The sequence below is a fragment of the Nicotiana tomentosiformis genome, chromosome 5 (genome assembly GCF_000390325.3).
Source record: "Nicotiana tomentosiformis chromosome 5, ASM39032v3, whole genome shotgun sequence".
NCBI lineage: Eukaryota > Viridiplantae > Streptophyta > Magnoliopsida > Solanales > Solanaceae > Nicotiana > Nicotiana tomentosiformis.
The window spans coordinates 18769646-18841734 of record NC_090816.1 but is presented as its reverse complement, the minus strand read 5'-3'; the positions used below and the strand labels follow the sequence as shown (position 1 = coordinate 18841734).

The 72089-nt window shown below is 35.5% G+C and overlaps 5 protein-coding genes across 30 annotated transcripts; 1 reads left to right on the top strand and 4 right to left on the bottom strand.

The window, feature by feature from the left end:
• Window positions 1-14176: 14176 nt before the first annotated feature.
• LOC104114275 (putative MO25-like protein At5g47540) lies at window positions 14177-21288 on the bottom strand. The gene is made up of 11 exons (XM_009624679.4): window positions 20951-21288; window positions 20226-20387; window positions 19927-20045; window positions 18477-18551; window positions 18176-18269; window positions 17673-17732; window positions 16821-16889; window positions 15933-16031; window positions 14673-14717; window positions 14483-14585; window positions 14177-14395 (listed from the first exon to the last, which is right to left on the bottom strand). Exons 1-11 carry the CDS (start codon window positions 21068-21070, stop codon window positions 14319-14321), a joined length of 1023 nt encoding a protein of 340 aa, XP_009622974.1. The 5' UTR covers window positions 21071-21288; the 3' UTR covers window positions 14177-14318.
• A 7497-nt stretch (window positions 21289-28785) lies between these two features.
• LOC104114276 (cysteine proteinase inhibitor 5-like) lies at window positions 28786-29331 on the bottom strand. The gene has a single exon (XM_009624680.4). The coding sequence runs from the start codon at window positions 29329-29331 to the stop codon at window positions 28960-28962; it is 372 nt and encodes a 123-aa protein (XP_009622975.1). The 3' UTR covers window positions 28786-28959.
• LOC104114277 (uncharacterized) lies at window positions 28786-37486 on the bottom strand. The gene is made up of 10 exons (XM_009624681.4): window positions 37297-37486; window positions 35464-35666; window positions 34623-34867; window positions 33651-33735; window positions 33346-33531; window positions 33100-33267; window positions 32798-33016; window positions 32364-32535; window positions 30446-30617; window positions 28786-30363 (listed from the first exon to the last, which is right to left on the bottom strand). Exons 2-10 carry the CDS (start codon window positions 35641-35643, stop codon window positions 30270-30272), a joined length of 1521 nt encoding a protein of 506 aa, XP_009622976.1. The 5' UTR covers window positions 35644-35666; window positions 37297-37486; the 3' UTR covers window positions 28786-30269.
• A 4512-nt stretch (window positions 37487-41998) lies between these two features.
• Window positions 41999-42778, bottom strand: LOC138891985 (uncharacterized). The gene has a single exon (XM_070175676.1). It carries the CDS (start codon window positions 42776-42778, stop codon window positions 41999-42001), a length of 780 nt encoding a protein of 259 aa, XP_070031777.1.
• A 1115-nt stretch (window positions 42779-43893) lies between these two features.
• Window positions 43894-50534, top strand: LOC104114278 (putative late blight resistance protein homolog R1A-3). Of its 26 annotated transcripts, none has more exons than XR_690363.4 (6): window positions 43894-44140; window positions 44798-44921; window positions 45526-49196; window positions 49378-49418; window positions 50013-50088; window positions 50172-50534. XR_690363.4 is itself a non-coding variant. In XM_009624683.4 (4 exons), exons 2-3 carry the CDS (start codon window positions 44862-44864, stop codon window positions 49171-49173), a joined length of 3708 nt encoding a protein of 1235 aa, XP_009622978.1. In that variant the 5' UTR covers window positions 43894-44140; window positions 44798-44861; the 3' UTR covers window positions 49174-49196; window positions 50172-50534. The 26 variants fall into 26 exon arrangements, 1 of the variants encoding a protein (XP_009622978.1); XR_004511614.2 differs by having other exon boundaries at window positions 49796-50088; XR_011415952.1 differs by having other exon boundaries at window positions 45526-49226; window positions 50175-50534.
• Window positions 50535-72089: the final 21555 nt, after the last annotated feature.

Here is a 72089-nt window from a genome sequence, read left to right as displayed (position 1 = left end):
CCGCGGTGATTTCTTCGTACATGCGGTCTCGCACCCATGGTAAAACTCTCGCGTCCGCGATGTTCGCGCATGCGATGATTTCTTCGCGCTTGCGGTATTCTCACCCGCGGCAAAACTCTCGCGCCTGCGGTGTCCGCACCTGCGATGATTTCTTCGCGCCTGCGGTCTTCGCACTCGCGACAAAATTCTTTGCACCCGTAGTGCCTGGTCATCCCATACATTTCCGCTTCTGCGACTAATGCCTCACATCCGCGAGCTCACACCTGTGGCCCTTTTTCGCGCAAGTGCGATCATACCAAATACCCAGCTGCTTCAGCTCCTCCTCTAAATCCAAATTCGATTCGTTAAGCATCCGAACTCACCTGAGGCCCCCCGAGACCTCAACCAAATATACCAACAAGTTCTAAAATATTATATGAACTTAGTCGAGCCTTCAAATCACATCCAACAATACTAAAATACGAATCACACATAGATTCAAGCCTAATAAACTTTGAAACTTCTAATTTCTACAAACGACGCCGGAACCTATCAAATCACGTCCGATTGACCTCAAATTTTGCACACAAGTCACAATTGACATAACAGAGGTATTCCAATTTTCAGAATCGGATTTTGACCCTGATATCAAAAAGTCAACCCCCGGTCAAACTTCCTAAAATTCAACTTTCTGCATTTCAAGCCTAATTCCACTACGGACCTCCAAATAATTTTCCAGACACGCTCCTAAGTCCAAAATCACCATACAAAGCTATTGGAATTATCAGAATTTAAATCCGAGGTCGTTTACATATAAGTCAGCATCCGGTCAACTATTTCAACTTAAGCTTCCAACATGAAATTCATTCTTCCAAGCTAACTCCGAAATACCTTAAAACCAAAATCGAAAATTCACACAAGTGATAATACCTCGTAGGAAGTTATTCAAGACTTCAAATAGTTGAAAGGAGCGTAAATGCTCAAAACAACCGGTCGGGTCGTTACAGATATGTTTCGGCACAAGATATAGAATTTGAAAGTTCAAAGTTCATAGATTTTGATTTGAGGTGTGATTCATCATTTTGATGTTATTTGATGTGATTTGAGGTCTCGAGTAAGTCCGTAATATATTTTGAGACTTGTTGGTATACTCGTACGGGGTTCCGAGTGGCTCGGGTGAGTTTTGAGGTGGTTTCGGACCATTTCTAGGCCATTTTTAGTTGCTGCTTTTGGCCACAGAGGTATGCATCGCGAACGCGGACAAACGGTCGCGATCGCGAAGAGAAATTTTGTTGTTTGGACATTGTGAATCGCGATCGCGAAAGTCTTTTTGCGATCGCATAAAGGAAATCTCTGTTGGAGATATCGGACTCGGACAAAGTTAGAGTGTGATCGCAAGGATTAAAGGTAGAGTTGCTTGGTCGTCACAGTCCCTTGGAGTCTTTTTATTTTACGGTAATGTTAATTATTAATCAAAAAGTATTAAGTATTCGATCCTTGAGATCATTTCATGTATTCAGTTAGATTTCGTGACTCAGTATTACCAGTCTTGGGAGGTTGTATTAAATTATATGTTTTACAAAAAAAATAATTGGCTTGAATTGTAATTATAATCGGCTTACTTAGTCTTAAAAACTAAGTGCAATCACGACGCATGTGATGGGATTTTGTGTCATGACATCATCGAGTCTAGTTTCTAACGCTTCAAACCGTTTGTCATTTGGACATTCCTAGAAGAAGTTATGACCAAATTACCAAGGCTGGCAGAGGAGCTTGCGGATGCGAAGCATCCGAAGTCGCGTCCGAAAGAGAGGCTGGCAGTGAAGTGCTGCCATATCGTCCAGGTCCGCATCCGAGCTTCAAAGAGGAGTGAAGTGTGGATGCGAAGCATCCAGGTCCGCATCTGAAAACCAGAAATCTGGGCCAATAAATACAATGACGGGGGAGGGGAGTATTTTGAGTATTTGGGGGTTAGGGTTCTTGAAGTGAAGGGGCGATTTTGAGCTCAAATCAAGTCCAATCAACCAAGGTAAGTTATTAATGATGTTTTGGGTTGATTCTTACTCAATATAAATGAGTTCTAACATCATTCTTACATCCAAATACTAGATTTCTTCATCAAATCCTCAAGAACACAAAAATCACCAAAGTTGTGATTTTTCAAGATTGATCTACTAGAGGTAATTTCAATGCTTCAAACTCGGTTTTTATGAGTAGTTAGAAGTATTTGAAGCATTTGTTACAAGTTTTAATGGTTGAAAGATTGGATTATAAAATTCTAGTTCATGGCATGAATAGTACTTTTGAGAAAATAAGGGAGAAGATGAATGGTAATCTTGACGATGAAATTTACGAATACAATGAACCTATGGAATTATTTGTTAGCAAAATATGGAAGTGATCAACTAAGCAATCACCCGAATTATATATTATGGATGTAGTATCATTAATGACTCTGAATGGGTATTAAAACATAAGAATGAAGTTGAATGAACTAGCATGTAAAACTATTTGGCGATTTGAGTTATTGGAGGCTTGTAGCCAACTTGTGAACCATATATGGATGTTGATCAATATCTTAGGTCATATTCTGATGTAATTAGGATATCTAATTGTAGATATCGACTTGTTGGTGATGTTGAGCATTTTAATCAACATTGGAATGATGGAGGAGGATTGAAAGTTTGTGAATGTTAATAAAGCGAAAGCGAGGTAAGTTGATTAAAACTTACTCTTCTTGAGGAATTTTCTTTAAAAGCATATTTTGAGTTAATACTTAAGTTGTTTGCAAATGTGCTTTCGTACTTGTGGGGACAAACAAGTACGGATGTCTCCATGTACTAGAATATTATGTCGCATATGTAGTATCATGCCGTTTTATAAAATTTTATTTTAAATCTTGTTGGTAAAGTGACACTCAAGGTAAATGCTATAAGTTTTTATCAAAACTTACGTATTGACAAGAGTATACATAGTTGAGTGCTAAAGATAAGTTTTCATGGAAAGTATTTCTTTTGAAAATTAACAAACAGAATAGCACGTGTGGTATCTTTTAAAGATTGAAGTTAAATTGCTAAAGGCTTTAACATATAAAAGGTTATTTATTTAAATTTTGTTCAAAGGATTTAGATTTTCTATAAATGCTATGATTTTATAAAAATAGATCATTTGAGGCTACTATGCTATGAATCTATTTTGAAGTATCAAATGTTTTGGGAGTTACTTGTGTTCACCCAGATTGACTTCGGATATATCGTGTTCGTTGTCATGAAACTACACGTGCCGGTGTAGGCATAGATGGCCACTTTGTGGTATAGACTACGATAGAGTGCTCTCCCTCAAGAGAGTACTATTTTGTGCTATTATTAGCATGGCTGAGTCGATTCGTACGGCACTACAAATGAGACGACCTGAGCAAGTAGGGTATATGATACTTGCCGCTTGGTACATAACCTAGTTGACCTTCTTGTGTCGGTGATGGTATATTACTCCCAGTGAAAGATAAGGATGATTTTCTATACGATTTTATCCAAAATCTTGGATTTATGTAAATGTTTTAAAAGTTTATATCGTGGGTTATATTTCATTTAGTTGTTATTTAAAATAATAAGGGTCATGAATTGATAGAATTTCTTATCATTTTATATCAAATATTGGTGCATTATTTTTATAAAGTTTATCCCAAGAACTTGAGTTAGAGAGAGTCTATGACACTTATTGAGTACCGTTGTGGTGTACTCAGCCCTTAGGGGACCCCCTCCAGGGGCCCTGCTTACTTTATATGTTTCAGGATGATATATGATACGTGGCATGTGGTCAGGCCAGGATGACTCTCTTTCCGAGGTATTATGAAGCACCACTTTTATTTCGTGGTCGCTATCATGTTCTTCCTTATTTTATTTTGTTGGAATTACTCCAACCGTTAGTTCTATTCTTTGGTATAGAAGCTCCATAGATAGTTGTGAAAGGTTGAAATAACGGGGTTGTACACGACATACATGAAAATATATTTATTTTACTTAGTCTCATTGTTATTATCATGAAAGACATCATGTGTGATTTTGAATTGGAAAATATTTTATCATTTAACTTGAAAATGTATATGATTTTCAAGGAGCTTTCACAGTTAAATTGGTTTTCATGCATATGATTTGGGTGAATCACATGGTTTGGTTCGCTCGGGTCGGGTAGTGTGTCGGGTGCCGGTCACGTGAATTTTGGGTCGTGACAAAATTTGAATACAGATTTTATTTATCAGTGAGGTATTTTGTAATAAAATGCATATTTACCATTATTATTCGTGGTTTTCGTTGCAAATGACATATTTATAATCATATCGTTTTCCTCATCAGTAAGTCAAAGATAAAAACAATTTTTGAAATTGAGGAAAAAATAAAGAAGAAATATACGGTTAAGGCCTTTGAAAATGCTCGCTTCTAGAGTAAAAAAAAAAAGGCAATATTGCGATTAATGTGTATATGTTTTCCTGTTAGGAGGAAAATCTATCTCCTTTCTCATTCTCAATAAGAATGCATCAACAGAATTATAATTCTATATAGATCGTTGTGTCATAAACTTAGCAGAAATTAAGTGCTGTTAATTTGAGATTACTCCAATAGTTGACTGCCAGATAGAAGGGGGTGGGGGAAAGAAAGAAAGAAAAGATCATTTTATATATATGACTATGAGTCATTCATTACTCAAAAAATAGAAACTAGTGACGGCCAAAATCTATAGCTAAACAGCAAAATTCATCTGTAATTCTACTTAGCGACATATTATAAAAAAAAGATATTAGTTATAAATGATTAGCTACATACTAGCAACGAAGTTCGTAGCTAAATTTCAATTATTTCTTTTTAGTAGCGAGCGATTGTTTATCATATGTTAATGTATTTCAATTAGAGAATGACAAGGTGAAGTTAAGTAGGGATTTCAGAGTGAAATTATATGTGTATCATTCGAAAGGTGACAAAGACATGGAGTTAGTTTGGCAAATGGCAGTACTGTAAAAGCCTGCTATTGCCTTGAATAACGTTGACAGAAGATGCAGCACCTCATTAACGTTGGCAAAAAATGTGAATAATACTCAAGTTAAAAATATTATGCTGTAAACTATAATATAATTAGTACATTTGAACTTATAACTTTTAAAGTATAATGGATTCAACACTAAAAACTTTAAAAGTTGAACTCATAAAGTATAAATTTTGAATTCGCCTTTGTCAAACAAAAAAGAATTAAATCTAAAATAGGTCTAGCACATGCCATGTTCATTTAACTTTTCGATTTGATTCATATCCACTATTTGGAAAGATTTTCTTGAAAAGACTCTTGGAGATAATTATATGTGTTTCAATTCTTGTGAAAATATTTTTGAGGTTGGTATTTGAACTGAACTTAAAGGGAACAATTCTTTTTAGAATTGTAGGAGAGAAATGTTTTCTAGAACTTGGGTTTGGCCATATTTTGAAGTCTAAAATGTTTTCCTAAAGGTGACCTCAAGTACCGGAGTCCTAAAGGGTTGAGTAAGATAGGAAGCTTGGTAGGGAGACCTCTAATGGTTGATCAAAATACGGAAAAAGGTAGGATTACAGTTTGCAAGACTGCTAGTGGAAGTGGAGTTGAATGCTAAACTACTAGACACAGTGTTATTCAAAAATGAGAAAGGCCAGCTTATAGAACAAAGAGTGAGCTACGATTGGAAACCAACATTGTGTAACTATTGTCATGCTTATGGGCATGATGAGGCGGTATGTCGAAAGAAGAAAAAACAAGAGGTGCCATAGGAGAAAATAACACCCACAGTAGAAATGGTGCAAAAGAAGCAACACGAGGATGAAGCAGGGAAGATAAAAAAGGATAAGGAGCAAGTGGAAATGACTCAGCAGCAAGCGTCAACCAGTTCTGAATGGGTCACACCTGCAAGAACTGGAAGAAATTTACCCAAACAGAATTTACAAATAAAAAAGTCCAATTCCTATCAAATATTAGACAAACATGTAGTTGTCACTACATCAGAATCTGTTAGCAAACTGGCCACTGGTGGCCACTGGAGAGAAAGGGGGAGGTGGAACCATGTCCCAGATAGGAAATGATTAATTTACTTTGTTGGAATGTTAGGGACTTGAATGCCCCAAATAAGCAGAAGGAAGTTAAAATCATCTGCAATGAAGTTAAAGCTGGTATAGTAGGTCTGTTGGAAACAAAAATAAAGAAGGAAAAAATAGAACAAATTGTTGGTAGTTTGTTTGGAGGTTGGCAGTACATTACCAACCTTGAAGCACACTAATGATAAATATAATGAGCAGAGGATCTTTTCCAAGATAGATTGGGATTTCATAAATGATATATGGCTACACAAAATGCCAGCATTTAAAGTAAAGTTTCTACCTGAAGGAATAAGTGATTACTGTCCATTGCAGCAGACTTTAGAAGGAATCAGGGAAAAAGTGGAAGAAGTCTTTTCAGTACTGCAATGTATGGGATAAACATCCTTTGTTTGAGGCTACTATCAAAACAGGATGGGCAATGCAGATTGAAGGGTGCAAAATGTTGAGAGTAGTAAAGAGGTTGAAGCTACTAAAGAAGGGTCCGAAGCAATTAAATATTAGGTGCTTCAAGAACCTAGTTAATGAAGCAAATGATAGCAGGGAAGAATTAAGAAAAGTGCAGGATATGCTACAAATAAATCCACTAAATAAGGATATGGAGCAGAAGGAAAGAGAACTGTATCAACAGTTTAGGAAGATTTCATACATGGCAACAGAAGAGCAAAGCAAATTGGATAAGGCTAGGAGATGATAATATAAGGTACTTTCATGCAGTGATCAAGCATAGGAGAATGAAATTAGCTACAACACAAATAAGGAATGGACAAGGAGTTTGGCAGAGTGATCCAGATGATATAGCTCAGGTGTTTGTGGAATACTATGAGAAATTACTAGGATAATCTATGAACACAAGAGTTAAAGCTTTCAATAGTTTTCTGAAGAAGGGGCCAGTATTATCAGTGGCACAACAGGTTAACCTGATCAGACCTTACACGAGGAAAGAAGTCAAGGAAGCAATGTTCTAAATTGACAAAAATAAGAGCCCTGGACCTGATGGTTATGGGAGTGGCTTCTATAGATCAGCTTGGGGAATTATAGAAGATGAAATCACAGAAACAGTTCTGGAGTTCTTTGAAAATGGGCAGCTCTTGAAACAATTGAACTCAACCAATATTGTACTGATTCCTAAGGTGGATAGGCCTGAAAATGCTAGCCAATACAAGCCTATTTCATGTTGTAATGTATTGTACAAATGCATATCTAAGATGATATGCAACAGATTGAAGCAATTCATATGCTACATTGTAGCTGACAATCAAGTTGTATTTGTTCAAGGAAGATCTATGATGCATAATGTACTTATTTGTCATGATCTTTTGAGACACTATGGTAGAAAGACATCTGCAAGGTGCCTTATGAAAATTGATCTCAGGAAGGCATATGATATGGTCGATTGGGGATTTCTTGAAGAGGTTCTGATTGGTTTTGGGTTCCCAAAGAGATTCATTCACTGGATCATGATATGTATAACAACTATCAAATTTTCCATAAAAGTGAATGGTGAAGGGAATGGATATTTTGAAGGGATACGGGGATTAAGGCAAGGAGATCTTATGTCTCCTCTTCTATTTGTGTTAGTAAGGGAATATCTGTCTAGAGTACTATCAACTATGAGTAACTCCCAGATTTTCAATTCCATATCATGTGCAAGCAACTAAAGTTAACTCACTTGATCTTTGTTGATGATCTTATGATCTTCTGCAAAGGTAATCTGGCTTCAGTTAATAGGGTGGTGGAAGCTTTGAATCACTTTAGTGAGGTATCTGGTTTGGTTACTAATCAAGAGAAATCCAGTATCTTCATAGCTTGGGTGGATGAATTGACAAAGGAACAATTATTAGTAAAAACAGGATTTACTTAAGGTTCGTTCCCAATCAGATATCTTGGACTCCCCCTTTCATCCAAGAAATGGAACAAATTGGATTGATGTCAGCTGGTAGACAGAATAACCAGCAGAATCAAAACTGGATACTCAAAGCAGTTGTCTTATGCAGGCAGACTGCAGGTGGTAAACTCTGTGTTATTCTCCATCTATAACTTCTGGAGCTCTGTATTCATCTTACCTCATACTGTGGTAAAAAAAAGTTTATAGCATATGCAAGGACTATCTGTGGGGAAACACTGAAGACATAAGGAAACTGGCCTTAGTGGCATGGGAAAGAATATGTCTTCCTAGGAAATTTGGCGGGTTGAATGTTAAAGGAAGTAAAATATGGAATGTACCATCGGTGGGGAAATTATTATGGCAGATAATCAATAATAAAGAAGATCTATGGGTGAAGTAGGTGCATGGATTGTATATGAAAACAGATACAAGCATTTGGCATCATAAGGTACCAACTGATTCTAGTTGGTATTGGAAGAAGATTAATTCTCTAAAGGAGGATATGAAAAGATGGTATGAACAAGGAGTGTACAAATTGGGAATGGGTGGTGGATACTCAATAACTAAGAGCTATATTGCACTACTAGGGGAAATGCAAAAGCTGCATACAGCATATTTGATATGGAGCAGTGTAGCATAGCCAAAGCATAGGTTTTTTATGTGGTTGGGAGCTCAAGGGAGACTACTAACAAAGGAAAGGATGATGAAGTTGCTGATTCATGTGGATAATGTGGAATGCTGTTTATGTGATGAGTATAAAACTGAAACAAGTCGGCACTTATTTGTAGAATGCAACTGGATAAGCAAGGTGCGTGCTGAGGTGCTGAGATGGCTTGGTGTACAATTGCAAGAAGGAGACATAGCGAGCACAATGAACAACATCAAAAAGAAGAAGTGGAAATAGCTAAAGAAAAAAGTGGTTGCAGCAACAATGGGAGTTGTCTTCTATCATACATGGAAGGCAAGGAATTGGAATATTTTTAAAGGAGCTAATGTAAATAGTATAGGCACAGTAGAACAGATTAGGAAGGAAATGTTAGTTAGAGTAAGTAGTATCCATAAAGCAAGGAAGGAGAGAATTCTTGAGAAATATCACTGATGTATAACTTAGCTTGAGATGGAGCATTATGTAAAGTGTTCAAGAAGTGTAATCATTTGGTTGATCAATGATAATATTCACAATGTTACCAAAAAAAAAAATATTTTCCGAAACCCAAAATATATTCTTTTGTAAATTAGGTAGCCAAAACCTTCAGTTTTTTATCATACAATTTTCTTTTAGTCACGATACAGTTTTTTCTTCTTCTTAATAAAAGTGTATCTATTAACTGTTACGACACAGTTTTTTTTAAGATAACATGTAACCTTTGACACTAGCAACTTGTGACTCTACTGTACAGTGTCAGTGTCGAGGACATCAATTTGCTGATAAATTTTCATTGTATTACAGTTGTCAAAGCATCTCATAGTCACCACTATGAAACAATTTGGATTTATTTTTATGTGAGTAAAGTTCTGTATTAGTAGTTGAAAAAAATAAAATTATTTATAAAGTGTAAGAATACTCTTAAATGAAGATTGATCCAATCATCCAACACAAACAATATCATATTATAGTATTGGATTTGGGATATTAAGTTAGTTGGTTCTAAATTCATAATCGTTTTTGCTTTTACAAGGTCAGGACAAATTTTGCTTTTCAAGGTCAAGGCAGAAATTAGCTTTAGGTTAAGCCGAACTCATAACATGTACGTAGATCCATCTAACTATGTTAAGACTATCTTTGAATTAGACTTAGTACAACAAATTTTTATACACTAACAAATGAAATTAATAAGCTAAAAATAAGACAGATACTTTAGCTACAACAACTAATTAAATTATACGGATAGCATAAAATTCATTCACTATATATATATATATATATATATATATATATATATATATATATATATATATGGCTGCCAACTAGTTAAGTCAGATACTCGTACGTATGCATGTTAGTTTGACGTTGTTTGTTCATTCATTCACATGTTAGAAAGCAATAAAGCTAAGGGAACCCAAATAGTCCTCTATCCGACTATTTAAATTAAAAATAGACGATAAAAGTATAATATATATATAATATTTATGTATATGATTAGAAAAAATAAAGAATAAATATGACCGGCTATTTGTGAAAGATCTGTTCTTCTTTTTTTGGCTGATAATTACAGTACTATTCTTGCAGTTAGGAAAACAATGGAAGGCTACAACTTTATTCTTTTGTCTATTATTTTAACTTTTGAAACTATGAGAATTTTTCTGACTATTCACATGCCAGAATTAGGCCATAGCCAAGGGAGCTCGCAAAATATTTGTTTTATTTCTTGTTGACTAATATTCCATTCGTTTCAATTTACGTAGCGAAGTTTGAACAGATTTGGAGTTTATAAAGAATGAAGATTTTTGAAATTTGGAGTCATAAACATGTCATAACATTTGTGTTGTTAGAAAACTTTTGAAACTTATGGTATTAAACATTCAATAACTTTTATGTGATTTTAAAAGTTTTCCATTCAAGGTAAAATAAAAAATTGAAGTTAAATTATTTTTAAATTTTAAAAGTTGTCATTTTTTTTGAATGGACAAAAAGAAATATCTCCACATAAATTAAAAAGGACGGAGTAATTTTTTGTAAAATCATCTAGTGTCTGAAAATTATTGTCCTGAATAATTCATAGCACGCCACGTGAGGCCTATTAAAAAAGTGCTCCTTACTCTGAGTTTCTCTATTTCCAATGCTCAACATTAGATCTCTGGTTATGGAAGAGAATTTCATACGTCCCACCATAATACTTGATGGTTGTTAATTTCTATACTTATTGCTCCTTAGGAAAACAATGGAAGATCATCTTTTCTTTTTGTATATATCACTATTATTTGAATTTTTAAAATTTGAAGTATTTATGACCATTTTGATATAAAGATTCCACTAATTTGTGTAATTTCGAAAAATGCTGCAGATTATTTTTACAAAGCTTCAATGATCTCTGAAAAGCAACCACCCCACCTTTGAAAAAAGAAAAGGAGACAGTAATGCTTGGTTCTTTTTACAATTTAATAAGAAATTTTAAGAGTACTATTTTTAGATAACTTTTCTTTAACCGAGATTTTTTCAAATAGTATCTAAATATGTTTATTATAGATTTTTATGTAATTTCTGAATGAAGAGCAAGAAATTAAAGCATCAACGTCTGAATTTTATTTATTACCTCGTCAAGATGGCCGAGTTGGTCTAAGGCGCCAGTACTTGACATATCCTATTTTTTACGCATTTTGAGCTGTAATCTTATGAACATCTGAGGGGGGGGAAATCTTTTGAATTTATGAGAAAATTCAGCCATTTCTCTTAAATTAATGTTGCACTTTAGAAACTAAAATTATTTGTACTTAATAATACACAATCCTTAAAAAAAATGCATGTATTTCTCGTAAATGACATTTTTTTAATAATAATTAATGGTGGTGTTTGGACAAACTTGCGCTTCGACTATTCTATCAGGTACCTGCTACCAGAGGCGACTGCAGAATCCTGGGTCCGCCTCTGCCTGCTACCTCCTATTTGCATAGGTACTAGGTAACTCTGTCCATTTGCCTCCATCGTAAGTATTGGATAACTCTGTCCACCAATACTTAGGTTAGATTAAAAAAAATCACCTCATATTTTTTGGAATTTTTTACCTACCTATACTATAATAGAAACCTATTTACCACCTTTATTTAGGTTCCTTATTAATTATTTTGTATATTTATATTTACTAGTTATATACAAAATCATAAAAAGAATAAATTCAAGGTCCCTTAAATCTAACCTATCAGTTACATGATACTCAACCTCCGTTTTCAATAATTTCTCCGACATTTAAGATTCTTTTCTTTTCCAAAGGATTACAAAAATATCTTTTCTCTATCTTAACAATTACCCAAAATTATTCTTACCCATAGTAAAAAATCTCGCTTACCAAAATCCTGCTTACCCAAAGTTATTCCCCCGTCCCCACTCCCAAAAAAAAAAAATGCAGATTCTTTTCCTCTTTCAAAGCTTTTGAAATTCAATTTTTCTCTTTCTTACTAATCACTCAAAATTTCTATTTCTTATTGATACAATACGACAAAATTCGAAATATTTCTCTCGAATCAAGTTGTGGGTAAGTTTTGAATCTTGTTTTCTTTCTTTCAAAAATCTTTATTGTATGTGACTTGTATATGATACATCAATACCCAAAATAATACTCACTAATACAATTATAATACGATTATATTAAATTATAGTGTAGAGTTGTGATTGAAACTTGAAGAAGATGAAGACCATAATTGTGTCACAATTTTTCAGAATGTATCGTGATTGTATTATAATTGTATATATATTAAAATTGTTGTAGGAATTATATTACAAATGTATGATAATTGTATATTTATTGCATATTGTTACAAGCAGTTGTGTGTTCGTGACGAATTTTACAGTTTGTATTACAAGTATGATAATTGTATATTAATTTATTAGTAATGTATCAGATATTATTTTGGGTATTAATATATCGGATATAAGTTTGATATAATTGTGATACAAGTATGATACATTTATGTTTTAGGCATTGATGTATCTGATACAATTATGATACAATTACCATACAATTATCATAAAATTTCAGAATATTTTTTAATAATATAAAGTTGTCGGTAATGGTGAAAAGAGAGAAGATGGAGATTCTGAGCGTAGATTAAGGGATTTTGATGTAAATAAAAAGGAGAGAGAAGAGGAGAGGAAAAAAAAGGAAAGGATATAATTGAAAGCACTAATAATGGAGTGGGAGTCATTTAAGAAGCAATATAATGCAATTGTAAGAAAAACCTAGATACTTATTAAAAACTTCAAAACATAAAGAACATATATAAATAAGTTTCTAATATAGTATAACTAGGTAAAAATCTCTATTTTTTTCTTTGTTGCGATTTTAACCCTCGTCTCCAAACAGTGGTATCATCTTGCTCATGTTTACATGTCGAGGGTTCTCTTCAGTATTGGAATGAGGAATTCAGGGGCAGATTTAGCCCAAAATGAAGGTGAACGTGAACCCATGCTTTCACCGTCAAATTAGGTATTTTATGTACATATTTCCTAAAATTGATCTAAGATTATATATTGGCACTCATGCTCTAAAAATGTTGAATGATGCACTTAGTTGAAGGTTAAGTTATTTACTCATTTTCTGTCCGCATTAAATATGGGTCTGGTCGGATAAATTTATCCGTTTTGCCTTACCCATTTTCGACCCGTCCATATTCGACCCGACATGCCCGTTTATCACCCCTACTCATAGGGCAAACGGGGGTCAAAAAATCAAGATCATCCATTTTCAAGGTTATTGGGTACAATTTCCCGGATTCTAATAGGAAATAGCTCAGTCCAAAATATTATAGTTCCTACCCCTTCAATTACAAACAGGCTTTGTTCCTTATTCCAAAGTTTTCGCGACCTCGCATCTTTATATAATAAAGATCAAGATGAGTAGCACCAGGTCAGATATCTCCCTTTGAGATTGCTTACATCAGTCTAAGTAGATTAAATTTTTGAAGAAAAAGGGAGAAAAGGAAGGGTGGTTGACACCTACCTCATCTCGTTATGCATTCGGAAAAATTACACAAACCAAGTTTCATTACGCAAACTTTGTTGCTTTCGTACTTTTTAACAAAACTATGTGTAATCTGCAAATAGACGTATTTCTCCCTCTATATGTTAAGTTAAATACCTTTTTTGTACAAAAGATAATACTTTACTTTTTACCTTTTTATCATCAAATCTATGCATCATAGATTGTTTGGTTGGTCGCATAAATGAAAATGATCTCACAATAATAATGCATACATAGTACTATAATATTCAGGTGGCTGCTTAAGGAAAAAAATATCAGCATAGCTAACTCAATCAATGTTTGGTTGGCGATATTAAACTCTGTATAACTTGTGCAATATTTGACTGGCGGTATTAAATCTAGAATAGCTAATACGCGCATATGTATAGGGATAGACCAAGAAGATCAGGAACCAGAACAGACTCTTATACTCTCCAAATCCTTCAAAGAGGAGCAGCAGACTCTGATAAGTTCTTGGATAAATCATGGCGATCAGGAACAAGGACAAATGACAAACAACCACGAAAAAGAAGGTGAAGTTTAAATAATAATTTCAAGAATTAAGACTAATAATTCAGTAAAATATCGTTCAGTGAGAAAAACACCATCTTTCATTTACACATACAACAACATCACCTGATAGTTGAGGAACTAACTAGTCTGAGTTCAAGAGAGTTCCTTGGTTTCAAGAGCTGCAATTTCTTTGACAACCTGCGTTTTGTCAGCCTCAAACTGCTCATCCTCTGCAGATAAAGTTAGGAAAATTGTGAGGCATTCTTCATATTTATTGTGCAGTACCTATTCTTAATCGATATTTACTGTGTACGTACCTTTGTCAGTCTTAAAATCAGCAAAGAGGCGCAGGAGCTTGCTTCTGTTAGCGACAAGGATGCTAACAATATCTGGAGGCTTGTTCTGGTTTGCAGCAAATAACTGCAGAACTTGAAAGTAAGAGAAAAAGCCGCTGCTAATGAAACAATCAGCAGACATGGTAAAAAATGTCAAATCAATAGAGAATACCTTGAAAACATGGAATGCTTCTATCTGGATACTCTTGCTTGACTCCTGCAAAAGGAGTAATCAAGCAATCAACAAAACTTGACAGCAATTCAAGAAGATAATTTGATAAGGTCATCAGCTAAAGTGATGGGGAAAGGAGCCGCACAACTTTCTCTATCCTTGTAAAACATACCACTCTGCCCCAGCAAATCTTTATGCATGTTTTAAAAGGTCAACTTTTAATCACTCCAAAACCACACGTTGACTCGAACAATTCATTGTGCCACGCTGGTAGTCGTGGTTCCTGTTTAGGTTGGCAATTTGATACTGTTCACGTGAGTGAGTGATAAAATCAACTTCAAGTCTAGTTGTGCTAAGCAAAGAGTGGTCCATCTAATTTTACTCATTTCACAAGTTAACAATTTGTCCATTGGGTTGAGATGGACTTATCACACACAAAAACATAAACTGGTGCGGTGAAGCAGAATATCAACTGCCAAACTTTAACACAAGATTTACTCGTTCAGACTGTTGCTTTCTTAACTAATTAGTATTTTACAGTTTCCCATATTCTATGATAGGCTTTCTACTTGAGAGGGCAATGAAGCTGGAATACCATGGGAGACCAGGGCTCAAATCCCAGTAACAGCAAAAAACTAGGTGATTCTTCTCATCTGTCTAAATACTGGCGGGCATAGTTATCACGAAACCTCTGTTGGAGGTAACAGGAGACCGGTGGATTAGTCAAGGCGCTCGCAACCGGACATTGACACCGCCATTATCCAAAAATTGATTTTAAGTTATAATGGTGTCTTTTTTATTTAGTTAATTTTTTTTGGTTTTTTATTTTCGAAATATAAGGGGTTCATATAGCCGACCATAACTAGTTAGGAATTGCAGTGCAGTTGTAATTTATTCAAAAAGTACAAAGGCACTTCTAGGCTAGTTATCCATAGTGGACTAACCCAAAGTTGACCCCTAGTATGCGTGGAGTGTCACTGTATACCGTTCTTGTACTGAATTAGCTCAATGCTGACCTGTCCAAGTTACCTGCCCAAATGGCACCCTTAACTCTAGTTTTGTCTAACAATAAACTTGAATTGCAGCAACGGTTTCATGATTAATATTGTAAAGCCCCCACCACCCACAACATTGGAAGAGAATATAATTAACTGCACGAACAGAAACTTCAAGAGAATACAAGATTAAAGAAGAGAGTAGAATGACAGTCAGGAAGATAAGGCTGAAATAAGAATGATACGACCAAATATAGCTTAATACCCTGAGAAGATTCATAAGGATCCTTAAGTTGTCTCTTGAACTAACATAACGCGTCATTACTGCAGAATTTGAGCGGTCAAGCAGGATATCTCCCAACAGCTGCAACAGTAAAACAAACATCTTTAAATATGAAAAGAAAACAACCAAAAGAGATCTCCATCAGGCTACAAGTCACAACTGCCTGAACATAAATTGGAAAGAGTCACTGTCCGAAGGAACTGAAGAAAGACTCCAGAATTATAACGACCTACTGGTGATGTATAACAGTATGAATTTCAGGCAGAAAGAAATGACATGAGCTTGAATAAATGACAAAAAGCTGACTGCTGGAAATTTCTCCTCAAAGTCGTAAGGTTCTGCTTCCCGTCAATCAACAGAATGAATCTCATCCATTCTAGTGAAATAATAAAACTGCTTAATTCTGAATACACGAATTTCATTCAATTTTTTATTATCCAAGCCCCTTAATTTCCCTTCTTTTTTGATGAAATTTTAATTATTTTTTTTTTGTTGATGAAATTCCTCCTCTTCCCTTCTTTCATCATGGAAAGAGGACTCCTGCTAACCCCAGCCCAAAAGGTACATATAAATGTATCTCCTAAAGGAATTATGATGTTAACTGCAAAAACATAGCCCTGAGTAAAGGAAGACGCAAGAACAACTCTTTTAACAAAATGAGGATCAGCATATAAGGGATCGAGTATCTATGTAATATGACGAGGGCTTGAGGTATAAAATGTACATCAAGCATTTATGACCTACCATGTACTCGATTCCACTGAGATACTTTGCAAAAGACGTGAGAAATTTTCCAAGGGAACAGAATTTTTTCCGGAAGTATATTATTCAGCAGAAGTTGTCCATAAGAAGAGGAAAGGCGTCCCTTACCTTGATAGCTTGCCTTCTGGTGATGTAATTACTGGACTCGAGCAGTTTTGAGTTATACTCGGCAAAGAACTGAAAGTGAAACCAGCAGAGAATAAGTTCATCATAATAAATTATTTGAAGCAACAGTAAGTGATGAGAAAATCCAACAAGTATACTGGAAAAAACTATTAGAAGTAAAAAAAATAACTATCATCCAGATATATTTTGACCACATTTATGTATCAATCATTAAAGCCCAAGTAGTGCAAATCAAAACACTGAAAATTGACATAGCTGGCACCAAATCCTCCTTAACCCTATCCAGATAATTACAGTTGATCCATCCATCCCTTCCCTCAACCACATAAACCTGGATGAAAGAAAAAAGGCAGCAACAAGAACGAACTCTGAGGTTCTTAATACTTCTCTTTCCATTAACATGTCACAATTTTCCCTTTGTTGATTATGGAAAGGGGTCTCAAGAGGCACCATCGGGTGAAAGCAAAAGTTTCTAAGATAATAAAGTAAAGCCTGATAGTCATGAAGTCCCAAGAAATAAAGGTAAAAAGTGCATAAACTGAGTGCTCCATCAGTACTATGAGAATCATTTCATTGGCACAAAGAACATAATAGAATCAACAACGGAAGGTGTTGAAGTATCTTGAGAGCATAGTTCCAAAAATCAAATTTGCAAGAAGCAACAAGTTTCCATAGAAAAACTTTTAAATATAGTTCACACAAAAAGCTTGCATGTGTACAACTAACATACAAGCAGCAACAAGTTCAGAGAGAACTCCTGATAACTATGGTTCAAACAATTTACTTCAATGTCTACAATAATAAGTAATTAGGCAAAAATATTAAATATATTACCCAGTCATAATTCTTCGAAAGAAACTCAGCTACTGTTGATTTGTGCCTCGTCAAGAGTTCCTGCAATGAAAATTGCAACTGAATCAGGATAATGCCATAGTAGGCATGATAAGCAACTCTTAGGAAAGAGCAGAAGTTTCTGTTTCAGAGCCATAATAAATGTGCAGGAACCAGAATAAGCTTTGGAGAATGATCATAGCACCACCAATCCGCTGAATTTCACTAGGAATTAATGCAGCAAGTTCTTACTGCAGTTATTATGGAGCCCCAATCATTTGGTTTGATAAGCAAGCTAACCACACCATGGACAGCCAAGGCTGTCATGTGGAGTAGCAAATTAGCTTCTTTTTCCTTCTTTTGTTAAGAGGTTTGCTTGTACAATAGGGAATAACACTGATGGCATATTTGCTTAAGTAGCCATTGAGATGACAATAGAATATTTTCGGGGAACAAAGATTATCTATCAGATATTCATTCCATTAACATAATTAAAAGCACCCAACCTTGAAAGTTGCAGCGGCATCAGCAGCAATGTCAAAATTTGGCAGCTGGATATAATCAAAAAACTTCTTCATGTGCTCCGATTCCAAGACATACCTAACAACAGAAGCATGTATATATGTTCTCAAAAAACAGATCCAGCAGTAGCACCATTACACACTCAGAAATTCAGAATGGCAAAAAGAAAGCTAATTAAGTAGCTCATAGATCAGATAAATGAATTTTCTATTACCAGTCGATTCAAAGGATATACATATTTGACAAGAGTCAAAAGCAAAATCCAGATAAGTTCATGTGCCTCACCTTGCAACACTCTGGTGTCGAATGCATTCCCTCAGCATTGTACCATAATGCAAAGCCATATCTGTGTTTTCATACCTAAATGACATGGAAAAAGAATTATTGGAAATCCATATACCAATAGCCAAGAGATTACAAAATGATCTTCAAAAACATCTTTTTGTTCCCCGGAAAAGGATTTCCTAGAACAAGCTATCCAACCAAGGCTTGTAAAAATGACACAAAAAACTACCTCAGTCCCACTTTTAGGTGAAAAAACTTGACTAGACACGTGAATCAAGAAAGTTACTTTGGTTACAACAACAACGCCTCAAACCCCAAACAGTTGGGTCCCTATATGAATTCTTAATGACCATGTAGCTCCATTAAGCTCATCTCCGGCGATATTATACATTGAATCCTATATAATATTGTTCATCTTATAACTATTCTATATAACATATCTTTCACTTTGGTAAGCCTCCGTCTCTTACATAGCACCCTGGTAGCATGTCTCCATTTCAGCCATCCAGTTTTGATTCTATGTATAACATATACATTTATCGTACCGTTCTCCCAGAATGTCGAGCCTAAATATCTGAATGGTTTGTGTTTACGGACCACAATCCCGTCTGATCTCACTTTAACTTTACTGTTCTTATGCTGACTAAACTTGCAGATACGTTTAGTCTACTTCAGTCCCTTGTTGGTTTGACCAATTAGTAAAAGATCCTCAGCAAATAGCATAAATCATGGACCTCATATTGTATTTTATTAGTTAGAACATCCATAACTAGGGTAAACAAGTATGGGCCCAACGCCTATTCTTAATGTAAATCACGGTTACAGGAAACTCCTTTGTATCTCCTACTAATGTTCTCACACTAGTGACAGCTCTTTCATGCATATCCTTTATGGCATCTATATATTTAGTATGAAATATTTTCTTCTCTGACCAAAGGAACTATTTTGGTACTCTGTCTTATGCTTTCTCAAATGAATTGCTATGATTGACATGTAATAATTGAGAATATAGAATAAACCATTCAAATTAATTGCAATTTGCAAGGGCATATGCGAAGTTGGTTTATATAAAGAAAATGTCAGATTTGTAGTTAAATTGATCAGCTCTTGAAATTAGTCTCTTAGTATCTTGTCAATACTTCGAGATGGCCCAAAGTGTTTCAGGAGAAATGGGGTACACAATTAAACATAACAGTTCACACAAAGTTAAATGACAAAATATATGTCTAATAAGAACATGCAAGAAGAACTCTGAAGATTCTGTCGTTCAGATAATTTGATCTAGCGTGCCCATGGATAGGGATCAGCAATGTGCATTAGAAAAGAAAAGCCCAAAAACAATTTAAACAATTTTAAACCTCATAAACATGAAGCAATTCGATAATGCAATACGACAAATGATAATAACATGTCACCACATTTGTAAACCTCTTTTTTTTCCACTACTTACCCTGATACTAATATATCCATCAGATCAATGTTTGCTTCCAAGTAATCACAAGCAATCAACCGTGATTGAACCTGCTGTCTCTGCAGATTTGCAACTACTTGAGTAGCATCTTTACGAGCCTGAAAAAAAAAAATCTCCTTGTAACAGGAAGACAAGAGGATGGAAGCAAGATCTTACAACGTAATAGGGATAATAAACATCAAAGCCCAACACCAAAATCAAATCACACCCAGTGAAACCGCAGAGAATACACCAGAGAACCACCAGTTGATACAATTCAAAGGAACGGTAAGTATTACCTCTAAATTCAATTTCGGAACACAATTAATCAGCAGCCGTAGTGTGTTTTCTCTAAAGAATTCTTGAGTCAGCTGAGAACAAGCCTCAGAGACAGGTTCTGATTGACCATTCCCATAGAGAATAGACTTTAAGTCCCGAATTGACTTGCCTAACTCCATCATCTGCATATTTGGATAAGGAAAGAAGTAGCCAAGTCAAATTTACAGCCAATTGGTGTATGTATATTCAATCAGAAACCGTATTAAACATGGCCATTCCTTATTCTTCTAATGAAATTCATATTAATGACATTGTTACTGGTGATATGAGTAAAAGATGAGCTCAATGTAGTACTCCAAAAACTAAAGATAGAACCAAGCCAAAGGATGATACAAATTTGAAAACAGTTAAGTTAAGTTGTGTGCACTGACGGTGTGCAATCATGTTATTTAAAAAGGCAATTGCTTAACTCTGTTTAATAGCATGGTTACTAATTTTATATATCAGTTCATATAACTTTAAAATCCCAGTACAACTAGCAAGTAGACTAAGTGACTTTTATCCACCCAGTTTCATTACATTTAACCAACAAGAAAAAATTCGGGATCAAGTCATAGTTACATTGATACATTGAATTTCTAAAACATTAAGTATCCAAGGTAAATTAAAGTAACAACTGAACTTAATTAAAAGGAAAACAATCCAGATCTAAAATTGAGCTAACAAAACGACATTGAATTCTAACCTTTTCCTCTCGCTTGCTCTCGCGAGTATCAGAATTACGTTGTGCGTACATAAGGAGATCACGTGTTTGGCGAACAAGTTCAACAGGAGTTTTAGGCTTTGATTTGAATAAACCTTTCATTTTCGCCGGCGGCTTGTTGTCTCCGGCGCCGATGCTATTCGCCGGTAAATACAAAGGTGGTGTAGCTGCCGGAGACCAGAGCCTGTGGACCACGATTGGTTCCGTGGCTCTGTGCACCGCAGCTCCTGTACCGCGTGTCCAGCAGATTCCTATTTTCAGTTGAATTATTGGGGGGGCCACCACCCTGAAATTATCACGGATCTAACATTTGTTTTAGCAAGTGGAAGTAAAGTGTGAATTTAATATTTAATATTATTACATTAGTTTATCTTTTTTCTTTTGATTTAATCATTGGGCATTCGAGGTGCATCAATTCAATTAGTAATTTATGTTCGCGCCCAATTAAATTATTTTCGACCAATTTTTTTTATTTTCAGAGTTAAACTAAAACCTTCTTTTTCGATTAATTAAGAATAAATCAAGTTCAAAAGTTGATAAATGTATCTCTGTTATAAGAAAAATCAAATTATGGTGGATGTCTACTCTTCCTCCATGATCTTCTCAAATGCTTAATGACATATTCATTGACATATTTCTATGCTTAATGACATATTCAATGACATATTTTTCTTCACTTTTCATGCCTATATAAAGGCCTTGTAATAGATAGGAAAATACACACAATTGAAGAAAAAAATATCTTCCTTCTCTCTATCTCCATTTCTTGTTCATGTTTTACTAAATTATTTTTATTTCATAACAACATGTCTTGTTTATGTTTTACTAAGTTGCTTTTATTTTATAACACGTTATCAGCACGAATTGCTCATTTCATAATCTTCTATGTCAAGACTATGTAAGTTATAAGCAGGCAATGAGATGAAGTACAATGAAAAATGTCTTGGATAATAATACAAAGATAAGTTTTACATCCATCTAAACCCATTCATATTTTCATATCTTTGCATTAACTTTATGTACAGTGTTTAGTAAAAATATTTTTTTCAATTGTATCCAGTGAAATAAAGAACTGGAAAGGTATGTCTTTATTTGCTACATCTCTTATAGGACAAAGATAATATTCTAACGTATATATATGTTCTAACCTTTTACATACTATGATAGATAATTATTAAGGTAATTTAGTAATAATATTTTTACCATCACATGATGTATTTCATTGAAAGCAAAATTATCAAATATGTAGGCGATTTTACAGTACCTTGCAAATTTGGCATTCGAATATACAATTAATATAAACTCATTATAGTTATAATTTATAATAGTCACAGTTATGCATTAAGCCTTAAATATTTTTGCTGGAAACATAAGGCTCATTCCTCCGTATTGGATTTTTTTGGTGAAGTTCTTATAATCTTTGAAATATAAGTGGTTATAGGTTATCTGCACCTTTCCCCTAATTAATTTATTAAAATGTAAAAGTGATTGTATCATTTGAAAACAAAATGGCATATATCCTAACTAGCATTTTTGTTGCAGAGGAACTGTTTCAAGATTAAAATAGTTATATATGTCTTCTTGAAAGTTAATTTACTTATGCCTATAATTATGAACTAATAATATTTTAAAGGCTCGAGTGCGAGTGCTAGTGAATTTTGGCCCATTATGCCAAAGTTTGAGGGTAAGATAATGGGTTCATGTCCCAACGCACTATGTTGATGAAAAGACGTTGGATTCAAGTTCCAACGCATTATGACCTAGCATGCCTTAATATGGGTAAGGCATTGGGTTTGAGTCCTAATGCAACATGTTGATAATAATAATAACTAAAGAAAAATAATGTAATTTTCATGAAAAAGCATGAAGCTTGTCCCACTTGATTTGCTCCATTCTTGAAATGAATGTGATAGCCGTGCATGATAAGTCTAAATAAAGACAAGTGGTTGACCAATGAATGTGGGCGTGCGAAAGGCCAAAATAATAATAGTTATCACTATGGTAATTATAAAAAGGGAGAAATTTTTTGAAGAGAATGTGACTTGTGATAAACATTGAGATTGCATACTCATTCCTGAAAGTGAATGTGAAAATATATATATATATATATGATAAAGATTATGCATAATAATGTACTTGTGCATAATTGGATAAATACTACAACTCACCTCTAAGGGAGGTTTGAGATAAAGAAAGATAATGAATATTATTGTGTAGTTACATAAATATATCATTGGTCGCATGCATATGATACGCCAAAATATATTTTGTCATGCCTTATGAAAGTTATTAAAAGCAAAATTAAAGCAAAAAAATTATTTTGCTTGTAATGATTTTGAACATTACAATTATTATGATATGATTCTCTTTGTGAAGGAGACATTCATTATATGGATGGTGTGACAAAAGATCTTGTAGTACAAAAACAGTTAAGAGATCTGAAAGAACTAATTTGTTATTACCCGGATGAATAAAATTGTTCATAACATTAATATTGTAGTAAGTCTCAAAAGAAATATTTTGATTTACAAATATATTAGCCAAAGTGGTTGGCATATTGAAACTATAAATGAAAAGAAGATTGAATATCTTTATATTACTATAATCATACCGGGTAAATATGAAAGGTTACCTGACTTTTTTTTTATTTGTACTACACAAATATAAGCATGATGATTCAATCACAAGCCACAAGTAAACTAGAGGTTTACTGAAATAAATATTAGTTGGCATGACCGGTTGACCATCTCGGTTCAATTATGATGCGAAAAAATTAATTGAGAATTACATTGGCATATATTGAAGAAATATAAAATTCTTCAAGAATTCTCTTGTACTGCTTATTCTCATGATATATCAGTTAAGGTTAGGGATTGAATCCCTTGATTTCTGGAATGAATAAAAGGTGATATATATATGGGCCCAGTCACCTTCCATGTGGACCGTTTACTATTATATGATTTTCATAGATGCATCTATTTTATGGTCACATGTGCATTTGTTATCAATTTGTAGTTTGGCTTTTGCAAGATTGATTGCTCAAATTATTAGAGCACAGTTCCAGAATATAAATTATGATGATTTATCTTGATAATACTGGTTTAAATCCAAGTGGGTTTAGTAGAAATTGTATGCCTCCAATTATATCTAAACCATTGGTTATGAGAACAAAATTGCCAAAATAAAATTTGGTATTTGATGTATTATTTAATATACAACAGCACTTGTAAGCATCTAGCCAAGTTATGATAAGTTTTCCCTATCACAATCGGTTCAGGGTCAGGAACCAAATAATTTCCATCTAGAAATATGAATGTGCTATATGATTTAATTGTTTCACCACAGTGCACAAAGATGGATCCCCAAATAAGGCTAGGGATATGTGTTGGTGATCCCAACAATAGGGGGAGAAAATGGGCAGCTGAAAAAGTAATGCATGTAATGAATTATTATGAGTACATCGAGATCCTCGTACGAGAAAATATGAACTTGAAGTTCAAGTGATAATTCATTTGCAAAATATTGCCGGGCGTATTTGCTGACCCAAAGCTAAATGTCATATTTAGCTGCTAATATTCCAAATAAAATAAAGTCCATAATGAATAGAGTCCATGGCATGCATAAATCATAATAGACTAATCGGTTTCAAAGATAAAACTCCTTGAAGAAGGAGAGGAGCAAATGTTCAAGATGGTCATAATAAGGAGGCAAGTGCTCTAGAAGAGCACCACGACATAACACTTCATAAGACCTCATGGGAGAGGCTCAGGTACCTGAAAATAATAAGATAAAGAGATCTCAATAAGTTATGTATTTATTGAATAATAGTAGAACCGATATAAAATGATCGTCGACGATATTGTTAATATAATGTAGCGCTCAATATTATTAATATTGACAAGGATCTTGAGCTCAAATCTGTCATGAAATTTGGACAAATAAATAATTGGCCAAATGAAAAATACACAATAAAAATTGATTTCACATGAAAAATATGAAGTTGGACGGATAGTCCCAACACCTGAAAGTATAAAGCCAGTTGAGGTATAAATGTGTTCTTGTGCGAAAAAAAGAAGAAGGTCAAGTCGATAGACATAAAGACGACTTGTGTCACAAGAAGATTTGCAAATATCCTGGCATTGATTATATAGAGACATATTCTCCTGTGGTAGATGCCACCATTTCAGGTTTTAATCTGGCAATACAAGAAAAACGTGATATGCGTATAATGGAAATCATTGAAGGATTTAAATTGTTCTGAAGCATATTAAGGTTTCCAAGTAATTTATTAAATAAAACTTCAAAAATCCTTATACGGATTGAAACAATTAGGGCACATGTGGTATAATCACCTGAGTGAGTACTTGTTGAAAGAAGGGGACACGAATGATTCAATTTGTCCTTGTGTCTTTATAAAAAGATCTGGATCTAAATTTGTTATAATCACCGTGTATGTTGATGATTTAAATATCATTGGAACTCTTAGGGAGCTTCCTAAAGCAGTAGAGCTTCCTAAAGTAGTAGACTATCTAAAGAAAGAATTTGTAATGAAATCTTGGAAAGACAAAATTTTGTCTTGGTCTACAAATTGAGTATATGAAAGATGAAATTTTTGTCCATCAATCAACATACACTAAAATAATTTTAAAGCAATTTTATATGGATAAAGCACATCCATTCCGACCTCATGAAAATAATGAAGAGCTTCTTGGTCCCGACGTACCATATCTTAGTGCAATTGGTGCACTAATGTATCTTTCTAACATTACAAGGTCTGACACAACTTTTTCAGTTAATGTCTTAACAAGATATAGCTCTGCTCCTACAATGAGACATTGGAATGGAATCAAACACATATTGCGATATCTAAAAGGGACTATCGGTATGGGATTATTTTATGAAAATGATTGCAGTCCCGATCTTGTTGGTTATGCCGATGCTGGGTATTTATATGACCCACAAAAGGTTCGATCTCAAACAGGCTATGTGTTTACATATGGAGGCACTGTCATATCTTGGAGATTGACTAAGCAATCAATCGTGACTACTTCATCTAATCATGATGAGATAATTGCTATTCATGAAGCAAGTCGAGAATATGTATGGTTGAGATCTATAATACACCTTATTCAAAACAAATATGGTTTGAAGTGTGACAAACCACCCATAATTTTGTATGAAGATAATGCAACATGCATATTCCAGTTGAAGGGAGGATTCATAAAATGGGATAGAACAAAGCACATTTTACCAAAGTTATTTTTTACACATGATCTTCAAAAGAATGGTGATATCAATGTGCAACAGATCCGTTCAGGTGATAATATAGCTGATTTGTTCACCAAATCTCTACCGACGTCAACCTTCAAGAAACTAGTGTACAAGATTGGGATGCGAAGGCTCAAGGATGTGAATTGATGCTCTCATCAGGGGGAGTTAATACGCGTTGTACTCTTTTTTCCTTACAAGGTTTTGTCCCACTGGGTTTTCCTTGCAAGGTTTTTAACGAGGCAACCAAAAGGCGTATTTCTAAATATGTGTACTCTTTTTCCCTCACTAGGATTTTTTTTCCCATAGGGCTTTTTTTCTAATAAGGTTTAAACGAGGCACATTATCTATGGACATCCAAGGGGAGTGTTATAAGAAAAATCAAATTATGGTGGATGTCTACTCTTCCTCCATGATCTTCTCAAATGCTTAATGACATATTCAATGACATATTTTTCTTCACTTTTCATGCCTATATAAAGGCCTTGTAATAGATAGGAAAATACACACAATTGAAGAAGAAAATCTCTTCCTTCTCTCTATCTCCATTTCTTATTCATGTTTTACTAAATTGCTTTTATTTCATAACAACATGTCTTGTTCATGTTTTACTAAGTTGCTTTTATTTTATAACAATTTCAATATATTTCCTTAATTGTTAGGTCAAGACATTGGACATGAAAAGTTAATCTAATCAACCGGGGATGCAAAAAAGTGTGTGATGCTAAACTGAACTCCGGATTGATAAGAAAAAATCAAAAGTACCCCTTATCTCAAATTAATCTCTCGATACATAATTTAATATTTTGAGAGAAAAAATTATACAAAAAATTCTCATACCGAATTCGAGGTGTCATGCTATTACTCCCTCTGTTTTAATTTATGTTAACTTATTTCTTTTTTAGTCCGTGCCAAAAAGAATGACATCTTTCCTTATTTGGAAATAATTTACCTTTATGCAATGATTTATAGCCACACAAAATATATGTACTTCATTCTACACCACAAGTTCAAAAATCTTTTCTCTTTTCTTAAACTTCGTGCCCAGTCAAATGGGTTCACATAAATTGAAACGGAGGGAATATTACTTAGTATTCATATAGTGAAGTCATAATCTTCTTTTCTCCCTCAAATAAAAACTTTATTGGCGTCTCAACATTTCTAATATAAAGCTTATATAGGTTGCAATTGAACTCAACATTTTAAATATGAAATCCTATGAGTATAAATGGACACTTCTTCACGTGAAGCAACTGTATGTCCTTTTCCTACCAAGCTGACTTTGCGCTTAAAAAGACAAATTTACTTTGTTGTATTGTCTAAACTAGCAATAGATCCATAATTAAAGGGAGTGCGATGAAGGAAAAGAGAAATTAATATTAGGATAAAATGAATATATGAACATACAATCATTTGCTGCAGATAAGTGCCAAGTCGTCGTAGATATTATTCCAATTTTAAGTGATTTTTTATTTTGTTTATGGTCCACAATATTTGATATCCTGAAAGTAATTTGTTATATTTCCAATGAGCATATTAAGGTTAATTTAGTCAATTTTATTGTTAATTAATGTTAAAAGATAAAAAATTTAATGTGTGAAAAGAGTCAAAAAAAATCACTTCATCGGAGGAAGTACTAATTAAAAATAAAGATGCTTGCTTCCTCCATTTAATGAATTTAAAGCAGCTAGCCTATGCCAAAGTACTAAGTATAAATTGTTCAAAAATGTCATATAATAATGGGATCTTTACACTAGTCCTATAATAATTAATATTATTAAAATTAATAATTTAATTACCCCACACACACATACACATTATGTCTTTCTTGTGAGTATTAAAGAAACTAGCAATAAAGACAAATTAGTTTAACTTTTTTCAATAATGAATCTGTCACGAGTTTCTTGTTATTATGAAACTAAAAAGAAAATGTATTTTGTCATCTTGAGAGGAAAAATAAGTAGGAGTACTTTATGTCTCGAATAAGTTTCATTCAAGATACGAAAATTTTGAACTTCTAAACTTTATTTTTCTTCTTTTTTCCAGACTATATATGATTGTTATTTTTTTTTTTTTTTGCATCTATAACCAATTAGTTGACTCCCCAATTGTTTTCTCTCAGCAATACTAACTACTAACCGAGTCTTATTTTTAAATTATCTTTTAATTGATCGATCGAGTCTTCTTGTGATTACTCTTGGCTCAATTGAACCTTCTTTATGTAGCCAACAGTGATCACAAGACAACTGTGGGATTCAAACTGTTTAATTTTTCCATTGTGTGTAAATTATAAATGTCAACTATATCCAATTGGGTGTCTAATAGCACAATTTAATCTCAAAAAGAAAACATTTTGCCATTATTATGTCCTCATCCGGGCAAAAGACAATTCGATGCACAAAACATCTCATACTCACGCAGGATCCGAAGAAGGACAACATTCCAGAATATGTAATGTGAACAGTCTAACCTAATGTAAGCATTAATACTGCTTACCCAACTCGAACACGTGACATATAGGTAACACACTCCCACCAAGAAGCCAAGAATTAAAAACAGCCAGCATTTATTATATTTTTATGAAGAAAACGGTAAACAGAACAGTAAATTTAACTAAATTACACCTTGTACAAAAGACAACAAAGAGAACCACTAATCAACGATAATAGTAACATAACAAATACACAAATAAGGAGCAGCTGGCGCACCGTTTTAAATAAAGCTTATAATTTTTTGAAGGAAGTGAGGTTCCTAAAATTTTCCCATGGCTTTTCCCATACAACAGCCAAGTACCTATTGTTGCTACGACCACCGTCGTTGGCGGAGATGACTAGCCGATAATTTGTGCCGGCGACGACTTGGGTTGCTCCCTTCTTCACTCGTTTGAACACCAAATTAGTTTTAGCCTGTTTGTTGTACTCATTCACTGCAAATTTCCCGATCTCCACCACTTGAGGATCCTTTGTGTCAGTTATAGGGCTCCAACCACCTGGTAAACCACCACCGCCGAGTGCGGCGGAGGCGTGGAAGAAGAGGGAGGCGACCACCACGGCTGAGAGAGTCACGGCGAGGATACAGTTGAATTTGAGGGCCATTTTTTTGTGTGTGTTTGTGAGAATTTACTGCAGGGAAAATACAGGTGTGGGTAGTTATGAATATTAGTGGGGTGTGGTTGGAGTAATTAATGAGATCTCGGCACGCGGAGAACGGACAGTGGTCACGTGACTTGCTTCAGGGCGGCCCGATCAACTAAAACTCCCGCTATGCACTGGGTTCGAAAATATTAAGTTAGCACAGGGTCCAAAAAAGCGTCGAACCCCAAGGATTGCAGCCGAAATACATAGACTGTTTTCACAGCTCGAATCAGTATTATCTTTATCACATGACAACACTTTTACTAGTTATATCAAATCTCCCTTCCAGATTACCCGTCAATTAAGTTTCTAAAAAGTTTCAATCAACGTCACGTCCATGTTCATGTTCATGGGAGTAGTCGTTTGTTTACAACGTATTACATACTTCGCCCCCTTTATACGTCATAATTTCTTCTAACATCTTATTCTTTACACACAATCGAACTATCGTAGGTGAATTAAAGAAGAAATCTATAATTTTGCTAATCATAGAATAACAAAAGTTGTGGTATACTGAAGTACTCCCCGCAGGTTGTTAGAAGTTAGAACAACACAAAACAGACTGTGTCTAGTGTAGATTCAGAAAGATAAGGACCCAAAAGTCTAAATAGGGAATTACAAATTCGCCAGTTAGTCCTGGTGTAAGGCTTCAAAGCCAGCAAACCCAGTTTGGATTCAACCAAAGTTGCGAGTTACTGACCCTTGCTGATATTATGTGCATACAAGTAAAGTAAGACAAAATATAATTGTATGGATGTATTCTTCATCAATAGTCAAATACTGAAAAATTTGTATAATCCGCGGTACCTCTAGTTTTCCTTTAAAAATATCACTTCTTCGAATACTAAATATAATTCCCTAAGCAGAGAACTATAATGAAAATGCTGGGTCAATTTCCATCACTGTTGTTGTTCATAGATCTGCACATAAGCCTCAGATAATGCAACCATCTGAGGCACAGTTTCTGAAACATGTAGGTCCTGCATTTCGTACCTGCGCGGAGTAGACAAATTGGGTTATTAAAATTATTTTGACAAGTAAATTATCATTATCAAGTTAAGAGGGCAAAAATTACCAAAGTTCTTCAGATTTTCGCTGCACAAATACTCTGTATGATCCTTCTTCTGGCTTGCCACCATGAACGATATTGGCAATCAGATCATACTTTGAGCGCAATTTTCTAATCTGCTTGGGTGCAGGGAGCGAAATATAATCCTTCAGCTCTAAATTCTTCAGAGGGAAATTAACTGCATAAAATATAAAACTTAATAAGTCAAATGATAAAAAAAGAGAAAACACATGCATAGGTAATATTGTGCGTCTAGTCCAGAATATGGATATTCAAGTTCGAGAACCCTTTCGCAATTTACACTCTCTTTTCTTGCAGCGAGGCGGGTAGGGGTGCCAAAATCAGCCCAAACCCATTTGACCCACCCAAACCCACCAAGTTTTAATGGGTTGGGCTGGGCTACATTACAAATGGGTTCTGTTTGGGCACAACCCAACTAAACCCATCTATTTCCAATCGCCCAAAAGATTTCTTATACGTTGTCATTTTTTCTTCTTTCTTTTATGACTAAAGCTTGACAGATCATATTGGGCATGAGATATACTTAGTGGCTAACGTTTATCTTCTTCCAACCTAAATTGATGTATGAGAACAACCATTTTAATACCTTTTATAGTTTCTCATGTTTTATTTTTAGTTAGTAGTGCCACTAGGAAATTGTATCAAATAATATGATTTAGCATTTACTTTTTCTTTGGTTTCAAATATTATAATAATTCTTTGAATATAGATCTTCTGCTGCAAGATTTTATGGTGAAAGACATCATATATTTGAGAATATAAAAACAAGCAGCTTATTACAAACTAGATTATTTCTAAAATTAACTAATTCTTCAAAGGAGATTATTACACTAGATAACAAAGTGTCATTATCTTGAAATTCTATCAAGTGGTCTTTGTTATACTCGTGAAAAAGAGGGTTAATCCTTGCATCTGGGTTAGCTATACTTATTTGTATAAATTTTTTGATTTCTGTAATATGTACGAAAACTTGTTTGAAAATAATTGGTTGAGAATATTTATTAATATCTTCAGGGAAAAACAAGTTGGGCGGGTTCGGCTATGGGCGGGTTCGGCTATGATCCTGTGTTTAGCCCATCTTGACCCAGCTTATCTTAGCCCAAGTAATCTTTGGGCTGGGTTGGGCATTGACCCATTTTGTGATTCAACCCATCTTAACCCGCCCAACTTCAACCCAAACCGTCCATTTGGCACCCCTAGAGGCGGGGCATGGGAGTGTCAGGGTTGTTTGGAGAGTGCTTATTGCATTTTATAAGCACAAGGTAATTAGCTTCATGCCACAGGTACTAGGAGAAGTGAATCAAAAACAAAGCCCTTCAAACACCCCTCACCCCACCCCACCCCCACCAAAAAAAACAAATATATATATATATAAAATACAAAAGAAAAGAATAATGAAAATGAGAAGCACTTGCTGACATAAAATAGGTCCACATCAGAATCTAATCCTAGCACCATCCGTTTATTTGGCAATCAAAATGAACTGTAAAAAGGAAGGTTTTTAGAAGAAAAACTCGAAGGATTATAGAGAAAAGCTCGAGTTACTGTCTGGACAATATGCACATAGCTGGTTGAAACTTGATCAAATCTTAGATTTGCCTATAGAAACTATATGAATGAACACTCAAACGGATGTTCCTTCTCTTCATTCAGGCCTTTTTTTTTCAGTATAAGCAGATGTGTGTATTTTCGTTTTACTACCACTCTCATCCTCTAGTGTTGGCTAGGGGCACCTTAATGTTCTTTCTTTAAACAATTCAACGGGGTTTCTTGTTAAGTGCACATTCATCTAACTACAGACCCCATAATCATCAACTAAAAGGATGAGTATACAAAATGAATTCAACATACGGTTTCCTTAGTAAAAAGATCCAAGCCTAAGATAACATCAGCAAGCACTTACCAAGGGTGGGGTTCTTCTCCAAAAAGAAGTTGTTCTTGGTAAACCGGCACATGTGAAAAATTAGATATCGTGGAAGCTTTTTGACACGAAATCTCATCCTAGCTATACGAGGGTGCACAACTTCAGTCACAGTCTCACCATCTATCTTCTTCAGTATGTTGAACAGCGGGACCTAGAAAATTTGCAATATCAACAAATCAGTACACAAAACCTATTGTCTGTTGAGAAGTGAATGCATGAACTTTTTCAAGATCATCAAAAAAGCACCCTAAAATAAGTCATACATAAACATGCCTACATCAACGTGAATGGGCACAGGAGGAGAAGAAAATAATTTTGTTGAATAGTTGGATTTCCAGAAAATGATAAATGACCCCCGAGGCAAAGGGCTTATGAAAATAGCCATAGAAGTTCACCAATATGGACACACTAACCTGAGGGATAATGTTTTTCTCCATAAAATCCTTAAAGAGAGGAGGTGGCGGCAAATCAAGCTCAAGCATTAGGAAAGGCACTCTGCTGGTCTCTGAAACAAAATTGCCTGCTTCATTCCCACCATCTTCCCCATTACCATTAATTTGTGAATTCCCACCACTTTCTCTCCTCTCAGCAATAGTCCTATTGTGCATTTCTTTCACAACCTCCAATTCACCCTAGCGGGAAAAAGGAAAATCTTCAGCCTCAAAATGAAATAGAAAACAGCATTTGGAACTGCCTAAAGAAGAAAGAAGAAAACCTGAAAACACTGGCGTATTATGTTGTTCCCTTTTTTTGAACCTCTAAGATCAGCACACAAGGTTTTAAGAAGCCATAACATAAACTCCGCAGGATCAGACCGCACATCTACACGAAAACGTTTTTCACTTGAATCCATAACAGCCTGCAAGAATTCACGTGGGCTCACCTACAGATACAGAGTCGTTAGGCGATGAATCCATGAAAAAGAAGATGAAATTTATGTGTGATAATGCAGGGATAGAACCTGTCCCTTGAAATTTCCTGCATGCCAAATCTTTCGCGTGAGCTCTCCAAATTGATGAACCAGGGGAGATTCGCACTGCTGATAGTTTTCAGGGATTAAAAAGAAGTTTCTAAGAGGAGTTACTCTCATCAAAGACTGAATTGTCACATTAATAAAATCAGTCTTGTCCACGATGTTAAGCCCAACCTAAAATAACCAGTCCAAAAGATTAAAATCACAACTTAAATAGACAATTTATGAAATAATAAATACACATCAAGCATGAGAAAAACAATAAAGATACAGAGTACAGACAAGTTGAAAACCGTTCCTGGAAGATAATTAGACCCATCAAGTGCCCTAGACCATTGCCTTTTTTTGTCAAGCTGTTCAACTTGCTCCAGCGTAAATCTACGAAATAATATCAAGCAAACGTGATCAGCTGATAATACTTGTCAACAGAAAAAGAAAACCACAGTTAATTGATATTGGCATGAATCAACCAGGCAAGGTTGGTGCTGTTTGCTAAGCTGCCCCTCTGTTGTCTCCCACACCAAGGCAAAAAGAGATTCAACAGTCGGCGGCGCTCGGCCTTGTTCACCCTTTCAGCTAAGTATCCCGTTCTAGCTTCTATACTGACCCTTCGACTTTGGTGTAGTTTTAGTTTGTGCTGTTAGCAGGGAGTCTTCTAGACAAACATTATCGAATAGCACCTTTTGATGAGAGATATGAATAAGAAGCTTCGAGAAAACTTGGGATTGAGCTTGAAGGCTTTCACGGATTGATGCCGAGACTAGATTTGAAACTAGACTTGGGTAAAGCCCTGATGCTCGATCTTGGGTCTAAGGTATGGGTCGAATCATGATAAAGAAGGTTGGGTGGTTGTATAATTCCCAAGCAGAAAGTCGTATACTTTAAAAGTAGATGGAGTGATCAAGCGGCCCTTCTTGCACCAACATACATCCAATGGCATAGAGTGATGCGTCAGTATGAACATGACTTGCATGCCTCTGTGGTCAATGGGAGCAGCAAAAGATCAAACCCCACCCCACTCGGTAACTCGGTGAAAAGCAAATTGTAGTATTTAATGTAAAAGTACTACGGAATACTGATTGTGGGATCTAAAAGAATCTTTGGGATTATTTGTAAGAAAATGACAAAAGACACATTTTCAGAATACATGATCAAGTTCTTAGAAACTTAAAAAAATTTGACAATGGAGTTGATAGTACTGGAAAGGGGTGGAGGGAAGAAGCAATGACGGCATTTCAAGTAGTAGTAGTGTAGTACTATCAAACCTTGGATTCAGAAGAAGGCAAATGTCATCAAGCGATGGGTCTTTTACTTCATATCCATCAGGAAGGCAATAAACTTTCTCTGTCTGCACGTTGATATATACGTGGTGCCCTGCTTTGCGACTGTGTGTATATGCATGGGATTCATGACCCCTTCCTTGGTAGTACTTTCCACAAATTAAACATGCATAGACATTAAACTTTCTGCCAGTGACTGAGCATAATTTCTCAAAGTCAAAATCTAAAACCTGCAATGACAAATGAAACAGAAAGGAACAAATAAAAAATATCAGTCACTACGTCAATAGCTCAACCCAAATTTACAGAATTATCAGTGATCTAGTGACCACTGGATAACCAACTTCAACCCCCTCCCCACCCCCAAAAAAAAAAAAACTGGGTCATAATAAGAGCTTATTCCATAACAGACAATACTTGTAAAAAGGAACCCGAGTAGCCCAAAAGATCTTTCTTCTCAAAAAACAAAAGATCCTTGTTTACTTGTCAAGAAAAAAAAAGGACATTTGAAAGCTAAAGGAAATAAAGTGGAAGAATAACAAGATACACTCCTAATAGGAAAATATCATCTTAACCAGCTTTTTGATGAAAGCATCTTAACCAACCTTGTCGACAAATAAAATGTACAACCACAAACCAAAGTTTAGCTCTCAAGCTATGATTCACACGCCTATGTAGACAGGCTAACAACATACAGGAAATATCGAAATATCACTAACTAGTGATTCTTCTTTTACTAGCATTATCTATTGATTTTAAGGAGCAAAATTTCTATTTTGACTAGCTAGCCAAGCAGAATTAGAACAGTGATTAGCATTGAAATTACCTGTCTATTAATTGTATCAAGCAAAGGGCAGTCCCTTCTTACTTCACTTGTAAGATTTTTCTTTCCTTGGCTGACGTCTCTGCAATGATCTTGATCAGAAGGCTGCTGCACAATCTTTAGTCTCTTTCCCCCTACCTCTTTATCCACAATACAATCTTCTATTTCTCTCTTTTTGGTCATTATGTGCAAACAACAAGTATTCACTGCATATAAGAGATCACTTTATTAGTAAATGCTATTCGTATCACAATTTTACCACTAGCATTGGAAAGAACTAGATCGAAACCGAAATAGAAACTAAAACTAGCACTAAGTGCATCAATTAAATATAACTAGGATTCATTTAAGAACTATCTCCATGTTTTATCACTATGAGGGTCAAGCATGTCCATCCATTCCATTTATTCATAAATAACTCATAGCAAGCATGGAAATAAGTAAACTCAAAACCAAGAAAGGAAACACGTCATGATTGTTCGCACCCAAGGGTGTGACCTAGTGATCAATGAAACGAATCAGGGTCCAAATCTTAGCAAAGACAAAAAATACTAGGTGAATTCTACTCAACTGCCTAAGCCTTGGTAGACAAAATTATGCAGTACCTGTGTTGGTAGGACGTAGAATCTAAAACTAACACTAAATACATCAATTTCATATAATTTTGAGTCATTTAAGAATAATCTCCTCGCTTTATCACTATGAGGATCAAGCATGTCCATACATTCCGTTTAATCACAAGAAACTCATAGCATGCATGGAAATAAGTAAAATTAAACCATGAAAAGATATAAGCCATGATTGATCGTTCACACCCAAGAGTATGTCCTGGGGCTAGAGACTAATGAAGTGGACCAGAGTCCAAATCTCAGCAGAGAGGTAACATTATTAGCCATTTTGACATGAAAGAAAACACAATATATGTATTTTTGGTATAGTTTATATCTAAATTTTCAATTTATAAAATTTAATTTATCTAATCCACATTAGCTCCAAAAATTGGTCAAATTGATAGAGAAAAAGTATCAAACAAATTCGGATAGAAGCGTATAACTCGAAAGCAGATTATTATACCTCATAAATTCATAAGGTATTATTAAGGGAAGCAAATACAAGTGCATCTTTTATGCAAATAATAACGCATATTATTTAACTTGTAAAAATTATATAGAACTATATTGTTAGGATCGGGAACCCGGGTAGTGCGGAATTTAGCCAAACAACGGTATAATGACAATAACAAAGACAATGGAAGTTGATAACAACGACAATTAAAGCATATAAAGAAGACACCAATTTAACGTGGTTCGGTCAAAGTGACCTACGTCCACATGCGGAGAGGGGCAATTTACTATAACAATAAGAGTACAAAAAAGAGTACAAAATTAGAATAAATACTCTAATTAATCCCAAATACCATAAGGGAATAATTTCACAAGATCACTCCAAAGAAACAGTTCACACAAGTGCTTCCCAATACTTAACTCTCGTACAAAACACTCTTAATGAACTAACGAAGACTCAAGTGTTGTTGGTGTGTCTAAAATGAACTAATGGTCTTCCCTTTTGTAGGCAAAAAAGTCTTGGGCGTAAAAGAAAGAGATACAACTTTTGCAAATTATGTCCACCACATGATCGCAATATTTTTGGGTCCCAAAGAATATTGCCAACAAAGTTTACAATTTGTAAAGGTACTTATGCTTATTTATATTATGTGAGATGTACTCCATTAGCCATAATATTAGCCATAATTACATATACAATTCGTAATTCTGCATTAAAAATAAATGAAAAAATAGGGCTTTATGCCTAATTTCTTACAAACATGAAACTTACAAGCTATGAATGGATTTCGCCGGAGAAAGAGGACGGAAGAGTTCGGCGGAGAAATTCGCTTGAAATACTTCCAACTTTGTCGAAGCTGATCCCGGCGAAGCGGCAAATTGGAGTCTTATTTATATAAGACGAGTATTTACAATTGGAGCTCTATTTATACGAGAAGTAAAAGTCTTGTTTCCCAAGAAAATAATGCTAATTTAGGGATAAAAATTCAAGATATCATACAAAAAATATTCTTTTTTTTATATAAAAATTTATACAAAGGAATGGCATACAAATAATATTATATATAAAACATTTATAGGATAAATAATTTTAAATTATTGTATAGTTTAATCAGTATAATTGAATTACGAGATTCAAACTTCATTAATAGCGTGTCATCTAATTTTAAAAAGTATCTTTAAGTTACCATAATCCACTTTTCATAAACAGTTAAAGATCAACTTAATTTAAAGGTGTAAAAAATTTATACATTAATGTATACATCATTTAGACTCATTATTTAAATTTAATATTCACCTTCTCTTCTCAAAATTCACTTTAAATTCAATGTATTATGTATTTTAACAGGATCAGGTTACTCAAATTAAAGCATGTAGCTCTATTACAAGCATTGATCCGCAAGTTGGAAAAATGGTAGGTACTTCGAGTGACGAACAAAATATGTCTTAGACTTTTATAGAGACGATTCATTATTATTATTATTTTGGTAATTAGAGATTTTATATATCAAGAAAAAAAGAAGTATTTACAACCAGTTCTAAATTCATTCTTCTCAATTGGCCTGCTATTCTTCTAGTGCTTGCACCTTGAACATGTACGTCTTGAACAATCTGTCTCCCAGAGTAGCATCTTCTCTCCTTCTATCCTCAAATATTTGTTGGTTCCTTTATTGCCGGACATAGTATGCACATCTAGCCAAACTCATTTTATAGATCTTTGTCTTGACATTTTTACCATTCATGAACTGGACCGCCCATGCTTGCTCATTGATGGTAGGCTGGAAACTCATGTTTTAATCATATTTTGAACTCTGATTACTGCACTTTACTTGTGATTAAGCTTAAATAATACTCCTTCCATTCCAATTTATGTGAACTTGTTTGACTGGACACGGAGTTTAAGAAAAAAATGAAGACTTTTGGAATTTGTGATCCTAAACAAGACAAAAAGGGGCTCGGAGTATTTGTGTGGTTATAAAAGCTTCTCATTAATGGTAGAATTGTAAGTTTAAGCTAAATTATTACCAAATTTAGAAAGGGGTCATTCTTTTTGGAACATACCAAAAATAAGATAGGTTCACATAAACTGGAACGGAGGGAGTAGTGATTTGCACTAATTACGTGTTTTATACCTTGCAGGACATGATTCTAAGTTAAGAAGATGATGTGGAGCTAAATCGAACAAGTTGGAGCTTTGAAGTCTCAGTAAAAGCCCAAAGAATTAAATCGGAATCGCGTTTGAAGGTCGTAGACCAAGTCTGGAGATCAAAAAGTGCACGAAAGAAATTACTCTGAGAAAATTGCACTACCGCATGGGGGCGCGGAGAGGCGCGGTGCGGCGCGACAATGCAAAATGGCTTGCCTGACAAAAAATCTGCTCTCTGAAAATTTCCACTAGCGCGCCGCAGGGCGCGATGTATTAGTGTATTTTTGCGGTCCAATTTTTCCACTTCGCCTTGGAAAGGATAGTTTCTGGCCCGTTCCTACATGATATAAATAATATAATTTTTAGAGGACTTTTGACCTTGGGAGCTTTTGGAGAGCATTGGAGGCTTAAGGACACAAGAATTCATCTTCCTTCTACGAATTCAATACGCGAATATGGATTGTAACGTCGGATTAATGCTTTCTTATTCTTTAACTCTTTTTGTGATGACTTTTTTCATATATATGGAGTAGTAAACCTTAGGGTTTGACATGATTTGGTGACTTGATTGTTGTTTATGCCTTTATGGATTTGACTACTGATTAATTGCTTGAATTTATTGGAGAAGCTTTAATATTAGTTGTGATTTTATTCTTTATAGTGTTTAATCGAAAGAAGAATATCTTATTGAATATTATTGCACCATATGCCTTAGTTTATTTTGATGATTCTTTGAAGTAATCGAGAGAGCTTTTTGAGTTACTGTTTAAATTAAGATTGAGAAATATTCGCGAGAAGTTTCTCTTAGATCATTCCTACCAATAGATTCTTGCAAGTTTCACCACACTTCACATTAGTTTATTTGAAAGATTTAGATTTAATCGAGAGATGAGTCTGAATCGAAAGTATAAGCTAATCACCTATTGAATTCGTGAGAATCGATAGAACCTCAAGAGTGAAATATAACAGTGTCATATCAAGGATATAAGTCTTCCACCTATTATGTCAAAACCCTTATTCTTCGTCTTGATAATAACCCGTCTTGATCAATTGTTAATTGCTTTAATTTCAATAGTTAATTTTAATTCACATCATTCCAATCAAAGTGTTAATCATCATGAATAATGTTTAACCATAAATTACTTGAACATTATTTAAATCCAATTCATGTGAAAACGATAATTATACTATACTGTCTTTGTCTAGTGAGTATCAATCTCGTGTTGTGTTTTGCGCTCGTCACTCATCCACCCACCCCATTGCATGTCTATCAACACCTTGTCATCTAAGCAATTGATTCCATATTGAAGCAGCAAATGAGCACTTGAAGAACAAGTGAATTACAGATTCGGTTTCTACATAACATAAAGGACATATAATATTACCTGTTACTCCCCATTTCACCAGTCTATCTCTGGTATACAGCCTTCTATGGGCCACCATTCTCAGCAAAAAGATTCATTTTGGGCATCCCATGTTATTACGAATTAATCTCTTCTGTGGTACATTTTGAAACTCCCATCTTAGCTTTATATACAACTTCCTGATAAAGAACTATTGTATATCCATTAGCTCATCAAACGAAATGTCTGTTTGCTCCAAGAACTCCTTGGCTTTAAGTATTTTGGTTATCATCAACGATGTTTGTTTAACACATATTCCCTAAACAGGTTTTTCTTTTATATAATAAGTGTGAACCCATTGAATCCATAATATATCTTTCTTCTTAAAGAGATTCCAGCAATGCTTATATATTGTTGCTTTATTCCACAATGCTATATATGTCATATTTAGTCCACCAGCAGACTTAGGTAAACACAATTTGTCTCAAGATTATAAAATTTTCTTATTTAAGTCATTTCTACATGTCCACAAAAACTTCATGCATATAATCTCAACCAATGTAACAATCTTCTTAGGCAATACCAAAATTTGTAACCAGAAAGTTTGTATAGAAAACAAAATACTTTTAATGAGTTGACTTCTCCCAGTATATGACAAGTACTTTGCAGTCCATGAGGTAACCCTTCCAACCATCTTGTCAAGCAAAGGCTAACATTGCATTAATGTTAATCTATTGGAACTTAATAACATCTATATTATCTGACTAGAAGTGCTCCTCTAGGGAAGCCCCACAAGTTAAGAATCTTTATTTGAACATCCTCGGGCACCCCTCCAAAGAAGATTGAGCTTTTGGCCTTTTTAACTATCAATCCCGAAGCGAATGAAAACTGCTGGAAACAGTCATACATCAGTTTGACTGATATCACATCACCCCTACAAAATATCAGAAGGTCATCATCAAAGCCCAATTGCACTATCTTTATTTTACTACATTTTGGGTGGATGTTAAAATCCGGTGTTTGTCTTAGGGTATTCAAATCTCTAGTTAAATATTCCATCGCTAGTACAAACAAGAAGGGGATAATGAATCCCCTTGCCGCAGTCCCTTCTTGGCATCAAATGATGTAGTCGGCCTCCCATTAACAAGAATAGAGTAAGACAGTGTCTTCAAGCAACTTATGATCCATTTAACAAATCTATCAGGAAAGGCCAACCCAATAAGTATTTGTTCTATGAACATCTACTCCAAGAAATCATAAGCCTTTTGTATGTCTAGCTTCATCATGCATCTAGGTGATAAACCCTTTCTTCCATACCCTTAACTCGTTCATGCCCCATAATAACGTTGGCTGTAATGACTATCCTTAGGACAAAAGCTGGCTGACAGTTATCAATAAGATCATCCATAACTCCCTGTAGTCTACTGGTTAGGATGTTAGAGATGATTTTATATATTGTTGTGCAGCAAGATATAGGTCTAAAGTCCTTGACAATTGAAGTTCTTGACCTTGGGAATTACTGTCATTGACGTGCAGTTTATGGACTTAAATATCTCATTTCTATAAAAAAGTGTAGCACAACCTGTGTAACTTCATCACCTATAATTGGCTAGGCTTCCGTGAAGAAATATGCATTAAGCCCGTCACACTCGGGGGCCTTAGTATCATCAATACTGTTAAGTGCTTGAACTACTTCCTCACTACTAATCAGACTAATTAATTGCTTATGTTGATTTCTGTTAAGTACAACATCATCTTGAATAACTGTAGGATTAATTATGGATAAAGATTCAGTAGATGTGCCCGGAAGACTCCTTTAAAAACCACCACTTCATCCTTTATATCAACTTAAGTATGAAGCAATCCCTCTTGAAGTGACTGTAAATTGCCCGCACACGTTCTTCATGTTAACAAAGAAATAAGTAGAGTTAGAATCCCCTAACGCAAGCCATTTGATTATAGATTTCTACTTGTATATACTCTCCTCAATTGCTCTCCATTTCTCTAACTGTGATCTCAACTCCTTCTCTTATTCTATTAAATTGGCGTGTAACAACTGAGTTCCCATTTGTTGTTGTACCACCTGGAGATTTTTTTTTATGTCTTCTAGCTTCATATCTACCTCCGTAAATTGTCATGTTCAACTTCTTCATATCTTGCTTCACCTCTTTGAGCTTATACCGTATATGCCTCATACACACATTTGTACCAATACTATCCCAGTAATACTTGATTAATGGTAAAAAGTCTTGATGCTCTGCTAGGCAATTGAAAAATCTGAATGGCCTAGCACCCTTCCCCTGTCGCCCTTCAGTAGTAAGTTTTAAAGGGGAATGATTTGAAAAGAAAGGCTTCATCACTATAATTTTCCAAGTTGGCCATAAGTTCATCGATTCTATAGCCCTATCAATCCAACTATACACATCGTTGTTTATCCAAGTATAGACCCTACTAGTGTATTGTAACTCAGTCATAGTAGTGTCAAACAAAAATTCTCTAAAATCTCTAACTTCTGCTTCTCGTACAGGAGCCCCAAAGTGTCTATCCTCAGCATACAATATAGTGTTGAAATCACCCATTACCAGCCATAGGCCCTGTTGTCTTCCTGCTATCTCCCTGAGTCTCTCCCATAAACCCCTTCTATCTTGTATTGTGTGGTATCCATATACAACAGTTAAATTAAATAACAAGTTGATTGCATAAATACTAAATCGAAGTGTCATCAGCCAAATCAAACAGGAATGCAAAGTTTGGGCACTTGACATTGTAAATACTAAACATGAATCGGAAATGTTGCGATAGGGTTCGACTTGGATTGATAGAGGCAAAGCCAAGATTTGAAGTTTATGGGTTCAATATTTTAGTTATTCTAAGTTATTAGGTTCTAAATTAAAAATATATACATATTTCATGAATTTTAAAGACAAATACAGAATTTAAACGAAAGCAAATAGGTTCGACCAAACCCCTGGCCGACACTTTAGGTCAGCAATATTATGTAGGAAATATCATGTGATCTGTGGCACAAGGATGCATAAAAGTTTATGAGTGTGTTTAGTACGAAGAAAAATATTTTTCATGGAAAATGTTTTCATGGAAAATGATCGAGCCCGTTTGAATTGACTTTAAAAAAGTGGCTTTTTAGCAGAAATAACTTTTAAGCCAAAAAACAATAAGTTGAGGTTTCCAACTTATTATTTTTGACTTATTTTAAGCACTTTTTAACTTTATTAAACACTGAAAAAATTATAAAAAACTTAAAAGTTGATTTGACCAGCTTACAACTTGTTTGGATGGTCGTTGCCTACTGTATTGTATCGTATTGTTACTTTAAATACGATATTTGTTTTGGTTGTTACTTAAATCTTATTGTATCGTATCGTTAAATCTGTCGTTACGTAACGACGGAATGTACCACTTTATGTAACGACCGATTTAGTTTGGTTGCATTGTTATCTTGTCTTTATCTCTCATCTCACCCTTCACTATTATTAAATAAATTTATTTTATCATTTACCCTATCTTTTTATATTATAAATTTATCCCGTATCATAATTTTTTTTTATAATATTGTAAATTTATTTTTCATATTGATGGTGCATGATATAATAAAACAACAGTAAACGATACAATCTATCCAAATATTATATTAATCAAACGATACAATACAATACGATATATTAAGAATGCGTAACAACCATCCAAACAAGCTACTAAAAGCAAATGCAAACAAGATTTGATTTTCTGTTAAAAACTTGCACGAATATCAAGACAAGATTTGATTAATACAAAAAAACTCTCAAGACAAGTGGAGTATATATAATAATAAAATATAAGCGAGAGACGTGTATATAATTAAACATTTGATTACAAAGACTAAGATGATCAGTCAGTATTAAAAGACTTCAATTCATAAGTCATTGACTTGCATGTTAGACATGGAGTTATCAATCTGTATTTGATTCTTCTTTCTATTGCTGACCTTTCAAATTGTCCTTAGTCACTTATTTCAACTAAAATCTCTCACAAATCTTTCTTTCTTTATCCCAGATCTTTCTTTCTTCACCTATTTCTCAAAAACAAGCAAGTGTTCCTAACAGCTTAATCTTGGTTTGCTGAACTTAAAGGTATGGTTATGTTGAACATCTCTTATTTAATTTCTGTTGTTCTCTATTGGAAATTTACGAGGGTTTTTGTTTTCCTTATTACGATTCAAAGATATACTGTAACAAAGATTCTTCTTTCATTTATTGATCAATTAAGCAAAATATATAATGGATGAGGCTTAGCTAAATCATATACTAGCTAGTTAAGACTAACAGTTCAAATCAACAACAGATTTAGCTGTGTTGGAAAAGTCATGGTAAAAAATATGGGGTGGCAATTTGACCCTAAATCCATTTGACCCGCCCAAGTTTGTGCCGGTCATTGACCCGCCCATTTGTTGAACTCAGCCATCTTGACCCAACCCATTTCCGCCCAAAAAAGATTGACATTTCTGGTGTTTTAGACTAATTGCATCCAAAATTACTGTTTATCAAAATAATTGCTTATTACACACCATTCGATGTTTGACCTTGATCAATGCTTCAAGAATCAAAAGCTTAACATGAATAATTTGTTTTCTTAGTACATCAAGATGAGAATCTTAGTGTTTAAAATAGCTGAAAAGTATTATTTTGGTAACTGGGCTGAGAGTACTATGGTCAATCCACTTGTTTTTCAGTTTCTTGTGTTTTTTTCTACTTCTCCTAATAATGGTTTGTGTACTTTTTATACATCAGACTTGAAAACCTGAAAGGAAGGAAAAGGAAAGATACTTCGGCTTGACTAGTGAGAATTACATAAATGGAAAGAGGAAAACAAAATGAAGGAGAAACAGAGAAAGGGGAAGCAAACAACTCATCGGTAGGTCATACAATACTTATACATATTAAACCCAATATTGGCTTGGATGATTATGCATATAATCCTCAAGAGAAGGCGGAAATACGTCGAAAGCCCCTTAAATTTGCCAGTATATTTCATTTAGACACTCGAACAAAGGCATGTTTTAATTGAGCACCTGAACATATAAGGCTTCTTGATCCTCGTTTAAATTTGCAAGAGGTTGTTTTATATGTATGTTTGAAAGTTACCTCAATTCATCTCTTCTTCCAGAAAATGGTTGTAGAGATTATTTACTAAATCATCAAAAAGGTAAAAGTGTTTCAATGCATGGAGTGACTAACTAGATTGTGACAAATATAAATTAGAAATACTCTTCTTTCTTTTTTTTTGGGGGGGGGGGGGGAACTTAGTTCACCCTTATTTTGAGTAAACAACCACTTATTAAGATGCTAAGAACATATACATGCAAATTAAAATAAACTATCTTTCTTTAACGCTTGCTTTGTATTTTGAAGCAAAGCCCTCTACAACTATGTTAGTTGCCTGTCTACAATACAGAGTAAAATTTGTCAGATAAATTTGCAGCTTTGAAAATTTGATATTACATTTGGTCTTTTGGCAGGTCTCATCTTATGTACTTCGCAAGGACATTTTCAATCTTCTGGATTTCATAGAGAGGTTAAAGAATGGACGAGATCAAATTGCTCTTGACATGGATCAAATTGAAAAGCTGAAGCTGGAACTGACATTTATGTCGACATTTCTTCAGCTTTCTTGTTCCAATTTGGATGGTTTTAATGCGAAAATGTCTCGCAAAGCACAACAGGTCGATGATCTGGTTCGGTCAGTTTTCTATCAAAGTGGAGATAACATGCTGGTTAAATATGACATGGATCATGTCATTTCTCACGTCCTGGAAAATATCAAAAGTTGTATCAGCTCACCACATTATTCTAAATCAAGTGCCACCATGACTGAGGAGCAGTTGGTTGAACTTTTGGATTCGCTCCTCGTGAATCTCTGTGATCTTCCCAAGCACTGTGTTGAGTTGAAGACTCAATACGAGATAATTCAAAATGTGTGCGACAATATAAGAGATTTCCTTGGGTTAAAAGTAAATGGTTGCATTGAGCATGAGACAATTGAATATGTCTTACCTCAATTTCAACTTATGGCTGAGAGAGTAGGACACTTCTGTTTTGTCCTTTTGACTGATCAACTTGGTGTCTCTCAACTCAGTTTCAAGCTAGTTGATCTACTTGTGAAGATTATTCCTGTTGAACTGGAAGTCATGTACATATGTTCTACAAATTTGACAACTTCAAAGTCAACAGAAGTTGGACGCTTCTTTAAGAAGCTCCTAGGAGCCTCTCCATACATTCTTAGAGAATATTTGATTAATCTACAAGCGCACATGGTGGCTGTTCTTACTGCTAGCACTTCAGCTCGAAACATTCATGTCATGATAGAGTTCCTATTGATTATTCTCACAGATGTGCCCAAGGACTTTATTCATCATGAAAAATTGTTCGATCTCTTGACACGAGTTGGAGCACTTACCAGGGAGGTATCCATTCTTGTTTGCAACTTAGAAGAGAAATCAAGGGGTGAAGTGAATACCAGTGAAACAAACTGTGGCAGTGTAGACTTGCTGGAGAGTATTGAACTACTAAAGGAAGATCTCAAACATGTTTTCCTGAAAGCCCCCGAAGACTCATCTCAACTCAGCTTCCCCATGAGTGACGGACCACTCTTCATGACTCTTCTACTCAAAAACTTAAATGACTTGCTCAATTCCAATGCGTATTCAGTTGTTTTAATAAAGCAAGAAATTGGACTGGTGAAAGAAGACCTAGAATTCATAAGACCGTTCTTCACGAATGTTGAGCAAGAATTGAACAGAGATCTCTGGACTCATGTTCTAGATGTGGCATATGAGGCAGAACATGCCATTAATTCAATTATGGTCAGAGATCACGGTCTCTTGCAACTTATCTTCTCACTTCCGGGTAACGTAGAAAAGATCAAGCTTATCAAAGAAGAGGTATCAAAGACGATCCAAAAGAACCAGGGTCATGTTGTCGTAACATCTCCCAACAAGCTAGTTCAGAGTGGGTTTGAGGAGGAGACAAACTGGATAATAAGGAAGCTCACTAGTGGTCCAGCAACGTTAGATGTCATTTCGATCATTGGCATGCCAGGGCTTGGAAAAACTACTTTGGCTTACAGAGTATATAATGATAAGTCTATTGCTAATCATTTCGATGTTCGTGCATGGTGCACAATCGACCAAGAGTATGACATGAATAAGATTTTGCAGAAAATTTATAATCAAGTCATTGGTTCAGATGCGAAATTCAGTGAGGATTTTGTTGTTGGTGATAAGCTCCAAAGAGAGCTATGTAGAAGGAGGTTCCTAATTGTCTTGGATGACTTGTGGGATACTGCCGCATGGGATGATTTAACAAGACATTTTCCTGAATTTATGAAAGGAAGCAGAGTCATTTTAACAAGTCGAATAATGGAAGTGGCTTTGTATGGAAAACGCTACACTGATCCTCTTCATCTTCGATTGCTAAGTCTAGAAGAAAGTTGGGAATTATTAGAGAGAAAGGTATTCGGAAAAGAAAGTTGCCCTGTTGAACTATTGGATGTTGGATATAAAATAACCAAAAAATGTAAAGGGCTTCCGTTGGTACTTCATCTGATTGGTGGAGTCATTACAACAAAGGAAAAGAATAAGGCTTTTTGGTGTGAAGTTCTAAACAATTTGAATTCCAATTTATTAGATGATTTTGAATTCATGAAGGTTATACAATTTAGTTATGACCATTTATCAGATCACTTGAAGCCGTGCCTACTTTACCTTGCAAGCTATCCAAAGGATGAATATATTGAAATCTCTGAATTGAAAGATTTATGGAGTGCTGAAGGACTTGTGGAACAGACTGAGATGAAAAGTGTGGAAGAAGTAGTGGAGGTTTATTTGGATGAGTTAATTTCCAGTAGCTTGGTAATAGTTTCCGATGAGAGAGGTAGGGCATCGAGTTACCGAATTCATGATCTTGTGCATGATTTTTGTTTGGAAAAAGCTAGAAAGGAAAAGTTGTTTGATTTCATAAGTTCAAGTGCTCCGTCTTCTTCTTCTTCAGATCGGGTGCCACGTGCAATGATCATTCGTTATGACCGACGTCTTTTTCATTTGGATGAAAATTTTGTCCTGTTCAATCCAGAAAAGAAAAATTCCTATGTTAAACGCCTCCTCTCTTTAAAGGTTTCTGATGGGAAGCACAATCATCTTTCCTACAACTGTCACCTAAGACACTTGAGACTTCTTAAAAGGTTGGAGCTGCACAAAATAAGATTGACGTATTCTTTGCTGAATGAAATAGGCATGCTTGTTCATTTGAGGTGCTTAAGGATTCAGATGAAGGCAAAAACTCTTCCTCCGTCATTTTCAAATCTCTTGAATCTGGAAACTCTGGTGGTGGATAACCAGGGATCAAACATGGTACTATCACCTAGTATTTGGAGTCTTGTAAAGTTACAACATGTGAGCATGGATAGTTGTTCGGTCTTTGATTTGGATATTGATGAACCAACAATGTTAGAAGAGGACTTAATGTTAGAAAATTTGAGAATATTGTATGGTCTCAAGCTTTCCTCTTCAGGAAACACACAGGATATTTTCAAAAGGTTTCCCAATCTTCGAAGCCTTACATTCACCATTGAGGAACCCTGGCCTTGTTCAGCAGAGCAGATTTGTTTTCCAAGATTGGATATCCTTGATGAACTTGAAGAAGTTCGCGCATATTTTTACCCATGTATACATCAGTGTGATTTTCACTTCCCTTCGAGCTTGAAAAAACTTGTATTGGGGAGCTTTGCTCTGCCATCCAATTCACTGTCAAGAATTGCGAGACTGCCCAACCTTCAAAACCTGAGTCTAGAAGAAGCAATCATCCAGGGGAAAGAATGGAACATGGAAGAAGAAGACACCTTCGAGAATCTCAAATCGCTGACACTGGATAGGGTGTCTTTATCTGAATGGAAGGTTAATGGAGAGGAATCCTTTCCCGTGCTTGAGGAATTACAAATACTAGACTGTACTGAGCTTGTGGAGATCCCGGACAGTTTTGGTGATATTTTTTCATTAAATTGCATCTCACTGTTGGGCAGCCGTCAACTTGAAGTTTCAGCCATAACGATTAAGGAATATGTTGCAGATATGATGGGAGAAGACAAGCTTGAGGTAAAGTGCTACTCGTGAGTGCATGCGCGAGATGGGTCATGGTAGGTCCTTAATTATCTGGGCAAATCTCTGTGAGTATGTCATACGAATTTATTAACTTCATTCGTACATTAATTTCCTTTTATATTATTTTTGTCCATTGTGGTTAATGCAGTAACTGATTATCAAGTATTACTACGACTTCTGTTCAATTTCCTTTTGTTTTTCCTTTTGTGTGTATAGGTGCTGGTAGACAGCAGAATTATCCTGGAAAAAAGTATCATGTATGTTCCAATTTTTTTCTATTTGCTTCTTACTATGACTATGATTCTTCTACTAACAACTCTGTCACTTTAAAATGCAGAAAATCTCAAATTGTTGTTTTTTCCATGTAGTTTTGAATTGCTATCACGTTTTCTTCAAATGACATATTAGCCTATCGATGGTATAAGGATGCTTACATTTGTCAAATCAGTATTTTCATTTGACCTTGGACATAAACCAAAGTATGGAATGCTTTGACTAAATGGTCAACGGGATGAATCTACTAACACGTTAATTTGAGCAGTGTAAAAGACATCTTTAAATTTACAAAATATAATATAGTCCAGATTGAAGAGGACCCTTGGCGTAACTGGTAAAGTTGTTGCCTTGTGACCAGGAGGTCACGGGTTCGAGCTAGGGAAACAACCTCTTGTAGGAATTAGACACTGAAGCATCATCTATCTGTAGCCATAGATGATATCTTAGTGCTTTAGACGGTCTATTAGATGGTATGATCTCTGAACTTCTTTCTTAAACAAGTGACCGATTGGAGGTAATGCATTTGCAGCGAATATAAGAGCAACTGACACAGTTTCCTCTTTTGCCTAATTCAGTGTTTATTGCAAAGAATCATATGCATTCACCGATCAAAAAAAGATGATACACATTTGCTTGGACTATGTGATGCTTGTAAGCTCCTCTCACAGTACTGTCCTCACTTTAGTACTAATTGAGTTTGTTAATGGTAATGCATGGGTTTTTCTTTCAAACAGAAGTTACAAGATTGAAGGGGAGCCTTGGAGCAACGGTCAAGTTATTACCTATAGGTCACGGGTTCGAATCGTAAAATCAACCACCGATGCTTGCGTCAGAGTAGACTGCCTACATCACACCCCTTAGAGGCGGCCCTTCCTTGGACCTTGTATGAATGCGAGATACTTTGTGCACTGGGCTACGAAGTTACAAGATTCTCTTCAGTTCTTGTCACACTCTATACACCCTCTATAGTCTTTGTAATTTTTACTGCTATGCACATAAAGTGAAAAACCAGTATTGTGTAGAACCAAACACAACATACAGATGCACATAAAGTGAAAAGTTGATATGATGAGGATGATGAAATTCTAAGTGCTAAATTTCTACGTATGGAATAGGCATTTATAGAGACTCAACAAGATAACTAATAAGCACCTTTTCAATCCATTTATCCTTAAAAATTGGATGACACATTTTCACGATTAATAAATGTACCCTTTAAAAATGGATATACCTACCCCCAATATATTGTGTTGGTCTCTAACTAATACCAACAAAGCTCATGTGGGGGGACAAAAGGAATCAGTATTTTGTAGCAAATGCCATGTGATTAATAGCACAAGGATTAATAATGGTTTGTATGTCCAATGCTTTACCTATGCTTACTCCATCAGAGCACATATGTGCACCTATTCCCCGTCAAGACATGTAGGGTTCGGGGAAAAGTCACATTTTAAGGGGTGTGTTGTACACAACCTACCATAATGCAAATATTAGTAACCATAGAACCTATTCCCTGTCAAGACATGCAGGGTTCGGGGAAAAGTCATACTTTAAGGGGTGTGTTGTACACAACCTACCATAATACAAATATTAGTAATTAGAGACGGACCCATGTGATATCAAGAGGTTCAGTTGAATCTGCTTTGCCGAAATTTTATACGGTATTTGTATTAAGAACTCTATTTGAAAATCTAAAATAGGTTTATTTTCCTTTTGTTAAATCCACGTGAACCAAGCTGCAGCTGTGGAGAGGTGGCAAGCGGGTTCAACCTTTTCAAGAAGGTCGAGAGTTCGAAATCACTGTGCTACTTTGCCTTCTACTTGGCTGAATTTTATGTCTGTCCTGTTATAAAAATAATTATAATGTAGATATCCATTTATTACTCCACTATAGATAATCATCTCGAAGAAGATTATCCGTTTGGTACTTTATTGATTCATTATGTACATGAGTTTGAAGTTGAATAATATATCAATCTCTCTCTATACTTGTCTTCGATTTATTTACTTTATAGTTTTTATTTTATAACACGTTATCAGCACGAGACTCTGCCATTTTGAGCACTTATTTCGAATTTAATTTCTATTTCAGTGTTCATCTCCGATGTAAGGAGAAACTCTTATGTCTGTGGTTAGATCTTGTTTATTACGAGCATCATAAGACAAATTATATCCTTGAGATGATGTGTTTTTCTTCTTGGCAATAGTGATGTAGATATCACTTACATCTGGGGTAGCCAAATTTGCATAAATTAATTTGAGCCTTTTGCTTATATTTTAATATCTTTATCACCGCTTGCTTGGTTATATGTTACGTATACAGTACATATTTTGGTATTTGTTTTCATCCTAATTATCTTAATAAAGGATTATAAAGTGGATAACATTGTTAGATCCACTTAAAATCCAGCAGAGTTTGCAAGAAATATACAACCACCAGAAGTGGTTATGTTTCGTATATCTCATTGTAACTAAATTTTGCTAACCACCAAAAGTGGTATATGCTTATGACCGCCAGAAGTGATAATTTAGGTTTTCTATGGTTACATTTAAAGATAAGCTAGAGAAATATTCCCTATATTACATGCACACCTCGATTTGCTCCCGAAGTAGTAAATATTTTAAAAGAGGTTGAAGCAACACAATTTGATGTGATTAATGCGTGTTCAGATAATTATGTTCGATTTCCTGAAAGATGAGAATTCTTTATAAATATTAATCCATTCCCTGAAGGGAATGTGATAATATTAATAAAACCGTAAATATGAACGCGCTCTTGATGTAAATATATTACAATTCACCTCCAGAAGAGTTAATATGATTGAGAGAATATATACTCAATATTTCGTACTTTAAATTTGCTCCTGAAGAAGTAACACAATTGAATGTTCCTCCTGAAGTAGGAAAATATTTTAAAGTAGTGTATTTCTGTGCTTAAACAAAATAATGAGCTATTCAAAGTTATGTTTGAATCACATTTTTACTTCCTGGAGTGAATGAAGAAATACCATAACTCACCTCTTGAAGAGATAGAATAATAGAGGATATAAATATTATTTTTGTAGCATAAAGATCATTGCTACATGTACCTGTTGTACGTAAAATATCTCTGATAATTTTATTAAGTATTATTCTAAGGCAAAAGCATTATTGTAAATGTTTTCTACTACAACCACATTGATATATTATGGTTAGTTATTATTAACTACCCCGAAGAAAATAACAACTCATGTATATTTCCCTGGAGGATGTAATGACTATGTGGTTGCTGCTTTGATATAAAATATTCAAATATTAATGGCGTTTCTCCTTGAAGGAGATATTTGTCACAAAGTTTGGGGTAAAAATATTGAAATTCTTGATTTCTGACATTTATAAATTTAGAATTATCTTTATATTGTTTATTTAATTATGATTTTCTCTCATGATACCAGAAGTGTCTTAGCAATATTTGATACTACAAAATGTATCAAAAACTCCTGAAGAACTAACTGTTTGTATAGAAGGCACGTGACACCAGTAGTGTCCGAATAATATTAGATTGTGGATAATAAATGAAGGCTCTCGAAGAGCTTATATTCAAATATGTCATTCATATTATATGATTATGGTCAAAGCATATGTTGTAGTAAATCCGAAGTTTACTGATACAAATGGCTATCATATTGAGACCACAAATGATTGGAAGATTGAAAATCTTCATGTTTTCACAATCATAGGGAGTAAAATAATATGTATGTGAGAAGTTACCCGCCTTATTCTTCAAATTTGTATTGCATCTTGTATCACAGTAAACCAGAAGTTTACTAATGCAAAAGCAGTCACAGTTAACCAGAAATTTTACTGAGGCAAAAGAAGCTATTGTAAACCAGAAATTTACTGATACAAAAGTAGCCACAGTAAATCAGAAGTCTACTGATAAAAAAGTTTATGCCATAGTAAACCAGAAGTTTACTTAGAGATAGCACATGCCATGATAAACTTGAAGTTTTCATCATTTGCCATTTTTAAATGAGCTATTTGAGAATTCAGATAAGCATATTGTCACGACCCAAAATCCCACCACATGCGTCGTGATGGCACCTAGTCTCTAAGACTAGTTAAGCCGATTTCTATTACATTTTGAAGCCATTTTTTTAAAGTAATCAAAACTAACATCGAAAATAATTACAATACACAACCTCTAAAGACTAGTAGTACTGAGTCACGAACTCTAATTGAATACATGGAATGATCACGAGTACCGAATATACAATACTGTTTGATTACAAATTAACAGTACAATGAATGAAAAAACTCCAAGGGACTGCGACGGCCAAGCAGCTCTACCTTGAATCCTTATGATCGCGCTTTAACTCTGCTCAAGTCCGATATCTTCAATACCTGACTCTGTACAAAAATGTGCATAAGTGTAGTATGAGTACGCCACGGTCGGTACCCAGTAAGTATCAAGACTAACCTCAATGGAGTAGAGACGAGATACAGTAAAGACACTCACTAGTCTAATAACATGTGCAATATAATATGCAAAATAATAGAAAACAAATAACAATAGGACAACATGGAAACAACCAGTGATATGCACATCAGACAACAAGAATATCATTAATATCACTCAACAATTAATAAACACAAGTACACTCAATTAAATCAAGTCCTTCAAATAAGTGTCTTTCACATATAATTATGCCAAATAACTGTCTTTCAAATATAATTTTATCAAATAATTATTTTTCAAATATAATTCTTTCAATAAATCTTTTCAAATATAATTTCCTCAAATAAATATCTTTCAAATAAAATTCTTTCATATAATACTTTTCAAGTAAAAATCCTTCCAAATAAATATTTTGAATATAATTCTTTCAATTAAAAAGTCACCTGTGACACCTCATTTCATAATTATAAAATACGAGTCTCAGCCCGTTTTTATATTTTTCGTAAACACGAGTCTCAGCCCGTTTTTATATTTCCACGGCACCTCATGCCCATAATTAAATCATCATATTTTCCCGGTACCTCGTGCCCTCATTTTTATATTACAACTACACGGACAATTCACGTGCCAATTATCATTATCATTTCATCACAACACCTCATGTCCACATTTCATATCACAACTGCACGGACAATTCACGTGCCAAATATTCTCTTTATTTGCTCACGGCACCTCGTGCCCACATTTTATTTTATAATCTGCCTGACAATAGCCACAGGATTTCAATTTCAACATAAATCAGATTGTTATCAATTTACCAACAACAAGACAACTTGCACAAGGTATAGAAATAAACACAAGAAAATCACAACATCACATGAAAATTATCAACACCACAACCCCACATGATCACATATCGTCCCTGACAATAGCCACCCTTATCGCTCCTATTTCTACCCTTATCACTCCTATAATCACCCTTATCGCTCCGCCTAGATAATATCAATAGCCACCCTTATCGCTCCTATTGCCACCCTTATCGCTCCACCCAGACAATATTCCAACAAATATAACAACAGTGAAATGTCACCCTTGTACCCACATAATATCAACGGTGAAATGCCACCCTTATCTCCCCAAAATAGTAACTCACACAACACAATAATTTACACGAAAAATTAACACGACAATATAATAAAATCAATTCATATCACAATTTGCCCAATGGCCACAACCAAATTCCAAAGATATAATAAAATCAATTAATTTCATAATAAATAGCCCAAGGCTCCACACAATATATATAACACCCAAAAATAATCAATAGAGATAGAAATTACTTAGCATAAAGCAAAACCTTCATTAATACAAATTTAGATAATTATATTAACACTTATTCTTAAGCTCGCTTAAATTAATTATTTACATAAGAAGATTCATATTGGAATTAATTTTCAAGAAATATTAAACCAACAATACTCATGAAATTTCATAAATATTTCAAGTAACAATCACATCAAATTATCATATAAAAATAAATTCAACAATAAGGATTTAGGCATGGCAAACAGATGATTTAATAATTTTCCATAATTTTTTAATTTACTACGCAATAATGCCTAAAACTTTATTTCAATGAATTTTGCACGTATAAGCCCGAGTACGTACTCGTCACCTCGCGTACACGGCTTTTCATATTTCACAAATGGCACATAAGACCCAATGCCTAAGGGGTAATTTCCCCACTCGAGATTAAGCAAGATACTTACCTTTTTGAAGTTAGACCGATATTCCAAAATAGCCTTCTTGCTTGAATTGGCCTCTAGACAGCTCAAATCTATCCAAATTAATTGTATAACTTCATTAAAATTCATTGGAAATAATTCCGGATAATAATATGTCGACTTAAAATTTTATTCCAAAAGGTCAACAAAAGTCAACACAGGGCCCGCCCCTCGGAACCCGACATAATTCTCCACAACAACAGTCCACACAGATAGCTAACGAACAATTACCTGGATCTGCACAAAAATGTGCAGAAGAGTAGCATGAGCACACCACAGCGGTGCCCAATAAGTATCAAGACTAACCTCGGTGGAGTAGTGACGAGGAACAGTCAAGACACCCACTGGTATAATAAACCGAACATATATAAGTACATGAATAACAAAAGTATGATGTCTACATAAAGACTATTCAATATGGCTCACAATACAGTAATGGCATTAAAGCAAGAAACAACAAGTATCAGCGGAATATAATAAAAATGACGCAGACAAAGTGAATGGAATACAACCTAAATCCGGAATCACGAATACAGCAAGGATAAATAATAACTCAGTAATTACAACTGCCTTTACCTCAGGTTTTAGTCAGCAACTCCACGAGGTACCGAACCTCGGACAATTCACAACTCACGGGTCTCAGTACCTGAACCCTAACACTGGGCATCATGTACCCTCATAACACCTCATAACCACACTGACGACTCACGTGCCAATAGAGCCATTCTCACATAGAAGACAAGTAAACAAGGGTGAGCATCTATGCTCAACAATATCAAGAACACCTCTTATCCGATAAGAGTGCTTAACTACGTATATGCTTGTGCAAGTATCCTAACATAGTCCATACCAGCAAATAAGCATAAGGAAGAAGAAGAACGGATAACACGTAGAATATTTTCTCACAGCTTTCACAAGATAAAGCTCACACAGGTACGTATACCACTACACAAATATCAGCAACAAGAATGCCCCCAGGCCATAAATCATCACAAATCAATCCCTAACATAGCCCACCTTGTCTCGCCACGTGTGCAATAGTAACACAAATGCCCGCCTTGTCTCGCCACACGTGCATAATAATGTTCCCACCTTGTCTCGCCACATGCGTAACCCCTCCCCCTCCCCCACACACACACACACACACACACACATATATATATATATATATATATATATATATATATATATATATATATATATATCCCACCTTGTCACACCGCATGTGCAAACATCAATAGTAACAATAGCACGACAGAAACCTTGTGCAACCCCATAACAACAAATACAACAACAACAATGGCAATAATACAAGGTACGACAAGTAAATCAACTCAAGAACTTTTAAATCACAGGAAAAATGTGGGACCAAATCACAAGGAATAAACACAGTAAAGAATGCTAGGCGTAAAGAGAACAACTCAACAAAGGACAACTAATGTGTATAAACGATCCCACAATATACATTTCAACAATCGGGAAACTAACACGAGTCAAATAATTCCAAATAAAATAAGTCGGCTAAGATATAGGATATCTAAAACTTCTTTTTAAGGTTGAGAAATTACTAAGGATTTTCAACAATTTAATTAAGGATAAGCAGCGGAAAGATAATCATAACCTCAATTAAGACTGAACAATTTATAGAATGAAATAATATAAATTCCAAATAAAGATAAGCAGTTATGAAAAGATAGCGTGGCTATAAAAGAGAACAGTTTCAATTAAGGCACATATGAATCAAGTAACGATAATAGTGGATCATGAAGCAATTTATTCTAATTAAGCAGGCAGATGTGAATCTAGTAATTAAGATATATAATCATAACAAGAACAACTGCATACTCAATGAATACAAGGACCTAAGAACCCTAAAAGGCCAACTTTCCACAAATAAGTCCGTGCACGCACTTGTCACCTCGTGCACACGGGCTACAATCAACATAGAAGACTCAAATCCTAAGGGGGAAATTCCTCACACAAGGTTAGGCAAGATACTTACCTCGAACCAAGCTCAAAGAGTCCGTAATAATGCTCTTTCCTCAATTATCCTACTCCAAATGGTCCAAATCTAACCAAACACAATTGCATATCATGAATACTATGATAATATACTCATCTAATTAATGAAATCAATATTTTAACAAAAATTCCGAAATTTGCCCTAAAAAGTCGACTCGGGCCCACATCTCGGAATCAGGTAAAAATCATAAAATATGAACACTCATTCACTCACGAGTCCAACCATATAAGAAATACTCAAATCCGACCACCAATCCTCTTTCAAAACTCGAAATCTTTATTGAAGAAGTTCTTCCAATTTTTCCCAATTTTAACCCCAAAAATCCGAAACTAAATGCAGAAAACAACTATAGATTAATGCAATAAAACCAAATTCGAGTAAGAAATCGTTATCCACAAGATTCCTCTGAAAATCCCTCAAAGAATTGCCTTCTCCCGAGCTCAAAATCAAAAATGGAGTAAAAATGAAATAACCCTCTATTCCAACCCTTTTCTGCCCAGCGGCATCTGCGATCATTTCTCTCACCTGCGCCTACCGCACCTGCGGTCTGACCAGTCGCACCTGCGGAGGTCACTAACTCCCACAGCCTCCGCACCTGTGAGTCTTTCTGCGCATATGCGGGCATCGCAGATGTGGAACTTCCTCGCACCTGCGACCCCAGGCCAACTCTCAAATTCTCGCATCTGCGCTTCCATCTCCGCACGTGCGAGTCCGCTGATGGGCACAAATTCTCCGCACCTGCGGAGACTGCCAAGTCCAGCTCTTCCTGCACCTGCGACCATCGCACCTGCGCCCAAGGTCCGCAGGTGCGATTACACCAGAACTCAGATCTCCCCAAAATCATGGAAATCATCTGTAACTCGTTCGAAAAACACCCGGGGCCCTCGGGACCCCGTCCAAACATACCAACAAGTTCTATACCCTAACACGGACCCGCTCGAGGTCTCAAATCACATCAAACAACGCCAAAACTACGAATCGCACCATGAATCAAACTTATAAATTTCAAATCTTTCAACTTCTAAAACACGTGCCGAAACCTATCAAATCAACCCGGAATGACGTCAAATTTTTGCACGCAAGTTTCAAATAACATAACGGAGCTGTTCGAACTCTCGGAATCGCATTCCGACCCCGATATCAAAAAGTCCACTTCCGGTCCAAATCTCCAAAAATTTGACTTTCGCCATTTCAAGCCTAAATTAGCTACAGACCTCGGATTTACAGTCCGAACACGCTCCTAAGTCCAAAATCACCCAACGGAGCTAATGGAACCGACGGAACTCCATTCCGAAGTCGTCTTCACATAGTTCCGACTACGGTCAAAATCCTAAGACTTAAGCTTCCGTTTTAGGGACTAAGTGTCCCAAATCACTTTAAAACATCCGGTAACCGAATTCAACCACGCACGCAAGTCAATACACATAATATGAAGCTGCTCAGGGCCTTATGACGCCGGACGGTACTTAAATTCTCAAAACGACCGGCCGGGTCGTTACAATTGTATAACTTCATTAATATTCATCGAAAATAATTCCGGATAATAATACGTCGACTTAAAATTTTATTCCAAAAAATCAACAAAAGTCAACGCGGGGCCCGCTCCTCGGAACCCGACATAATTTTAATAAAATCTGAACTAAATGTGAAGATAATCATAGATTCATGAAATATAATCACTTTAGGATATAGAACATTTACTCCAATCAAGCTTGTGAAAAATCCCTCCAGAATCTCACAAATTCGAGCTCCAAAAATTCCAAAATGAAATGCCAAAAATGACCAAGTTCAATCCTTATGTTTCTGCCCAGTTTCGCACCTGCGGACATTTTAGTCGTACCTGCGAGCTCGCTTTTGCGAGAAAATTCTCGCTTCTGCGATGCCCAGACCACTTCCCTCGCACCTACAGAAGAGCTTCCGCTTCTGCGCTTACGCAGGTGCGGAAAATTCTTCGCACCTGCGACCTTTGCCTTTCTCGCTCCAGGCTGCATCTGCGACCATTTTGTCATTTTTGCGGTCGTGCACCTGCGACCATTTCCATCGCAGGTGAGATGGTACCAGAACTGGAAAAATTCCAGAATTCCTTCAAGCACAATTTTGGTCCGTTTAACCATCTGAAACTCTCCCGAGGCCCCCGGGACCTCAACCAATTATACCAACATATCCCAAAATACAATACGAACTTAGTCGAGGCTTCAAACCACGTCAAACAATGCCAAAATTACGAATCACGCATCGAATCGAATTATAAGTTTTTAAAATCTTTCAACTTCTATATTTTGTGCCGAAACGTATCAAATCAATCCGGAATGACTTCAAATTTTGCACACAAGTCATAATTGACGTAAGGGAGCTATTCCCATTTCCGGAATCAAAATCCGACCTCGCTATCAAAAATTCACCCTTCGGTCGAACTTTTCTAAAATTTTATATTTTTCAACTTTCGCCAAAGTATGTCGAATTGTCCTATGGATTTCCAAATCTAAATCCGAATATACGCCTAAGTCCGAAATCATCATACGAAGCTATTGCAATCGTCAAAATTCCATTCCGGGATCGTTTGCTCAAAAGTCAACTCTCCGGTCAACTCTTTCCATTTAAGCTTCAAAATAAGAATTTTTCTTTAAATTAAATTCCGAATCTTCCGAAAACTAAACTCGACCACACACGCTGGTCACAATACATATTGCGAAGCTTCTCGAGACTTTAAGTCACTGAACGAGGCGTAACTTCTTAAAACGACAAGTCGGGTCGTTACATTCTCCACCTCTTATACAAACGTTCGTCCTCGAACGTTCTAAGAATTATTCTGAGGTTACTAAATTGATGATTTTACTTTTACACATATACTCACGGTTGATTCCACGCTACCGCATTTGAGATAAGCGTGACAATATCATCTCATTTGAGTTTATTTCTTTTATCCATATTTGTAAGCTTTAAGATCAATTTCTTACACTCCAAACATTTCAAAAGGTCTAATTTTCACAACAACGCACGGTATTAGTCTCAACTAGCTATAGCAACTCATGCCTACGCACACATCAATTTTTTTGATAGTGTTGAAGTACTTCAAAAATTTTCTGGGGTGTTACATTCTCCCCCACTTAGGATCATTCGCCCTTAAACACATAACATAACTTATCTCTTCCTTTGCAAATCTCAATCCTTCAAATTTTACTAACTCCCAAATTTTTCAGAAATTTCAGCAGAGTCTCCCCTGTAATTGGGCCTATCCACCTGCCAGAGTAACACCAAAACAACTCCTAACAACACATCCACAACCCAACACAATACCACAAGGTATATATCAATAACACCAATCTCAGCATTACAAGCACTGCATTATCATAATGATATCAGGACATGAAGCACATCATATGTATGCTCATCACCACATCTCTGGTCTTAAAAGCTGTTCATAATTAATTCCAGCATCATCAATTAATCTCATATTAACCACCACCTTATTTCGAATTTTTCACAACACTTACAACAGAATGTGAGGCATGAAGACCTCATGATTGCTTACTCGGATTAATAAGTCACATTTAACGCCACCTGGGCACTCATCTCATAGGTTAAAACTCAATGTTTACAGCACCAAAATGGCTGAATATGCACAGAAAAATATACAAGAATTATCAAATAAGCCTAACATGCATGACTCCCTATTACTACTATTGTACAATTAAATTTCACAAAGGAAAAATTTTAAACTCATAAATATTTCACCACAAGGACCTCATCCTTACATAACTTCCATCGCGGCTTGCAACCCGGTTTAAATATTTCACATCATGTAAAAATGCGAGGATCTCGCCCTCAACTCCGAATCACAAGTATGTTCAACATTGTGCCAACTGAAATTTTTAATTTCCTTTCTTTCTTCTTTTCATTATATTTCATAAATAATTTTCACAACATATAATTAACCCTCCTACTGGTAGGGCATATAATTCATAAAAATTAGAATTAATTATTCCGAAACACATTAAACCCACTGTATTGAATAATAAAAATTACTTTGGGGCTTATAGCCCTCAATGGTGTACCAAAAATAAAATGACAGACACGGGCTCCCACCTTCAAATCTCCCAACAAGGATAACATATAAGTGGATCACAAATTTACGAAGCTCACCCATAAGTAGAGCATAATAGGAGGACTCACCTCAATATTCAGAACCGAATCAAATTAAGGAAAATATCCTTTTATAATAAAAATCAAGATCGTACCTGTAACGACACCATATAGTGTATTGGCCTCAGCCAAATCATAGTGATTAAATCAACGGGTCGGGCCTCCACATCTTAGGCGCCCACTACCCGCCTGTCCTCCACCTCTAGTTGACTGTGCACGTGGAGTATCAACTGGAATAAAGCTTGTAGCTGGAGTGTTCTGATGAAATCCACCCCTCCCAAGTCTGGGACAATCTCTCATGATATGCCTAGTATCACCACACTCATAACAACCCCTCTGAGGTCGCGGCTGCTCGTACTAAGTCTGTGCCGGATAACTGGAATAACCACTGTAAGAATCTCGTGTCGGTGGTGCACTATAAACTGGATCATCCCGAGTAATCTGATGTGCAGACTGAGCTAACCGACTGCTCGAGCCTCTGCTATAATGGGTTCTAGCTGAAGAGTAAAACCCACTGAATCCTGCAGACCTTCGAGACCTTTTGGCCTCCTTAGACTCCCTTTCCTTGCCTAAAACACCCTCAATCTTCCTTGCAATCTCCACTACTTGTTGAAATGGAGCATCAGTTTGCAACTCTCAAGCCATGCATATTTTAATATCATAATCGAGCCCCTCAATGAATCCGCGGACCCGTTCTCTGATTGTAGGAACTAAGATAGGTGCATGACGGGCTAACTCACTGAACAGGATAGCATATTCTGACACTGTCATAGTGCCCTGACGCAACCGTTCAAACTCTGTGCGCCAAGCATCTCTGAGAGTCTGGGGAACAAACTCTTTCAAGAACATTTCCTAAAATTGAGCCCAAGTTAGTGGTGTGGCATCGGCTGGTCTACCTTCTTCATAGATTTGCCACCACCAATACGCTGCGCCTGACAGTTGAAATGTAGTAAAGGAAACTCCGCTAACTTCCACAATGCCCATGGTGCGGAGAATACGGTGACAATTTTCCAGAAATCCTTGGGCATCCTCTGTAGTTGTGCCACTGAAAGTTGGTGGATCATATTTCTTAAACCTTTCGAGTCTCTATTGTTCTTCTTCTGATGCCTCGGGCTTGACCTCAGGCCGAACCGGAATAACAGGTTGTACCGGTACTACACCCGGAACCTGACCAACATGAATCTGCTGCTTTGGAGTTGTGGTAGGAGTCTGAGCTACTCCCCCAATCTGCGAAATATTTGGTGCAACAGAGATCAATCCCGCCTGAGTTAATGTACCAAACATACTCAGGAACTATGCTAAAGTCTCCTGAAGTCCTGGGGTAACAACAGGTGCTTCTGGTACTTGTCCCCCAACTGGAGCTACTAGTGGCTCCTCAACTATTGTTCTGACAGGTGCTCTAGTCGCAGCACGTGCCCTTCCTCGACCTCTACCTCGGCCCCGGCCTCTTGCAACCCTAGCAGTATGTGCGGATGCCTGCTCAGCTAACCCAGTAGCATGTGTCCTCACCATCTGTGAGAGAATGGAAATACAAAGGTTCAAATTCCAAATTCAACAAATTTCGCACGACAGGAATGAAAGAAATGGAAATTTCCTAACAATTCTGTAGCCTCTCGAAGATAAGTATAGACGTCTCCATACCGATCCGCAAGACTTTACTAGACTCGTTCGTGAGTCGTAGAACCTATGAACCTAGAGCTCTGATACCAACTTGTCATGACCCAAAATCCCACCACAGGAGTCGTGATGGCACCTAGTCTCTAAGACTAGGTGAGCCAATTTTCATTACATTTTTTAAGCCATTTATTTTTTTAAATTAAATAAGTAATTAAAACTAACAGCGAAATAAATATGAATATACAACCTCCCAAGACTGGTAGTAATGAGTCACAAACTCTAACTAAATACATAGAATGATCATGAGGACCGAATATACAATACTGTTTAATTACAAGTTAACAGTACAACAAAATGAAAATACTCCAAGGGACTGCGACGACCAAGCAGCTCTACCTTGAATCCTTACGATCCCGCTCTAACTCTGCTCAAGTCCGTTATCTTCAATACCTGGCTCTGCACAAAAATGTGCAGAAGTGTAGTATGGGTACGCCACGGTCGGTACCCAGTAAGTATCAAGACTAACCTCAATAGAGTAGAGACGAGGTACGGTCAAGACACTCACTAGTGTAATAACCTGTGCAATATAATATACAAAATAATAGGAAACAAATAACAATAGGGCAACATGAAACAACCAGTGATATGCACAGCAGACGACAAGAATACCATTAATATCGCTCAATAATTAATAAGTACAATTACACCCAATTAAATCAATTCCTTTAAATAAATGTCTTTCACATATAATTCGTCCAAATAATTCTCTTTCAAACATAATTTTCTCAAATAATTATTTTTCAAATATAATTCTATCCTATAATACTTTCTAAGTAAAAATCCTTCCAAATAAATATTTTGAATATAATTCTTTCAAACAAAAAGTCACCATGTGACACCTCATTTTATAATCATAAAAATACGGGTCTTAGCCCATTTTCATATTTTTTGTAAACACGGGTCTCAACCCATTTTCATATTTCCACGGCACCTCGTGCCCATAATTAAATCATCATATTTTCCTGGTGCCTCGTGACCCCATTTCATATCACAACTGCACGGACAATTCACGTGCCAATTATCATTATCATTTCATCACAGCACCTCGTGCCCACATTTTATATCACAACTACACGTACAATTTACGTGCCAAATATTCTCATTATTTACTCATGGCACCTCGTGCCCACATTTCATTTTATAATCCGCCTGGCAATAGCCACATGCTCTCAATTTCAACATAAATCATATTGTTATCAATTTACCAACAACAAGACAAGTTGCACAAGGTATAAAAATAAATACAAGAAAATCACAATATCACATCCCCATATCATCACATATCGTCCCTGACAATAGCCACCCTTATCGCTCTCATTGCCACCCTTATCACTCCTATAGCCACCCTTATCGTTCCGCCTAGACAATATCAATAGCCACCCTTATCGCTCATATTGACACCCTTATCACTCCTATAGCCACTCTTATCGCTCTGCCCAGACAATATTCCAACAAACACAACAACAGTGAAATGCCACCCTTATACCCCAATAATATCAACGGTGAAATGCCACCCTTATCTCCCCAAAATAGTAACTCACACAACACAATAATTTACACGGAAAATTAACACGACAATATAATAAATTCAATTCATATCACAATTTTTCCAATGGCCACAACCAAATTCCAAAGATATAACAAAATTAATTAATTTCACAACAAATAGCCCAAGGCTCCACACAATGTATATAATACCCAAAAACAATCAATAGAGATAGAAATTACTCAGCATAAAGCAAAACCTTCATTAATGCAAATTTAGATAATTATATTAACACTTATTCTTAAGCTCGCTTAAATTAATTATTTGCATAAGAAGATTTATATTGGAATTAATTTCCAAGAAATATTAAACCAACAGTACTCGCGAAATTTCATAAATATTTCAAGTAACAATCACATCAAATTATCATATAAAAACAAATTCAACAATAAGGATTTAGGCATGGTAAACAGATGATTTAATAATTTTTCACAATTTTCCAATTTACTACACAATAATGCCTAAGACTTTAATTCAATGAATTTTGCACGTATAAGCCCGAGTACGTACTCGTCACCTCGCGTACACGGCTTTTTATATTTCACAAATGGCACATAAGACTCAATGCCTAAGGGGTAATCCCCCACTCGAGGTTAAGCAAGACACTTACCTTTTTGAAGTTATGCCGATATTCCAAAATCGCCTTCTTACTTGAATTGGCCTCCAGACAGCTCAAATCTATCCAAATTAATTGTATAACTTCACTAAAATTCATCGGAAATAATTCCGGATAATAATACGTCAACTTAAAATTTTATTCTAAAAAGTCAACAAAAGTCAACGCGGGGCCCGCCCATCGGAACCCGGCATAATTTTTATGAAATTCGAACACTCATTCCGATACGAGTTCAACCATACCAATTTTATCGAATTCCAATAACAACTCGACCTCCAAATCTTAAATTTTTGTTTTTGGAAGATTTTGTAAAAATCTTGATTTCTTCCATTTAAATCCGAACTAAATGATGAAGATAATCATAGATTCATGAAATATAATCACTTTAGGATATAGAATACTTACCCCAACCAAGCTTGTAAAAAATCCCTCCAGAATCGCCCAAATCCGAGCTTTAAAAATTCCAAAATGATATGCCAAAAATGACCAAGTTCAACCCTTATGTCCGAAATTATCATACAAAGCTATCTCCATTATCGAAATTTCATTCCGGGGTCGCTTGCTCAAAAGTCAACTCCTCGGTCAACTCTTTCCATTTAAGCTTCAAAATGAGAATTTTTCTTTAAATTAAATTCCGAATCTTCCGAAAACCAAACTCGACCGCACACGCAAGTCATAATACATATTGCAAAGCTTCCCAAGACTTTAAGTCACTGAACGGGGCGTAATTTCTTAAAATGACAAGTCGGGTCGTTACACATATACTGAAGAACTACAAGATTCTTCAAGAATTCTCTTATGTTGCTTGTTCTCATATTAAATTGATTATACCAGCTAAAGTTGGGACTAAAACCCCTGAATTCTAGAATATATAAAAGGTGAATATGGGCCCATTCATCTATCATATGAACCACTTATAGATGCATATATGAGATTGTTACATGTGTGTTTATTATCAACCTGCAGTTTGACATTTCAAATTGCCTTTCTTAATTAAGAGCATGATTTTCAGATTATGAAATCAAGACAGTTCATCTTGATGATGCTGGTTTATATCCAAGCTAGTTTAGCATTGAACACCTCCTATTAATGGCTAAACTATTACTTATGAGAACAAAGTCTTATGTGTTAGTCTAAGATTTCCTAAATTTCATACAACAACACTTGTATGCATCAGACCAAAAAAATATGATAAGTCCTTCCCTCACAATTGGTTTAGGATTAGAAACCAAATATTTTTACTATCTAATAATTTTTGATGTGTGGTATATGATTAATTTCTCTACCACAATGTACAAAGATAGGTTTCCCAAAGAAGATTGGGGATATGAGTTAGTTTTTCTAGTATTTGGGGGATGGAATAAACATCTGAAAAATATGCTATATGAATCGAATTATCATTAATATGATCCTCACTTAGAACATAATTCAAGTCAAATGCCTGAGGCATTTGCTGGTCCAAAATTAAATATTATATTTCAGTTGTAAATGCTCCTATTAAAATTAAAGTTCCTGAAGGATAAAGTTGACTGCACGCATGAAGCGTAGTAAACCGATCGGTTCCAAAGGTAACAATCCTTGAAAAGGATAGGAGCAAATGATCAAAATGATCATAATGAGGAAGAAATGAGCTCTAGAAGAGGCAACGGCATAACATTTCATGAAACTCCAGAAGAAGTTCAGGTACCTAAAAATAAAGAAAGTGATGAGATCTCAACAAGTTCTGTCACTTGCGAACTGATACAAAATGATCGTCGACGATATATTTGATACAATATAGTGCACAATATTATAAAAGATTGTGAGGATCAGACATGTAGTCCAGACACCTGAAGATGTCATGCCATTTAGATGCAAGTCATAACCTACATGACTCATTTGATCAAATTTATATAAAGATCCCTGAAGGATTTAAAATTCTTGAAGCATATAATTCAAAGTGTCGAGAAATATACTCAATCAGATTACAAAAATCTTTGTATGATTTAAAACAATCATGGCGTATGTGATATAATCCCCACTGAATTGATGAATGAAGGTTATATAAATGATGGAATTTGTCCATGCATTTTTACAAAGAAAACAACATCAGAGTTTGTTATACTTGCTGTTTATGTTAATGACATAAATCTCATAGGAACTCCAGAAGAGCTCCAAAGGGAAAAACTTTGTCTTATTCTGCAAATTGAATATTTAGCAGACGGGATCTTTATCCACCAATCTGTCTATACAGAAAAGGTCTTAAAACGCTTTTACATGGACAAAGCGCACCCATTAAGTACACCAAATGGGTGTTTGATCACTTGAAGTGAATAAGGATCCGTTCTGACCTCCAGAAGAGGATGATGAACTCCTTGGTCCTGAAATACTCTATCTCAGTGCAATTGGTGCACTTATGTATCTTGTTAATGCTAACAAAGGTGGTGCAGATCATATTGGTTATGCAAATGCAGGTTATTTATATGATCCCCATAAAGCTCGATCTCAAAACTGGTATGTGTTTACATGTGGAGGTACTGTCATATCATGGCACTTCACAAAGTAATCTATTGTTGCTACTTCTTCAAATCATGCTGAGATAATAGTTATTCATGAAGTAAGTAGGGAATGCGTATGGTTGAGATCAGTGATTCATTTTATTCGAGAAAAATGTGGGTTGGAATGTGATTATAAAAAAATCACAATATTATACGAAGACAATGCTGCATGCATAGCCCAATTAAAGGGAAGATTTATAAAAGGATATAGAACGAAGCACATTTCACCAAAATTATTCTATACACATGATCTTTAGAAAAATGGTGACATCAATGTGCAACAAATCCGTTCAAGTGACAATCCAATAGATTTGTCCACTAAATCTTTGTCAACTTCAACTTTTGAGAAAATGGTATACAAGATTGGAATGCGGAGACTCAAATATTTAGAACAAGGTTTTCATCAGGGGGAGTGAAATACACGTTATACTCCTTTTTCCTTACTAAGGTTTTTCCCATGGGATTTTTCTTGTAAGGTTTTTAATGAGGCAACTAGAATTGAGTATTACTAAATATGTGTACTTTTTTTCATTCACTAGGATTTTTCTCACTGGGTTTTTCCTAGTAAGGTTTTAACGAGGTACAATATATTTTAATGAACATCTAAGGGGGAGTGTTATAAAAATAATTATAATATAGATGTCCATTTATTACTCCGCTATAGATAATTATCCTGAAGAAGATTATCCGTTTGGTACTTTTTTGAAGTTTATCTACAAGCAGATGATACAGGCAGGTTGTAAGCAACTCAATGAAACGATTTGTAGCAGCTTCTTATTAAACAAGCAGGTTGCAAGCAGCTCATGTAGACAGCTTACAAGCAGCTCAAGAAAAGCCTCACCGTTGCTTCCTTTCTTCTATAAATAGAGGAGTTTTCAGTTCATTATGTACATGAGTTTGAAGTTGAATAATATATCAATCTCTCTCTATACTTGTCTTCCATTTATTTACTTTATAGTTTTTATTTTATAACATGTCCTTCTTTTTAACTTTTTTTCCTTTCTATTTTACCTTTTGTTCACTTTCAATCTATTTTACTTTGCAATATATATTTTGTACTTGTTTTTTTTACTCTAATCTAATAAGAATTATTCTTAAATTCATTTTACTTTAAAAAAAGTAAAACTTAGTGATTTTCGTTCCTTCTTTCATAAATTCGGTTACATATGCAAGTTTAATTTTGGAAATTATTTATAATTTATTGGTTTTATTTTAATCTAGTTATGTTGAAATGTTTATTTGGTTACATGGAATTGTTAATTGGGCCTTTTTCACTTTTAGCCCGCATCAAAAATTATTTACATTTGGTAGCCAAAAAAGTGTATACATTTTTTATATAACATACAGAATGTGTATATATATATATACAAAAAATTTATATTTTTCGGCTATTATTTTGAGAGAGGCTATACAAAAATATAAGCTCCTTTTCTATAATAATTGTATTAGTATGTTTGTAACTCTTTATGTGTTGTTGTCTTCATCTCAGTGAATTACAACTTTTCCATTGATAAACAAGAAAGAGATCCTAGATTGTTAAATATCCTAGAGCTGAGTAAAATTTTGTATTTGTTAAATATTTTTTTTAAAATTTTAAAAGTTCGTTTATTTTTGTTGAAGTAATTTTTTTTATATTAACAACAACAACAACATACCCAGTATTATCCCACACTGTGGGATCTGGGGAGGGTAGTGTGTATGCAGACCTTATCTCTCCCTACCTTGTGAGGATAGAGAGGATGTTTTCCAATAGACCCTCGGCTCAGGAAAGCATAAGCACCACATTAATGAAAATATAGACACGAAGGGACAATACCAAAAAGTCACATATAAAAGTAGAATAAAAACAACAAGCTAGTAAGGTGATCAACAATGAAAGAAAATAACGGTTAGTCATTAAAACCTACTACCAACAGAAAGCGAGACTTCGTGCCAATACAACTGTTATGAACACTCTAGACTACCTACTCTAATACCCTAATCCTCGACCTCCATACCTTCCTATCAAGGGTCATGTCCTCGGTCAACTGAAGTTGCGCCATGCCTTGCCTAATCACCTCTCCCACCTCTTCTTTGGCTTATATAATGTCAACCTCTCACACCTCCTCACCGGGGCGTCTGTGCCCCTCCTCCTCACATGACCAAACCACCTAAGCCAAGCTTCCCGCATCTTGTCATCAATAGGGGCCATACCCACCTTATCGCGAATAACCTTATTTCTGATCCTGTCTAACCAGGTGTGCCCGCATATCCATCTCAACATCCTCATCTCTTCTACCTTCATCTTCTGGATATGAGCGATCTTGACTAGCAAACACTCAGCCCCATACAACATTGTTGGTCTGACCACCACTCTGTAAAACTTACCCTTAAGTTTCGGTGGCACCTTCTTCTCACACAAAACACCGGAAGTGAGTCTCCATTTCATCCATCCCGACCCAATACAATATGTGACATCTTTATCAATCTCCCCATCCCCCTAAATAATAGACTCAAGGTACTTAAAACTACCTCTCTTAGGGATGACCTGTAAGTCCAGCCTCACCTCCCTTTCCCCTCCTCGAGTCTCGCCACTGAATTTACACTCCAAGTATTCTGTCTTGGTCTTGCTCAACTTGAAACCTTTAGATTCTAGGGTTTGTCTCCATACCTCCAATTGCGCGTTCACTCCGTCTCACGTCTCGTCAATCAATATAATATCATCTGCAAATAGCATGCACCACGACACCTCCCTTTGGATGTGGCGCGTCAGTACGTCTATCGTCAGACCAAACAAAAAAGGGCTGAGTGCCGACCCCCGATGCAACCTCATCATAACCGAAAAATGGTCCGAGTCTCGACCCACCATCCTCACTCGGGTCTTTACTCCATCATACATGTCCTTAATCAACCTAACATAGGCAACAGGTACACCTCTAACCTCTAACCATCTCCATAAAATCTCCCTCGAAACTTTATCGTACGCCTTTTCTAAGTCGATGAACACCATATGCAAGTCCTTATTTCTCTCCCTATACTGCTCCATCAATCTCCTAACAAGGTGGATGTCTTCTATTGTCGAACGACCCGGCATAAACCCAAACTGTTTTTCAAAAATAGACACACGCCTCCTCACCCTTAGCTCTACCACTCTCTCCCAGACTTTCATAGTATGGCTAAGCAACTTGATACCCCGATAGTTATTACAATTTTGAATATCACCCTTGTTCTTGTATACAGGAACCATCTTGCTCCACCTCCACTCTTCAGGCATCTTCTTCGTTCTAAAAATGATATTAAATAACCCAGTGAGCCACAACAAGTCTGCCTTTCCCGCACTCTACCAAAATTCCACCAGAATTTCATCTGGCCCGGTCACTTTTAATTAAACATTAAGAGTTTCTCTTAAATATTTTTTATAAAAAAAATCAATAACTAAAGAGCGAACTTCATAATGGCTTATTTTGAGGTCGAGCTATGAACAGGAAAAAAGGTTACACATAAATCCACTTGCTGTTCTCAATGCCCTTCATACTATTGTTTTATCGTAGTTTTTCCTTGAACCAACTTGTATAATACTCTGGATCCGCTACTATTAGTGACTGCTTCTACGGCTTAAACTCGTGATCTATAGGTTATACATAGATAATTTTATCGTTGCTCCAAGACTCTCATTCACACATTAAGCTGCCTACATACTTAATTTTGCCTTCCTAGGGCGTACGCAGAAATTTTTGTAAGCGGTGTCAAAATTTATAAAAGAACTAGAATAATAACTTTAATACTTTTAGACAAGAAATAACCCTAGTCTAATGATTTTGTTGAGTTTTAAGTTAGAAAATGTCCTAAATTCAATTCTATTTCATCACAATTTTTAACCATAAAGTTTGTTTCAATTATTATGTCAAG

What these genes read in the sequence shown, in the direction of transcription:
- LOC104114275 (XM_009624679.4), bottom strand. Translation starts at nt 21,070, where the DNA reads ATGAAAGGTTTATTCAAATCAAAGCCTAAAACTCCTGTTGAACTTGTT. An exon ending in ATGCCGCTGCAACTTTCAAG is followed by an intron (nt 17,733 to 18,175) that starts GTTGGGTGCTTT and finishes TTTTCATTGCAG; the next exon opens with GAACTCTTGACGAGGCACAA. An exon ending in TCCTTATGAATCTTCTCAGG is followed by an intron (nt 14,718 to 15,932) that starts GTATTAAGCTAT and finishes CTCCTTTTGCAG; the next exon opens with GAGTCAAGCAAGAGTATCCA.
- LOC104114276 (XM_009624680.4), bottom strand. Translation starts at nt 29,331, where the DNA reads ATGGCCCTCAAATTCAACTGTATCCTCGCCGTGACTCTCTCAGCCGTG.
- LOC104114277 (XM_009624681.4), bottom strand. Translation starts at nt 35,643, where the DNA reads ATGACCAAAAAGAGAGAAATAGAAGATTGTATTGTGGATAAAGAGGTA. An exon ending in TTGATACAATTAATAGACAG is followed by an intron (nt 34,868 to 35,463) that starts GTAATTTCAATG and finishes TTGTCATTGCAG; the next exon opens with GTTTTAGATTTTGACTTTGA. An exon ending in TAATACGCCAGTGTTTTCAG is followed by an intron (nt 33,017 to 33,099) that starts GTTTTCTTCTTT and finishes TTTTCCCGCTAG; the next exon opens with GGTGAATTGGAGGTTGTGAA.
- LOC138891985 (XM_070175676.1), bottom strand. Translation starts at nt 42,778, where the DNA reads ATGTCAAGTGCCCAAACTTTGCATTCCTGTTTGATTTGGCTGATGACA.
- LOC104114278 (XM_009624683.4), top strand. Translation starts at nt 44,862, where the DNA reads ATGGAAAGAGGAAAACAAAATGAAGGAGAAACAGAGAAAGGGGAAGCA. An exon ending in GGGAAGCAAACAACTCATCG is followed by an intron (nt 44,922 to 45,525) that starts GTAGGTCATACA and finishes GTCTTTTGGCAG; the next exon opens with GTCTCATCTTATGTACTTCG.